General features: G+C 42.1%; 4 protein-coding genes across 5 annotated transcripts in view; 3 read left to right on the top strand and 1 right to left on the bottom strand.

Moving 5' to 3' along the window:
- Window positions 1-6962, top strand: part of LOC124117354 (collagen alpha-4(VI) chain-like) — a 10439-nt gene extending 3477 nt beyond the window's left edge. The window contains exons 4-8 of the mRNA XM_046479178.2: window positions 1279-1292; window positions 3248-3802; window positions 4585-4602; window positions 5311-5880; window positions 6848-6962. Coding sequence (XP_046335134.2) covers window positions 1279-1292; window positions 3248-3802; window positions 4585-4602; window positions 5311-5880; window positions 6848-6873 — 1183 coding nt within the window. The 3' untranslated portion in view covers window positions 6874-6962. The remainder of the gene's footprint in view (window positions 1-1278; window positions 1293-3247; window positions 3803-4584; window positions 4603-5310; window positions 5881-6847) is intronic.
- Window positions 6963-21901: 14939 nt separating this feature from the next.
- Window positions 21902-53643, bottom strand: LOC124117338. Its single transcript, XM_046479155.2, has 18 exons — window positions 53516-53643; window positions 49524-51663; window positions 47378-47610; window positions 44458-44911; window positions 42703-42893; window positions 40985-41191; window positions 40852-40900; window positions 37959-38120; window positions 37763-37816; window positions 36317-36364; window positions 33807-33871; window positions 30258-30341; window positions 29061-29189; window positions 27400-27962; window positions 26767-26897; window positions 25208-25294; window positions 24876-24938; window positions 21902-22344 (listed from the first exon to the last, which is right to left on the bottom strand). The coding sequence occupies exons 2-18, from the start codon at window positions 51657-51659 to the stop codon at window positions 22249-22251; spliced, it is 4752 nt and encodes a 1583-aa protein (XP_046335111.2). The 5' UTR covers window positions 51660-51663; window positions 53516-53643; the 3' UTR covers window positions 21902-22248.
- Window positions 53644-53839: 196 nt separating this feature from the next.
- On the top strand, window positions 53840-57361 carry LOC125382925 (mitochondrial translation release factor in rescue-like). The gene is made up of 3 exons (XM_048401257.1): window positions 53840-53893; window positions 55924-56381; window positions 56887-57361. Exons 2-3 carry the CDS (start codon window positions 55968-55970, stop codon window positions 57100-57102), a joined length of 630 nt encoding a protein of 209 aa, XP_048257214.1. The 5' UTR covers window positions 53840-53893; window positions 55924-55967; the 3' UTR covers window positions 57103-57361.
- Window positions 57277-71395, top strand: LOC124145776 (nudix hydrolase 8-like). Of its 2 annotated transcripts, XM_048401256.1 has the most exons (8): window positions 57277-57410; window positions 58500-58588; window positions 59636-59709; window positions 60424-60515; window positions 62301-62406; window positions 63810-63914; window positions 65156-65358; window positions 70245-71395. In XM_048401256.1, the coding sequence occupies exons 2-8, from the start codon at window positions 58527-58529 to the stop codon at window positions 70431-70433; spliced, it is 831 nt and encodes a 276-aa protein (XP_048257213.1). In that variant the 5' UTR covers window positions 57277-57410; window positions 58500-58526; the 3' UTR covers window positions 70434-71395. The 2 variants fall into 2 exon arrangements, with proteins under 2 accessions (XP_048257213.1, XP_048257212.1); XM_048401255.1 differs by lacking the exon at window positions 57277-57410 and having other exon boundaries at window positions 57502-58588.
- The last annotated feature ends 694 nt before the right edge of the window (window positions 71396-72089 follow it).

Genomic DNA, 72089 nt, shown 5'->3' with positions numbered 1-72089 from the left:
CCTGACCCGAGTAACAGTGGAGCACAGGGATGTAATTTCGCCACAAACGCCCAAATTATCTTCCCCGAAATTTCGACCAAAGGGTTTTCGATCACCATAATGCCCTCGTTCCTTCTGAGGCGAGTTTATCCCCTTTTGTTGTTGTATTTATCTCATTTTTAATTAATATGCTTCGGAGAACGTATTGTCAAGAAAATTCGATCCTCCATTATCGACCGCAACAAACTAAGGACTTTTTCCTTGGCGTTTTTACTCTTTTCCTCCAAATTCTGGAGGTGGTTCCATGACATTTCCTATCGGCCAAATAAGAGTGCGAAAACACACTACCTGTGAAGATCAGGCTAGATTAGGTCTTCAGCAACCCACGCTTGCCGTAAAAAGCGACTATGCTTGTCGTAAGAAGCGACTTACGTGATCGGGTGGTCAGGCTCGCTGACTTGGTTGACGCATGTCATCGTATCTCAGTCGCGTAGATCTGTGCTCATGATGTCAGTCACTGGATTGTCTGGTCCAGACTCGATTATTTACAGACCGCAGTCATATAGCTGGAATATTGTTGAGTGCGGCGTTAAAAAGGAAACAAACAAACAAAACTATATTACCTCCAGGTTATATCAAAATATACGGATGCGTAGTTGGGCCACGGGGAAATGATTTTTGTCTGAGTATCTCCTACGTAGGACTTAGTATCTCCTATGTAGGCCTTATCTCCTACGTAGGCCTTACTGTCTCCTACGTAGGACTTAGTATCTCCTACGTGGGACTTAGTATGGCCTAGAATCACTATCTCTTACGTAGGACTTAGTATCTCCAACGTAGGAGATACTAAGTCCTACGTAGGAGATACTAAGTCCTACGTAGGAGATAATAAGTCCTACGTAGGAGATACTTAGTCCTACGTAGGGGATAATAAGTCCTACGTAGGAGATACTGAGTCCTACGTAGGGGATACTAAGTCCTACGTAGGAGACACTAAGGCCTACGTAGGGGATACTAAGGCCTACGTAGGAGATAATAAGGCCTACGTAGGGGATAATAAGTCCTACGTAGGAGATACTAAGTCCTACGTAGGAGATACTTAGACAAACAAAAATTTCACCCTGGCCCTACTACGCTTCCGTAAAAGTATAATATATTGTTTGATGAACATTAACATTCTTTAGGGCTAATTAGAGAAATTGTTCTTGAGACAGACGTCAGTGCTGTTTCTGATGTAATAAGTACTTAAACACCTACTGCTGTGCTCACTGAATATTTGTTATTCATTTTATTTTACAGCCTCTGCAACCCCGGTAAGTAGCAATAGGGACGCCTACACATTCCGAATAAACCAGGACAAAACCATTTCTATAATCACAAGATAAAAGCAGAAACTATTGTACGATTCCGACTATGTCATGAGCATGTGTTTATGAATCACTATCAAATAACGATGCTGCCAGGTCTATCCAGAAAAAGGTGGCACCCATAAAAACACATGCAAAGGCAAGTCAAAAGTTCACCAGAGAAAAACACGAACCCATGTGGTACAAGTCAAAATAGGGAACTGCATCGGACATCATTTTGGCAACTGATTCGTCACATTCACAAATGGCCTCTCCATAAAACCTTTTGAAAGCTTTTCTAAGGCCTGTCATGCTGTAACCCTGATCCAACAACTTTGGAGCGAGTGCCGTATGCCACTCTTTGAAATCTTCCTGGAAAGAACGTGTTCGACTGTACCTCAAAAGTTGTAAAATGTGGGCACCAAAGGCTGGAGCTGTTGGAATATTGATCGATAGAAATGGAAAGTTGATAACTGGAATGTTGAACCATCCTCTAGTCATACAATCTTGTAGATAGTGTGTTGTTTCTCTGGATCATATGACTAGATCTAAATATGAAAGGGACGATATGAACCAGTGTATCTGAATAAGGCCCAGGGTGAGCATTTGAACCAAATTTGAAATTACTACACAACCGTCCTTTTGACAACGACGGTTACACAGAGACCGACAGGGCAATCAAGTACGTAAGGGACATGTTCCTCCCTCAAGCCCGCGCGGCTGTGAAGAAAGTGTGTATCGTGCTGACTGATGGCTACTCCCAGGATGGAAGCGAGACACATCGAGGAACCAACCTTACCCGAGCGGCTGGGATGGAAATGATTGCCATAGGGGTCGGCAGTGTGTCCCGGCGACGAGAGCAACGTGTTCACCGTCTCCAACTACAATTCCCTGAACACCATCAACGACGGTTACTTGTTCATACAGTACTTTTGCCTCTGCTTTGGGGACTTTGTTGTGATGTAGATATATATTGTGTAAATTTTGGTTTGAAAATGAGAGTATTACAATACTTGACACACGGTAGAAGAAATACACTATGTTTTGTATATATGTCACATTTACAACCATCCGAAAATGCTTAAAAGAATAAAACTATTGTAGTTGTGGAACATCCAACTATCGTATAATCATGTTTCTACAGAACCTCATACTTTTCTTAAAGGCCGTCTCGTGTTGATCGGGTGGGAACAACGTGTGACTTAACTAAAGTATCAGCCTGCCGTGGCATCCTTGCCGATACCACCAGCCCAGTGGGGTAGCCTAGTGGGTAACGTGTTTGCACGCCACGCTGAAAACCCTGGTTCGATTCCCCACACATTGGTACAATGTGTGAAGGCCGTTTTTAGTTTTCCCTGCCGTGATATTGTTGGAATATTGCTAAAGGCGGCGTAAAACCAGACTCACTCACTCACCATGCAGTCATCCCTGGTTTAAAAGGCTTGAGAATGTTTCTTCATAGCTGGACTATAAACTGACGGATAAAAGAAAGTCCACCTACATTGTTTTGTTTGTAATTGAAAATTAACGCAGCTGTTGTTAAATCTAATTATGTCTATTTAAATATCACTCATTCCTACAACAGCTTGTACAAAGTAATCTGCGGTTGGGTAATGTTGTGTCAAATTACATTTGTTCAATGGAGGGGTTAGAAATGAATTAGCAGCCACGTGACCCCTACCATGTTTGAAATGTTGTACATTTGAACCGAAAAAAAAGAAATTTATTGATTGTCAAAGAAATGATGTAAAAATAGCCACCAGCAGTTGTGTATCATGCAAACATTCATTTAATAATATTGCTACCTTCAGATATTTTCAATTGATAATCAAACATTTAATCAAATCAACTGAGAGTTTCTAATGTCCTTCTCGGTTTAGCTTCGGTACTCGCATACATTCTGGCACGTTAATATCTTTCAGCATGCAGGCACACGCCACTCGACGTAGCCTTTGTCATCGACGGTTCAACAAGCATAAGGAGAGCTGATTTTAGTAAGGGGATAACATTCGTGAAGGAGTTTGTTGCCCTTCTCAACATCAGGCCGGGTCAGGCACGCGTTGCTGCTGTTGCATTTGCTGACAATGTATTCACGCAGGATGATTTTGGTTTTGCTGAACACACCAACCTAGCCAACTTGCAACAAGGAATCATTGCGATTCGACAAAGGGGTGGGGGCACAGAGACCGGCAAGGCAATCAAGTACGTAAGGGACACGTTCCTCCCTCAAGCCCGCGCGGGGGTGAAGAAAGTGTGTATCGTGCTGACTGACGGCAACTCCTATGATGGAAGCGAGACACATCGAGAAGCCAACCTTACCCGAGCGGCTGGGATGGAGATGATTGCCATAGGGGTCGGCGGTGTGTCCCAACAGGAGCTCAGGAACATTGCCGGCGGCGAGAGAAACGTGTTCACCGTCTCCAACTACGGTTCCCTGAACACCATCAAAGAACAGCTTGCCAACGAAACATGTCATGGTGCGTTGACTTGATTGTTGTTGAGGTTAAGATTGTTTACCTTACTTCCACCGAGTTGATAAATTCATGAACTTGTCTAAATTCAGCTACTTGCCTTGTCTAATTCAACACAAAGATAATGTTATGCTTGGTCATTTATACATTTAGACAGCGAACCCCGAATGATAGCTACAATAGAAAATTTTGAAGGAGGAGTTATCTCCCTTTGGTGTATTTAAAATATTATAGAGTATTATAAAAGTAGCACTAGTTTACGTTTTTGCCAGAAAATGAATAACCTTTGCAGTGTTTTGTACTGGCTATGCCCCATTCTAACAAAATTGACATAAGTTTCATGAATTTGGGGAATAGTTTCGTTATGAATCAAATCAAAAGTTGAAGTTTACAAAAGATTAACTCAAATTGCCATTTTGACTGTAAAAAAAATATATAAATTAAATACAATTTGTCATTTTTTTGTTTTCATAATAAAATATCATCTTTCAAGATTTGATTTAACATAGAATTTGACAACTATAGGTAACACATACATATCCTGATCATCTCTGAAAACATACTGTCACCTTCAGGAAAAAGTGCTGAGTCATGCCTTTAACGCCCCCTACTGGTAAAATGGTCAAGATGTATTTTGTAAGAAATATGTTTTTGAATAGCCCAGACATAATGCAAATGTTACAAGTATTCAAACCATATGGACCTTTCGGGGTAAATAAACATACCCTATCTCTTGGACTATATGCCTTTCAAAACTGTTTCTAAGTCCTGACATTGTTATTTTGCAGTGGAGCCTCCAGTAGTGGGTAGGTGAACATTTGACGATTTTCTAATGAGTTGCTTAGATTATAATTCACGCAGAAAATCCAGAGTTCGAAACTTAAGGGATTAAAATTTTAATTCCGTGGAATGTAATCCGCATGCTGTTTCTCTGATGTTAGTCTTACCATATGCTGACCGCCCCCGTGGTCTAGTGGTAGAGCCTCTTCCCGGAGAGCGGAAGGTCCGGGGTTCACTCCCCGGCCGCGTCATACCAAAAGACGTTACCCTGTCTGGCGCTCGGCATCAAGGGGCTAAGACAAGGACTGGTCGGCTCAGAGTCAGTATACTGTGTCTGTGTGGGGTATTCATGTTAAACTGCGGCATGGTATCTCAGTGAGCTAGCACTATAATTCGGCATCAGTCCGGACCAGTACAAGCAGCCACACACACACACACACACACACACACACACACACACACACACACACACACACACACACACCGCTATATAAGTGCAATAATCTTAGACGCGACGTTAAACCCAATTTCACCCCTTCTCACCTCACCATTTGCAATTATTTTCTATGTCTCACATAATATTACTGCTCATAGTAGCTAAAGAATTGACTGAAAGGGGAGATATCGGTTTGTGACCACGTGTTAAAAGTAGAAACTTGACTTTGCATGTTGGAATTGCATGTTTATCGTGCATGTTTATATGTCCATGTGTAACAATATTACTTCCTCCACAGTGTGCCGTGACAAGCCTATCGACATCTCATTTATCCTTGATGCATCAGTGAGCATCGGGCGTCCTGCCGTCTTCAACCAGAGTCTGCAGTTCGCCAAGGACTTTGTCAGAAAGTTCAACGTATCTCCAAATCAGGCGCGTTTTTCCCTCATCACCTTTGCGCACGGCACCTATAACAACTCCGCCTTCTACTTCAACACCCACAACAACAAACAGGGCGTCCTGGACGCCATATCTGCTGTTCCCTTCGCAGCTGGCGACCGAACTGACACAGGTCTCGGAATTGCCTTCATGCGAGTGGAACAAATGTTGGCTCACAGACGACCCAGTGCTACCCATATCGCCATTGTAATGACCGACGGTGACTCCCATGAACCACAGAAAACAAGCACAGAAGCAGCTCTTGCTCGAGATGACGACATCAACATGTTCGCTATCGGTGTTGGAAACAGAATCCTGACAACAGAGCTGCGAAACATAGCTGGAAACTCGTCTAATGTAGTTAGGGCCACAAGCTATAATGCCTTGAGCACCATCCTTGACATTCTGGATAACAAGATATGTGAACTTGGTAGGTTTGATATGACTGTAAAACCCAGAGCAAATAGATTTCTTGCTTTTCGTAAGACCCTACCAAATAAAACCAGTTATTGTTTTAATTAAAACTTTGAGCCTAGATATGTTTTTCAAAAATACATCTTGCAACAATATTTATTGAGGCAGCCTGAAGCATTGTGTTTTGTTTAAGCATTTTCTTGGACAATCAAATGGTCGATCGCTAAGTCTCCCTTGGCATACATCAGGGGCGGTCGGGTAGCCTAGTGGTTAAAGCGTTCGCTCGTCGCGCCGAAGACCCGGGTTCGATTCCCCACATGGGTACAATGTGTGAAGCCCATTTCTGGTGTCCCCCGCCGTGATATTGCTGGATTATTGCTAAAAGCTCACTTGGCATACATCAGAGTGAGTTAGTGAGTATTTTTACGTCGCTTTCGGCAATATTCCAGCAATATCACGGCGGTGGACACCAGAAACGGGCTTCACACATTATACCCATGTCGGGAATCGAACCCGGGTCTTCGGCGTGACGAGCGAACGCTTTAACCACTAACCGCCCCCCGAACCGCTGTAAAAACCGAACCAATTGTACGGTCCCTACGTTCATTTCTCACAAGTTAAGTCTTACGAATCCTTCATCAGATCCCATGTAAATGTGCTCAAATCAAGTGGTTTCTTTTTAAACTTTAATTCACAACAGCAAGGGACATAACTTATCAGGATGTCTCAGAACAGGAAAACGTTCATTACCCCATGCAAATCCGGTTTGGATAGATTCTACTGTGCATGATCGCATAAAACAAAAAACCGATTTAGAGAGATTCGACTGTATGTGTTCTGTGATCTTGAACTATTTTGATGATGTCAATGTATTCATCGCGAGTGGATCTGTTGCTTCGGGTTACACCCTGAGTAAAGCTATTGCTATGTGTATTGTGTCCATATGGAAATATATGAGCTTATGACCCCCCTTGTTCTTTCAGTCAATGAATCCGATTGTCCAGCTTAACGGTATGAAGTGGCAGATATATCGGGCAGCTGTATACCAAGAACAGTCGGCATTCACGTCAGTGATCAATAAAATGCATCAGCATACTGTTACCTTGTCTGTTTCTTGTTTTAGTCGCCATGGTTATGTCACGCGCCTATATACATCATGGTAGTTTCAGAAAGCCTGCCTGTGCCAGCTTCACTACCATGGTTGTGTCAAGCACGTGAACATTTGTGCTAGCTCCAGCCAACATGGATGTGTCAATTACGTATTCTTTTGTGAGTGAGTGAGTGAGTGAGTTTGGTTTAACGCCGCTTTTAACAGTATTCCAGTTATATCGCGGCGTGTCAGCTTAATGTGGGAGGAAAGCCCGAAGTGATGCAGGTCTCAGACGTTTACCACTTCGGTGAAACCCACGAGCACGGGTATGGTGCTGACAAACCTAGAAACATAATCGGGGCGAACCGGGATTCGAACCCACAATCATAGGTTTCTTGCGTGCCCAAGGGACGCAACTCTGCACAGCGTGCCCCCTATTCTTTTGTGAAAGCTCCAGCCAACATGGTTGTGTCAAGCACGTACACATTTGTGCTAGCTCCAGCCAACATGGTTGTGTCAGCACGAATACATTTGTGCTAGCTCCAGCCAACATGGTTGCGTCAGCACGAATACATTTGTGAAAGCTCAAGCCAACATGGTTGCGTCAGCACGAATACATTTGTGAAAGCTCCAGCCAACATGGTTGCGTCAGCACGAATACATTTGTGCTAGCTCCAGCCAACATGGTTGCGTCAGCACGAATACATTAGTGAAAGCTCCAGCCAACATGGTTGCGTCAGCACGAATACATTTGTGAAAGCTCCAGCCAACATGGTTGCGTCAGCACGAATACATTAGTGAAAGCTCCAGCCAACATGGTTGCGTCAGCACGAATACATTTGTGAAAGCTCCAGCCAACATGGTTGCGTCAGCACGAATACATTTGTGAAAGCTCCAGCCAACATGGTTGCGTCAGCACGAATACATTTGTGAAAGCTCCAGCCAACATGGTTGCGTCAGCACGAATACATTAGTGAAAGCTCCAGCCAACATGGTTGCGTCAGCACGAATACATTTGTGCTAGCTCCAGCCAACATGGTTGCGTCAGCACGAATACATTTGTGAAAGCTCCAGCCAACATGGTTGCGTCAGCACGAATACATTTGTGAAAGCTCCAGCCAACATGGTTGCGTCAGCACGAATACATTTGTGAAAGCTCCAGCCAACATGGTTGCGTCAGCACGAATACATTTGTGAAAGCTCCAGCCAACATGGTTGCGTCAGCACGAATACATTTGTGAAAGCTCCAGCCAACATGGTTGCGTCAGCACGAATACATTTGTGAAAGCTCCAGCCAACATGGTTGCGTCAGCACGAATACATTAGTGAAAGCTCCAGCCAACATGGTTGCGTCAGCACGAATACATTTGTGAAAGCTCCAGCCAACATGGTTGCGTCAGCACGAATACATTTGTGAAAGCTCCAGCCAACATGGTTGCGTCAGCACGAATACATTTGTGAAAGCTCCAGCCAACATGGTTATGTCAAGCACGTACACATTTGTGCTAGCTCCAGCCAACTTGGATGTGTCAAGCACGTGAACATCTGTGCTAGCTCCAGCCAACATGGTTGTGTCAGCACGAATACATTTCTGAAAGCCCCAGCAAACATGGTTGCGTCAGCACGAATACATTTGTGAAAGCTCCAGCCAACATGGTTGCGTCAGCACGAATACATTTGTGAAAGCTCCAGCCAACATGGTTGCGTCAGCACGAATACATTTGTGAAAGCTGCAGCCAACATGGTTGCGTCAGCACGAATACATTTGTGAAAGCTCCAGCCAACATGGTTCAGCTTCAGACACCATGCTTGTATCAAGCACGTGTACTTTTTGTGCTAGTTCCAGTGAGCATGGGAGGTGGCCTCGCTTCGTAGTCTGTTGTCCATTTTCAGTCAAGATCTGAACGTAGTAATTCGTGCCATATGTGAAACATGGAAATATCTCTGGGTAACTGAAGCCATCGTCTACTGCCAAATTGACACATCATACAATCAGAGTATTCAGTGGTGTTTGTACAACTGTAAACAAACTTGCTACGACAGACAATTTGTCCAAGCTTAGGCCCTTTTTTTGTCACTACATGAACACTGACAACCTGTCTTCCCAAAACACAGATATGTAATGATAGACATGTGCCTGCCATCGCCTGGGAATGTTTTGGTAAGGTTACCGGTGATGACTGCTTAGACACGATTCAGGTTCATCACACAAAGGTTGCTTGATCTGCGTTGTGGGGAGTACTGCATGTCTCATATACTCCATACTTATATGATCTGCGTTGTAGGGAGTACTGCATGTCTCATATGCCCCATGCCTATATGATCTGCGTTGTGGGGGGTATTGCATGTCTCATATGCTCCATGCCTATATGATCTGCGTTTTGAGGGGTATTGCATATCTCATATACTCCATACGTGAATGATCTGCGTTGTAGGGAGTACTGCATGTCTCGTATACTCACTGACTCTATCATCTTCGTTGTGTGCGGTATTGCATGTCTCGTATACTCCATATCTACATGATCGATCTGCGTTGTGTGGGGTACTATATGTCTCATATACTCCATAGCTATATGATCTGCGTTGTGTGGGATACTGCATATCTCGTTTACTCAATAGCTATATGATCTGCGTTGTGTGGGATACTGCATATCTCGTTTACTCAATAGCTATATGATCTGCGTTGTGTGGGATACTGCATGTCTCGTTTACTCAATAGCTATATGATCTGCGTTGTGTGGAATACTGCATATCTCGTTTACTCCATAGCTATATGATCTGCGTTGTGTGGCATACTGCACGTCTCGTTTACTCCATAGCAATATGATCTGCGTTGTGTGGAATACTGCATATCTCGTTTACTCCATAGCTATATGATGTGCGTTGTGTGGAATACTGCATATCTCGTTTACTCCATAGCTATATGATCTGCGTTGTGTCGAATACTGCATATCTCGTTTACACCATAGCTATATGATCTGCGTTGTGTGGAATACTGCATGTCTCGTTTACTCAATAGCTATATGATCTGCGTTGTGTGGAATACTGCATATCTTGTTTACTCCATAGCTATATGATGTGCGTTGTGTGGAATACTGCATATCTCGTTTACTCCATAGCTATATGATCTGCGTTGTGTGGAATACTGCATATCTCGTTTACTCCATAGCTATATGATGTGCGTTGTGTGGAATACTGCATATCTCGTTTACTCCATAGCTATATGATGTGCGTTGTGTGGAATACTGCATGTCTCGTTTACTCCACAGCTATATGATCTGCGTTGTGTGGAATACTGCATGTCTCGTTTACTCCATAGCTATATGATCTGCGTTGTGTGGAATACTGCATATCTCGTTTACTCCATAGCTATATGATCTGGGTTGTTTGGGATACTGCATATCTCGTTTACTCCATAGCTATATGATGTGCGTTGTGTGGAATACTGCATGTCTCGTTTACTCCATAGCTATATGATCTGCGTTGTGTGGAATACTGCATGTCTCGTTTACTCCACAGCTATATGATCTGCGTTGTGTGGAATACTGCATGTCTCGTTTACTCCATAGCTATATGATCTGCGTTGTGTGGAATACTTCATGTCTCGTTTACTCCATAGCTATATGATCTGCGTTGTGTGGGATACTGCATGTCTCGTTTACTCCATAGCTATATGATCTGCGTTGTGTGGAATACTGCATGTCTCGTTTACTCCATAGCTATATGATCTGCGTTGTGTGGAATACTGCATATCTCGTTTACTCCATAGCTATATGATCTGCGTTGTGTGGAATACTGCATATCTCGTTTACTCAACGGCTACATGATCTGCGCAGATGATGTAGGTATGGAGTAAACGAGATATGCAGTATTCCACACAACGCAGATCAAGTAGATATGGAGTAAACGGGATATGCACAACCCCACACAAAGCAGATCCAGAGACCATTTACCGATATATGGTCGGTATATGGTCTCTGGAAGATCATACAGGTATGGAGTATATGAGACATGAGGTACCGCACACAGTGTAGATCATATAGCTATGGAATAAACACGACATGCAGTATCCCACGCAACGCAGATCATATAGCTAGCCAAAGAGTACTGCATGTCTCGTATACTCTCTCTCTCTCTCTCATTCTCTCTTTGTATCTCTCTCCCATTCTCTCTCGTTGTTTTTGTCTCTCATTCCCTTTCTCTGCCTCTCATCCTCACTCGTTGTGTCTGTCTCTCTGTGTCTCTCTCATTCTATCCCTCTCTCATTCTCTCTGCCTGTCTATTTCTCTCTCAATGTGTCTTTGTCTCTCATTCCCTCTCTCTGTCTCTCATTCTCGTTTTGTCTTTATATCACATATCTCTTTGTTTCTGGCTCTCTTTCTATCTGTCTCTCTCTCTGATTCTCTTTGTTTCTCTTTCAATATTTCTCTGTCTCTCTCTCATTCTCTCTCGTTATGTCTTTGTCTCTTATTTTCTGCTCGCTCTCTCTCTCTCTCTCGTTCTCTCTGTCTCTCTCTAATTTTCTTTCGTTGTGTCTTTGTCTCTCATTCTCCCTGTCTCTGTCTCTCATTCTCTCCCGTTGTGTCTTTGTGTCTCATTTTTCTCTTTATCTCTCTCTGTCTTGGTCTCTCTCTCTCTCTCATTCTCTCTTTTTTATTCTCTCTTATTGTGTCTTCGTCACTCATTCTCTGTCTCTCATTCTCTCATGTTGTGTCTTTGTCTCTCGTTCTCCTCTCATTCCCTCTCTATCTCTGTCTCTCTTATTCTCTCTGTCTCTCTCTCATTCTCTCTCTGTCTCTCTTATTTCTCATGTTGTCTCAGTCTCTCATTCTATCTTGTGTCTTTGTCTCTTATTTTCTCTCACATTCCCTCTCTGTCTCTCATCTCCCACGTTGTCTTTGTGTTTCATTCTCTCTCTCATTCTCTGTTGTGTCTTTGTTCCCTCTGTCTGTCTCTCATTCTCTCTCGTTGTCTTTGTCTTTTATTTTGTCTCTCTCTCATCCTCTCTCTCTCTCTCTCTCTCTCTAAGTTTCTCTTGTTTTGTCGTTTTCTCTCATTCTCTCTGTTTCTGTCTCATTCTCTCTCGTTGTGTCTTTGTCTCATTTTATTTACGTGTCTCTAATTCTCTCTCGTATTTTCGTCTCCATTCTTTCTTTGTTTCTGTGACTCTTTTATTCTCTTTCTCTCTCTCATTCTCTCGCGTGTTTCGTCTCTCATTTTTTCTGTATGTCTCTCCCATTCTCTCTTGTTGTGTGTTTGTCTCTCATTATCTCTGTGTCTGTCTCTCTTTATCTCTGTCATTCTCTCATTGTTTCTCGTTGTTTCTTTGTCTCTCATTCTCTCTGTCTGTCTCTCATTCTCTCGTTGGTTGTGTCACTCATTCTCTGTCTCATTCTCTCTCGTTGTGTCTTTGACTCTCATTCTCTTTCTATCTCTCATTCTCTCTCGTTGTGTCTTTGTCTCTCATTCTCTCTTTCTCTGTCTCTCATTCTCTCGCATTGTCTCTCGCTCATTTTGTCTTGTGTCATTGTCTCTTATTCCCTCTGTCTCCGTCTCTCATTCTCTCTCGTTGTGTCTTTGTCTTTCATTCTCTCTCTCATTCTCTCTCGTTGTGTCTTTGTCTCTTGTTCCCTGTCTCTGTCTCACATTCTCTCTCGTGTCTTTGCCTCTCATTTTGTCTCTGTCTCTCTCACTCTCTCTCTGTCTCCCTCCATTTTTTGTCTCGTTGTCCCTTTGTCTTTGTTCTCTGTGTCTCTTGCTCATTTTGTCTCTATCATAGTCTCTCTCACTGTGTATTTATCATTGTGTATGTCTCTCTCATTTCACCTCAAATATATCAACAACCGCTGATACAATCGGTCCAAATGTCGTAGACAATAATGCATCGCGTACAGTTGCGTCCCTTGGCCATCAGAGGCTGCTGATCCTGGTTCGACTCCCAGGTTCGTGGTCAGTCCGCACCAAGGTAAACGTGGTAAACGTGATCCTGTTGGATTCAGCCAACTAAAAAAATGGCACTTGGCGTTCATGGCCACATAATTCAGTCATACAAACCATCTGCTCTTTATAGGGGCAGGGGTGACCAAGTCGTATAAGGAGCCGCAGTTCAGGGCCCACTTGCACAAAGCGATCTTAGCGCTACGACTATTGTAAGCGTATGTTAAAGTACGGGAGTTACGATCATCTTAGCGCTAAGATCGCTTTGTGCAAGTGGTCCCTGATGTGCATGAAACCTCTGATTGTGGGTTCGAATCTCAGATTCGACGTGATTAGGTTTCCAGACTCGTTCATGATCGTGGGTTTCACTGAAGTGGCAAGCTCCTAAGACCCTCATTCCGTCTGGTTTTCCTCCCCCAAATTGACACGCAGTGATGTAGCAAGGCAATTGTTCTCACTCACTGCCTCTCGCTGCCCAGATTGCCGGCTGTTATACATGTACACGTCCCACGATTTCGGACATTTTTGGGTGAGGAACTATATTTTTCATGTCGAGGACATAAACATTCGGTGGTAATAAAAACGCTTTTCTCTCATGCTAAATATCTTGTTCCAGTTATGCCCTGTGTTTGCAAAAAAAGATATGCTCCTGTCGGCAATCATCACCAGCACAGGTTGTAGCAGAGTCTACATTTGTAGGTATGTCATATTGTTCTCATAATAATAATAATGATTTATTTGTCTGATGATCATCTCGTGAAGCATTTTAAGACTCGTGATGAAAATAAGGCATTCCACAGTTTTCTAAAACCAGCCAAGTATGTGGGACATAAAATCAATGTCAGTGTTGATTTTGTTGATGGTTCTGTACTGCTGGACGGTACAGAAATGGGTGTCAACCAAGCGAAGTGCCATATCAAGTCAGCCGTGACTCAGTATTTCAAGGAGAGGCTATGTGAACGACCACTGCATCGAGTCTATGTGCAGTGGGCTGAGAAGATCAGCAATCCTGCAGAGTCTTTTGCTTGGATGAAGTCGTCTGGCCTGAAAAGTGAAACAGAAGGTTTTCTGTTTGCTGCTCAGGACCAGTCACTTCACACTTTAATGAAACTGTCCAACACGATGTCAGTGGATGCCCAGCTTTGGCACAAACACATTATCTTAAGCGACATGATGGCGTGGCTTGATCATTTTATTACCGTCTTCGCCATGCTTGTGGTTGTGAGGTCCATCCATGTACCCTACGACCCGGAATATGTATAGGGCGTCATGGAAAATGATACCTACAAAATCCTTTGGAATAGGCCCGTATACAGCTTCAGACGTATCCAGGCCAACAAACCTGATCTTGTCCTCTTTGATAAATCCAATGAAATCATGCATGCTATTGAATTTTCTGTCCCTTTTGACACTGATTGACAAGATTGAGGAAAAACAGGGCAAATAAGCGGAAGTCGCTTTCGAAATGTTACGCTTGCATCCCAAGTACCAAGTTGTTCGACTCCCCATTCTTCTCAGTCCCTTAGGTTTGGTACCTCCCAATCTGTTGACTGACATTGGGAGAGTACCCGGGTTTGTTGCCAGGAATACAGCCCTTCTGACAATCTGGGTAATGCAAAAGGCTGCAGTGCTGGGGAGTCTTCACATTCTCCGAAAAAATCTGGGTGGGTTTGACTAGGCAGCGCTTCACGGGAGAAGTCCCATTCGCTGTCTGGGCTGCGTGTAGAGGGGGCAAGGGCCCTGAGCTGTTGATGAACCTAACCAGCCTGACTGTGCCAGGATCACCCAACCCTCTTTGCTGCATTTTATAGTTTAATTTGTACATAATATTAAGAAGAAGAAGATGTTTTCCGCCATGGTACTCTTTGCCTTTAATTGTCATATAAGGTGACTACATGGATCAAGTGTTCAAACACGTAGGTGCAAGAGTTGGTGTCGAGTGGTAAACGTCTGAGACCTGCATTATAAATTACTTCGGTCGTTCCTCCCACATTAAGCTAACACGCTGTGATGTACATGAAACACTGTTAAAAGCAGCGTTAAACCCAACTCACTAACTCGCTCAGAGAGTGATTTCATTGCTTGACGAAGTACCCTGACGTCGGGTGTAGTTGCTCATACTATCAATCACTGGTTTGTTGGATTATTATCAGGCCGCCCTCATACAGTTGGAATATTGCTGAGCGCGACCCTAAACGAAAAGCAAACAATAGCAACACATTGTTGAAAGCCATTGCGCACCATAATCAAAATTAATAAGGCAGTTCACTTATTAATAACCACAATAGGGGCTTCTAAGGGGCGTATTTATCACTCCCAGAACTCTATTAATCTATTTAGGTCTTGCCATGTATGTGTCATGGTAGGTAAGTTGGTACAGTGCTTGCTCGTCATGCTGATGGCTCAGACGCCACGGTTCTAGAATTGAAGCTAATAATTGACTTGATGTTGATTCCTATTACCATTCTTTTCATTGTTGTTGCAGAAGCTGCAAAGATGGTGATGTATGACTAGTGTATTAGCGTAAGAATTCCGATGATTAACCGGATGTACAATTTACGCGAAAAATGTATTGTATTCAAGGGGGCTCGGGGCACTGGTGAGCCAGTAGTGTAGTCTTTGACGCCTCAGTTGGGTCTGCAGTTTTGCGTCCCTCAGTTGTAACCAAGGAACTCGACTATTTAGACCGCCGGCATATAGCTAGAGTGCGGTATTACACAACAAACATGCATATACAAATAGTCCTGTTTATCTGTAATGTTTGAGGGGCGGTGGAGCTGTCGAGTGGCTAAAGCGTTCGCTCGTCACGCCGAAGATCCGGGTTCGATTCCCCACATGGGTACAATGTGTGAAGCCCATTTCTGGTGTTCCCCGCCGTGATATTGCTGGAATATTGCTAAAAGCGGCGTAAAACCATACTCACTCACTCACCCACAGTGATGTTTGAGCATAGTTTATGCTTAAATGTACCCTTCTGGGCTTTTTTTGGGTGTACCTAAAGTAAATTTATGAAATATTTAAGCCTGTAAGCAGAATCCAATGGACGTGGCGTTCGCCATCGACTCTTCATCCAGCATATGGCCAGAGAACTTTACATTGGGGCTATGGTTCGTGGAGGACTTGACTTCATGGACACTTTTGAAGTGGGTCCTCTGATAGCGCGTGCCTCCGTAGTCACATACGGCGACCGCGTGTACGAAGAGTCGGTTTTGGTTTTAACAGCTTCGCCAACCAGGCGTCCTTGGGCGAGCCACGGAGCTGGCATTCAGTACATGAGAGACACGTTCCTCCCTCAAGCCCGTAAGGGACTGTGTGTATGTGTTGACCGACGGGAACTCCCAGAGACCGGAAGTCACGGAGGTACAAGCCAGAGAGGCCGGCTTGGAGATGTTTGACGTCGGGATCGGCCTTAACGTGTCAGAGTGAGTTGTGTTTAACGCCGCTTTAACAGTATTCCAGTTATGTCACGGCGTGTCAGCTTAATGTGGGAGGAAAGCCCGAAGTGATGCAGGTCTTAGACGTTTACCACTTCGATGAAACCCACGAGCACGGGTATGGTGTTGACAAACCTAGAAACATAATCGGGGCGAACCGGGATTCGAACCCACAATCATAGGTTTCTGGCGTCCCCAAGGGACGCACCTCTGCACAGCGAATCGCGGCGCCTTAGTGCATAGCTGTGCACACAAGGTCTCTGGGCAAAATTAATAACACTGAATTAGTATTGTTGATAATCTATCCATTGTCATGATTCTGCTAAAGCAAACAAGACGCAACAAGTTGATTATTATAGAAATATTGTTTATTCAGTTATTCACATTGTTCATTTTTCTCCAATCCAGCACTGATCCCTATACCTACAGACAGCCTAAATATATCACATCTGTAACCTTAACGTTACACACAGTTCTAAGTGAAAAGGGGGCCATGGGTTGACCAGTTGTCAAAGGCGCTGCAATTTGCTGTGAAGAGTTACGTCCCTTAGGCACGCCAGAAACCTATGATCGTGTGTGCTAAGCATTGTTCTGGGCTCCATTTGGATTTTGTTTCTTATTATATATGTATTCAAATATGAAGATTTTATTTCTGGGACTAAATGTAAGTCTAATGCCTGCATTTACACACAGTTCTAATTGAAGTCACTACCATTTACTAACTGCTTGCTCCAGATATCCTGAGTGGGCAATCAAAACTCTGACTGTAACAACGATTGATGATCTCCTACAATTATTTACGGGTGTATACAAAGATCTGTAGAGAAAAATGTCAAACCATCGACTAACAGCACTAGATTAACTTAATTGATTTTTTATTTATAAAAAAACATAAAATGTCAACGCCAGAGAATAATCGGGTTCAATTATCCACTGAAACAGATTCCATTCGGGTGTCAAAGGCAAAATAGCGGTGAAAAATGTACAAATGGATCACTGAAAATCAGTGATGACACCAGGTGTTCGAGATAAGGGTAAGCATGTCCTGTTCTACCGGCAGCACTGCCACTTATAAAATTTGTTAATGTCAGTTTGGGAGTTCAAATTTTGAAAAATATTAATTTTGTCAGGCCTTCATCGAGTTTGGGGCCAATATATTTATAAATTAACTAAACCAAGGTCTTCGAATTTGACATGCAAATTAAGGGCTCCACTCTGATCTGGTATGTGAGAATAGCCCAAGGTCCTGACCCAACATTAATTACCTATTACAGTGAAGTGCATAAGGTGGAGTCGTTTGTAATTATCTCTGCATGTGGTCTAGACATTACTGACGCAATGGGCAGTGCAGCTTACCTCTATATGGCGGTGCTTGAGGATTAATACTGAATAATAATAATACTGATCACATCAAAAATCAAAGGTAAACTCTTAAAAAAGTATCAAAATCAATGCTACCATTCCTGAAAGTTTCTAAATAATGCAACAGGTAAAAAACAAAAACCTAAGAACTTCAAAATTTGAAATCTACTATAAAGGGAGGTAACTCATGAAATGTACTGTAAAGGGAGGTAACTAGTGTTACCCATTCTCTGACAGCCTCAACACAAAACTACAAATATTATGAGTGAATTGTACCTGAATTATTATGGATAAGAAATATGGAACACCTATATACATTTTCCGACTTCTACATTACACGAGTATTGGGCAAATCTACTAATGGAATACTAAAATAAGTTAACTACTATTTAGACCCTACTGTCTATGACTGTCAGGCAGCAGGTGCTATCATGCTATATAACACCATCTTCCAAAGGCAAGGGAGTCAACTGACTATAAAAGTCCACCGAAACATGAATAATAATCCCTTGCCTCAGGAAGATGAAAACATGACCAAACACAACCTGAATCTACAACATACACTGAGTTGGTGGTCTTTGGTCCGAAGCCACAAATATCTCTTTTGACAAATGCCATTTCTTTATTCATACAAAAACATCAGCAAAACCTCAATAGTCCACAATTAGTAACTAGTCGCAATCATATTTTTTCCTAATGAAATATTACTAACTGTTCTATAGTAAAATCTCTGTAAGAATATTAATATACCATATTCGACATAATAAGCGCCCATGGCAATATTTTCTAATATATTGGATAGTAAACAATCTCAATTAGCACCCCTTTCTAAATTTTCAGAAGAAGTAAGTGCAGTATTTAGACCAGCATATCTGATTTCTCGATCTCAAAAAAGAGAGTTAAACATCAAGTTCCAAATGTCAATAATAAAGGCCAAACCATTATATTGTTGTGGATATTATATAACCCTCTTGTTTCTGAGAGCCATGTCATGTAACCAAAAAGGGAGTACATCATAGGAATATTTCTCTGTCTCAAAAACAAAGTCAAACATCAAGTTCCAAATGTCAATAATAAAGGCCAAACCATTATATTGTTGTGGATATTATATACCACTCTTGTTTCTGAGAGCCATGTCATGTAACCAAAAAGGGAGTACATCATTGGAACATTTTATTGCTAAAAATCACAATGTCTGACTCAAAGTGGTAGCAATATCAAGCAAAATCGTTTCAGAGAGCAGACATCAAAATTAGATCAAGAACTCCCAAATCCTTCTCTGAAATTGCCTGGTCAAAACTTACTCCGGGTTCATCTGACACGACACTCCATGAAGGGTTGTTATATCTTCAAGTAGAGAGGTTAATTATGATGAGATTGAATGCAGACTTTGCTAAATGATAGATGGGGACAAAATCCTCCTTTAAAATATCATAAAAGAAGTCTTATTATGTATTAGTCTGTTGAGTGACTGACGTCATTCGTAACGTAATAATCATTTAACATGTATAATCTGAACGAACTCTTCCATCAATCAGAGATGTCACTTTCATTCTGGCAAGAATGCCATGCTTAAACAAACTGACACAAAATAAGAACAGTATTTGTCATACACATTAATTATCTCGAACACGTTGATCAGTGCTTTAAACTGTCAATAACTTCTACAAGCTGCCAGCACTTAACAGCAGAATTGTAGGAACATATGTAACCATGGTAACAGATCACCATGACGACACATTTCTGGCCTCCGCCATCACCCAGCTGCTGCTGCAATTGCTGGAATACACATACTAATGATAAAATAACAAACAAGAATCTGACAATATATACATAACAAAACAGAAGATATCACAGTCTTATAGGAAGCAAGCCTCTCATGGCTGACAATGCATGGGGCCTTCTCAGCAACACAGCACCTCCGAACAGCAGGGCCAAGATACTCAACTACATCCTTAGTCATGGAGGAGTTTGAGGATTCTAAAAAAGGGGATTTTTTTTAAAAAAGGGGTTCGAGGATTGTAAAAAAAGGGCTCACACAGTACCCAAGTCGGGAAGTGAGCCAAAAACAAGTGATGGGATGACACTGTCTGAAAAGACAATAGGGATGAAACAGGGATGTAACTTAAAACTAGCCCGCTTGCCCGGATCATCTTTTTGAATGAGGTATCCTAAGGGCCAGTAGAATTTCCAATATTTTTGGGGTATTGCTGTATGTTATCACAATTTGAGCTAGTAGATGTACGTGGTTAATTTTCATCACTAATTTAATCATCGACATCATCATCATCATCATAATAATAAGGGCTGTGTTGCTGAAAAGACGCACAAAATAGATGCACAAAACAGTAAAAACATAAATAAACAAACCAGACTAGCAAAAAAAGGGCATGTCTTGCAACTGGTCAATCTCTCACCACGTTGACAAACACGATACCACACCTGCTGCAGAGAGGCAAAAACCTCACACTGGACACTTCATACAACATACAACATGTTAAAATGCACCAAGTTGTTCAGAGTAACACATAGAGGGCTGCTGATGTCTAGATTAGCATGTGGCAGGGTGCGGTGACATAGAGCTGGTAATCCGGGTGTTATTGTTTGCGTGACATCATCAGTATTAAGTGAGTGAGTGAGTGAGTGAGTTTGGTTTAAGTCCGCTTTTAACAGTATTCCAGTCATATCACGGCGTGTCAACTTAATGTGGGAGGAAAGACCCAAGTGATGCAGGTCTTAGACGTTTACCAATTCGGTGAAACCCACGAGCACGGGTATGGTGCTGACAAACCTAGAAACATAATCGGGGCGAACCAGGATTCGAACCCACAATCATAGGTTTCTGGCGTGCCTAAGGGTCGCAACTCTGCACAGTGAATCGCGGCGTCTTAGACGACAGTCTACCTTACATGATTCGACCTTATATGGTCACACCTTGTATGATCCGACCTTATATGGTCACACCTTGTATGATCCGACCTTATATGGTCAGACCTTGTATGGTCACACCTTGTATGATCCGACGTTATATGGTCACTCCTAATATGATCCGACCTTATATGGTCATATCTTGAATGATCCGACCTTATATGGTCACTCCTTGTATGATCCGACCTTATATGGTCACATCTTATATGATCCGACCTTATATGGTCACATCTTATATGATCCGACCTTATATGGTCACACCTTGTATGCTCAACATTACCCATGAAGCATCTTACCCATTTCTTGACACCATTGACCCTTTTCCTTTATGTAAATAAATAATGCTAACAGTTAGATCATTACTGCAGGTAGTGATTGAACTGTATGGTGAGTCATTGTTGGCAAGGTGCATTGCTTTCGTCAGTTTAATACAAGCATACATCACTTCATGGTAGCTGCTGTTGCTGCACCTCCTCATCCGTTCCTCACAGAAAATCAGTCTTTCATTGAATTCTTTATAAGGATTCCAGTTAGAAAACAATATTCTGAACAGGTTTCTAAAAACAAGATGGCTACCTTCTTTAGAGCGAGGCTCAATAGGATTAAGAAGTAATGGGTTCCGTATTCGACATAATAAGCGGCCCGCTCTAATATGCGCTCACTGTGATATTTGCTGTGATTATTCGTGTATAATGCACACTCGTTTGTTATATGCACCCTTAATTATGGGCTATTAAATTCTGGGAAAATATATCTGTCATGTATAATATGCACAGACTTTTCTTTTGTATCATTTCAGGTACACAAACCTAGAAATTTACGATCTGTTTTTTTTTCACCAAAATTATATTCTAATAAGAGCCCCCTATTTCTAATTTTGAGTGCGCCCTGAGCGCTTATTACGTTGAATACGGTAATACAAAATTATTACACTCTCATGTGTGTCATACTGATTTGACATAATTTGTGTAAGAATTCATGTATTACCCTCAATCTTGCTCGGGAAATACAAGAATTCTGACATCGTTTGGTGAAATCAATAAGACACACATGCTCATATAATAATATGTATTTAAATCGAGACTTTTCTTATGGACCATAGTCCTTTATGGTAGAGTGTAGAAAACCTGATATCAAGGGGGCAATGACTGAGAGTTACGGACACCACAGCTCCATAGTGTAAGTACTGATAGTATAAATATACAAAATCGGTCATGATATGCATAACAAATATTAGAGCACAAAAGTTATCGTTTGATCTTGTATTCCTCTTTGATTTCTTTTGGTTCGCAAAGCTATGATGTCCGTAGAATGTTCTACACAATCACGAATAGACAGTTGAATAGATAATAGACCAATAGATAATAACAGTCACGAAATCAAAGGAAAACGATTTCAATATCACTTCCTGAAATTTCACCATCTCAGATATTCTAAGAGGGACGATTTAACCACACATATTTCTGATATGCTGAATCTCAAACTAGCCAATTTAAGGATCAACAATTATCATCCATATTAACAACCTGAACAGCTAGTTTGTTATCATAAACAAACAAGCACACGCCTTAGTTTGTAAACAGTTTGTGAGGAATGTTGACATGGGAAGACGTAGTAAGTTGTGGGACAAGTATCAGATGGTCGACTTGAGAACCTGGAACCGCTTGAGAGACATTCTGACCGATCCTAGTTCCTTGTCCACTTGATCCAATCTTCCCTCCAGCTCACCCTGGAACAAAAGACAGATCAACACCAGGTCAGTCTGGGAGGGAAACAATCGGAGTGGGTGAGTGAGTGAGTGAGTGACTGAGTGAGTGAGTTGGGTTTAACGTCCCTTTTAACAGTATTCCAGATCTCCAGGTCTCAGATGAGAAAAATATCATGAAGTCTGACACAAAAGTTACCAGCCACGGGCAGGCATTATTTTGGACACTGATGTACAAGTATACATGTAATGGTTAACATAAAAAGGATATTGTAAAAGCTTGTCAGGACACATGAATACAATCACGCACATGGAACCGATTATGGTTTCTTTTTTATTGCACCAAAAGGATTAGTTGCTTATATCGACAAGCAGAAGATGCTGAAGACCAATTCTAACACGGATATTCACAGGGGGCATCAATATAGACCGACACTAATAGCTTACAGTGTGCATTGGTTTCTTCATGACATCTTCCCAAGGCAAGGGAATTAAATGACTACTAAAGTCCAGTTTCCATCATCGCAGAACTAGGCTGGAATTTCGTGGCACGATTGTAGCGCCACCAGTAGCTATTATGAGTTATGTCCCTTCTATGTCCCTACCACCGACCAATCAAATTCCACCTCTCATATTAACTTACATTTGCTTCGATCAAAATAGCAGCGCCCAGTCAAGACGATCTATTCAATAATCAAGATCTATATTGCAATAAAACAGATCTTATTTCGCAAAGTGCATCAAATTCCTTGAGCACCTTGATTAAAAACATGAAATCATTTGGAAAATATCTGTCAACATCGAGTTGACGGTACACATGTAAACCCTGCAACTGACCGAAATCTGCACGGCAGTTTATGACTGGTTGCCGATTTTGTAACCCGATTTTAATTGGACTGTGCATAGACTCGTTAATCCAGCCAAAATATAACTTAATAAGTGCAGGCCAGTTCGGCAAGTTTGTTTGTTTGTTGTTTAATGCCCCACTTAGCAATATACCAGCTATATGACGGTGGTCTGTAAATAATCGAGTCTGGACCAAACAATCCAGTGATTGACATCATGAGCAGTGATCCACGCAATTGCGATACGATGACATGCATCGACCAAGTCAGCGAGTCTGACCACCTGATCCCGTTATTCGTCTCTTATGACAAGCATACTCACCTTTTGTGGCAAGCATGGGTTGCTGAAGGCCTATTCTACACCGGATCTTCACAAAGTCAGTCAACTACCTTGCCTTGGGAAGATGATGTCATGAATTTGTAATCAAGTTATTAGTTAAACAAGTATTTGTCACAGAAGTGACGAAATGTCCCCCGCCTGTATATACACCAAAATACCAAATATGAAGACAATCCAGCGATTAGTTCTTGAGATATCGCGGCAACACCGTTTTCCAACTCCAAAAGCAGATTTGCCTGCTGTGACCTTGAAAATGGGGTCAAGGTCACCAAAACCGACTGGTTTCTGCGGAGTCTGTATATACACTATAGTTCCAAATATGAAAACAATCCAGTGTTTAGTTCTTGCGATATCGCGGCAACTCTGTTTTCAATCTCCAAAAGCAGATTTGCCTGCTGTGACCTTGAAAATGGGGTCAAGGTCACCAAAACGGACTGGTGTCTGCGTTGTCTGTATATACACCATAGTTCCAAACATGAAGACAATCCTGCGATTAGTTCTTGAGATATCGTGGCAACACCGTTTTCCAACTCCAAAAGCAGATTTACCTGCTGTGACCTTGAAAATGGGGTCAAGGTCACCAAAACCGACTGGTGTCTGCGGAGTCCGTATATACACCATAGTTCAAAATATGAAGACAATCCAGTGTTTAGTTCTTGAGATATCGCGGCAACACCGTTTTCCAACTCCAAAAGCAGATTTGCCTGCTGTGACCTTGAAAATGGGGTCAAGGTAGCCAGAACCGACTGGTGTCTGCGTTGTCTGTATATACACCATAGTTCCAAACATGAAGACAATCCTGCGATTAGTTCTTGAGATATCGCGGCAACACCGTTTTCCAACTCCAAAAGCAGATTTACCTGCTGTAACCTTGAACATGGGCTCAAGGTCACCAAAACCGACCGGTGTCTGCGGAGTCCGTATATACACCCTAGTACCAAATATGAAGACAATCCAGAGATTAGTTCTTGAGATATCGCAGCAACACCGTTTTCCAACTCCAAAAGCAGATTTACCTGCTGTGACCTTGAAAATGGGGTCAAGGTCACCAAAACCGACTGGTGTCTGCGGAGTCTGTATATACACCATAGTTCCAAATATGAAGACAATCCAGTGTTTAGTTCTTGAGATATCGCGGCAACAAACAGGTGGGACGTACGGACGGACGTACGGACGGTCGTGAATACTATATCCCCCGCTTCGCGCTTCGCGCGGCGGCGGACAAAAACATATGGAAGATATGCTGACAAGGCCCTGACCATGTTTTTCATGCTTACATCAACATGATCAATAAACAAGCCATGTGCTTCCTGCAAAGATACGACAATATTACTATTTCTAGATTTACCATGGTTACCAAAATTACATACCTGGTCTTGAATCATCTTCCTGTTTCGACCATGAATTGGAATTTTGATCAGTGCTGACTCCAGCTGAAAATATATGTCATTCTATCAAAATCACTTTCACACTTATTTAATTCATACTAGAATTTCAACAGGACAACTTCATTGGTTTTAACAGATCCTTGGAAACCAAGATGCTTAGAACCAACAAGTATTTTCCACACAAAACATTCCCCTTATTTCTTGTTGGACTTTACAGGGTTTGCATAGTGAATTGACGACTGGCTCCCCATATCCCCAGTGAGAAGACTGGTCTAAGTGATGTATACTAGGGAAATATTCATGGCGTAAAGTACCTTTCTCTTTTCAGCCTGCAGATCGTCATAGTGCCGCTCTAGTTTGTCGACCGTCTGAAGTCGTTCTCGTAGTCGCTCTTCTCGAGTCTGAAACACCAGGTTGGTCAAGAATAAGACAATGACAGTATTAACTACGTACCAGGTTGGTCAAGGATAACACAATGACAGTATTAACAATGTGCCAGGTTGGTCAAGGATAACACAATAACAGTATTAACTATGTACCAGGTTGGTCAAGGATAACACAATGACAGTATTAACTATGTACCAGGTTGGTCAAGGATAAGACAATGACAGTATTAACTATGTACCAGGTTGGTCAAGGATAACACAATGACAGTATTAACTATGTACCAGGTTGGTCAAGGATAACACAATGACAGTATTAACTATGTACCAGGTTGGTCAAGGATAAGACAATGACAGTATTAACTATGTACCAGGTTGGTCAAGGATAACACAATGACAGTATTAACTATGTACCAGGTTGGTCAAGGATAACACAATGACAGTATTAACTATGTACCAGGTTGGTCAAGGATAAAACAATGACAGTATTAACTATGTACCAGGTTGGTCAAGGATAACACAATGACAGTATTAACTATGTACCAGGTTGGTCAAGGATAACACAATGACAGTATTAACTATGTACCAGGTTGGTCTAGGATAAAACAATGACAGTATTAACTGTGTACCAGGTTGGTCAAGGATAAAACAATGACAGTATTAATATGTACCAGGTTGGTCAAGGATAACACAATGACAGTTTTAACTATGTACCAGGTTGGTCAAGGATAAAACAATGACAGTATTAACTATGTACCAGTTAGTTATTCTTGGTAATGTTGTATGTTGATTAGTGATTTCAAAGGCAGATAAGAAATTCAAAACCAAGATGGCAAAGAAATCTAGCTGAATCATATTAGAAAACTGCAACTGATTTTTGATTTGGTGGTCAAAGTGAACTATAAAGGGTCTGTCTGATCTCCAGGTATTTAATCGGACAAAAAGATCTGACATTAATACGACCGAGAGATTAAAGACTGGACAGCTGAGGAGGAGCCAATCTCATTAAAATCAGACCTCAGTTCTCGCTACCGCTAAACAAAGATCTGAGGACATCCCATTAGGGGTCACGTCAGACCGACCTTCATCCGACCAATCAGAGCATCGCTTACCAGATTATGAAAGTGACAGTCGGAATGTGATTTCTAATCACGCAACCTCCAAAACTTTAACTCCGAACGATAGTTACGGGTTTAACGACTGAATCCATACAATCAAGACCATCTATTAGCCATTCCAGAATGTTCTTTTGTTGAGGTTTCAAATTTGTAATCAAGAGGTCAAAATATGTTTCGAAGCGTAGTCGCCAATTTGAAATTAGTGCCGTAAAGCACAAGAAAGCTGCCTTCTGATTGGTCATTCCATTGGTCAGTCAAAGGTCGCACAAGGTCGGTCTGACGTGACCTGTAATGGGATGTCCTCAGATCTTTGTTTAGCGGTAGCGAGAACTAAGATCTGATTTTAATGAGATTGAGGAGGAGCAGGCTTACCATGTTCTGTCTGGGAGACGTCTGAGATTTGGCGGGTCGTGCCATGGACGTGTCTACATCCTCCCACTGTGGACGAGACACGTAATTCCCTGATCGGACCTTGGCCAGGGTGCCCTCTACAGACTTGCCTCCTGTGGAAGGTTGAAAAGAATTCATTGAACATTCTATTTACACATACCCATTCCTTGGTCATGGTGGTAACATATTATAAGCTTTAGGGAATGTGCACATATTTCATGTTCTTTGCACTGCCTCCATGATCTAGTGGCAGAGCATCTGCCCAGAGAGCAGAAGGTCCGTGGTTCGATCACCAAAAAACAATAAAAGATGGCACTTGTTGTTACCCTGCCTGTCACTTGGCAAGAAGGGGATAAAACAAGGGGTGGTCGGATCAGAATCCTCCACCTACCATATATATTCTGTACCATGTTCATTTTTCAGTTGTTCTTGACAACTCTATAAGGATGTATACCGAAACATCGCCATTACAGTAAAATAAAGAAGTTCTTATCCATAAATTCTTATTGTGTCTACTTTGTAATCTTGAAAGTGATGTTAAACCCCATCACACCTCAAATTCTCTCCAACTCAAATCCCATACACATCTTCTCCCACCACATTCGTCTCACTGACCTGGGCTTTTCCTGGTCGACACCTCCACAGCGGAAGGGACAGCTTGCTCTGACCGTGACCTTGACAATTTGTCCTTGGTGATCTTTTGGCTGCTCTCATGACCATTGGTCAAGTTGTTCAGACTGACGTCCATCCTCGTTGGAGTGGATTGTTCTTTGGGCTGCAGTTTTAGTTTGGTCCGCTTCGGAGACAGGATACCATTGTGAGTTCCTACAGAATCAATTTGAGTATCGGACCGAGACATATTCCGACTTTGACTTTTGGGTTTGGGTGAGTTTGATGACTTTCCCGACGAGGTATTTTTTGGTTGAGATCGTGATGAATCAAGTGTTGAGTTAGAGGCAGCCTCTCTGTACCTTCCTGGGTAGGCGACTTCACTTCCGTAAAATTTCTTCTGCAGTTTTGGCTGGAAACCATCCCTGAAGCTGGTGGAGGAGTCAGTCTGAAGTCTGCGAAGCTCCCGCTCGGCCTTCAGTAGAGGTGAGGGCGCGCTGTCACTGTCAACATCCGACTCTGGAGATGATTCCACTCTCCGCTGACCCCCGGGTTCACTCACGTACAACCTGCCGATACAATTAGCTGAATGAGATAGTGAGTGAGTGAGTTTGGTTGAACGCCGCTTTTAACAGTATTCCAGTTATATCGCGGCGTGTCAGCTTAATGTGGGAGGAAAGCCCGAAGTGATGCATGTCTCAGAAGAATATAAAAACTAAAGTCATCCTTGAACTTACTGATGCTGCCTCTTCTAAATGCCACCAGCAACAGCTGAGAATCAGTTTTGGCTCTGATGGGAACAAAACACCCAAGTACTCTTCACCTCAGACCCGATATGGAGTCCAGCACCCGATATTTGCCGAGACTAGACCAGAGCTCCAGATAACTCTTTGAGCATTTGAGTTTTTACCCGAAGATTTCTATTTTAATTGGGTTATTACATTTTTCATTGGGTAACCTATATTTTTTCACTCATCTATTTATCACTCTATTGGGTTTTTCCCAAATTGAGTACACATTTTGAGATATCAAAAAAAGAAAAGAAAAAGGTTCTACATGTATATAACGGTTTTAAATATAAGGCTTGACTTGGAAAGTAACTTAGCTCGTAATTGGGTTTGTAAAATTAGCCCAGTTGTACGCACAGCTGAAAAAGCTTCATTGGGTATTTACACGTGCTGTTTTCGTACATTTGAGTTTTTCATTTAATGCATGCGTTTCTGTGCGTAAGTAAATTGAAAGTAATTGGGTTTTGAATATTCTTGGGGGGTATTTTATGCAAATAGGCAGCTTATCCATTAGTCATTTGTTAGTCGCCTCTTACAACAAGCATAGTCGCCTTTTACAGAAAGCATGGGACCTGAAAACCTATTCTATGCTGGATCTTTACGGGTCAATAACCAATAGAAACCATGGTAACATATTGCTGAGTGTGGCGTTAAACAAACAAACAAACAAACAAACTTCAATGACCAACAATGTGAAAAAATGGGTATTGTAGTTGGGGTTATAAATACACATTTTTAAGAGGCCACCCTGCTAAGAATGTTGAAGCAAACTCAATACCTAAATCAGGTTTCCACAAGGACATATATACAGACGCACATCCAGAAAAGGGAGGGTTCATATAATCCCCAGTCACGATATTCATGAAATTTTCAAAGTACCTTTCCATGGACCTGTATGGCACAGCAGGAGTCCTGCCATTGGTTATCTCCCCTTGATTCGGTTCAGCTGAGCGATGAATATCACTATATCCGTATGAGTCTTCGTAGCTGGTCTTTGCTGACGCCATACTGTGAAAAAAAATACTTTATTACTTGCCCGTGAAGAGATCACCCGTTTAATAAACATACAGCTTTATTACACTTTGTGTAATACCAAAACGCGTGCTTATGTACTCTCGGAACACGTTTCACGAACAAATATTGAAAGCTCTCAACATCCCTTGGCGTATTCAACGACATTGTGTGTGGAGATGATAGATCACTGGGAGGAGCTTATGCACACTCGATGACCCCAGCAACCTTGTTGCTAGGCTGACGTCACATGGCATTGTTTCGCCGATGGATCTTGCAACAAAATTCCACAAATTACGTCATCGGGTATTGTGACGTGATTGTAAACTTTGAGGTGCAAGGCCCCGTTCCACAAGGCGATCGTACTCTAGCGCAACGACAGTCGTTAGTCTAAGTTAAATTATGTGAGTTGTGATAGCCTTAGCACTACGATAATTTTGTGGGACGAACGCCTGAATTCTAAAGGTGGACCATTGTATGATATTAAATTCATACGTTTCAACTTTTGACGTGTTTGAAGTATTATTCTGTTAAACTCAATTGGATTATGCCATGGATCGTGTAGGTGTCAACTATTCACTCGTTTCATAAAATTGGTATTACACGGGAGCTCGTTTAGTATTCTATATATATCATAGCCTGGTACATGGATGGATTCAAAACTTCAAAACACAACAAATTATGACAATCGCAAGAGGAAAACAAATTTATATTTGAAATTGGAAACTAAATAGGGGTCAAAAATTTGAAAGCATGTGTAACTTTATCTTTGTAAACTTTCCAAAATGGGATCCATTTAGTCAAATATGGGCTTGCTATAACATTATTTTCAAATTAATGGGCTTTTTTTAACATGGCTCCCATGAAGAAATACTTTGTCTACACAAGGTTCAAATTATTTTTTACAAACAGCCCAGCATGGTCAGACACAAATCGCTGATGCAGACAACAATTTTGAGGTCACATTTCAAGGTACACCTGCACGAGTGCATCTTTGCCAAGACATGTTTGGAAGGTTAAAGACTGCACATGCGCGCAATACAAACACAGCAGAACATCTCTAACCTCAGTGCAATTGCTGCCTTGTGTTTCAAGTTCTCATTCTCCCTCCCAAGCTGTTTGTTATGAAGTTCCAACTTGGAAATAATCCTGAAATTCAAACAGAACCAGTTGTAGCATTGCAGCATGCTAACACAGAAGGTTTTCAAACATCTCTGCCTTGTTTATATTGAATTAACTTCCCTATATTGTTACATTTATGCAGGTATAAACGCAAAAACCAGTGTGCAACACTGTGCCCACCGATTTTGATGTTATAATTCCACAAACAATATCAAGAGTCAGTTCTTCAACATCAATCAAATCTTTACCATGTTTACCTATTTATACGAGTCAGCACACAAAAATCTTCAAAAGTTATCATGTTGGGATGCATAACCCAGCAATATTCCTACTATATGATGGCAGTCTGTAAATAATCAAGTCTGGTCCAGACAATCCAGTGATTGACATCATGAGCATTGATCTACACAATTTAGATACCATGACATGCATGAACCAAGTCAGCAAGTCTGACCACCTGATCCCGTTAGTCGCCTCCTACGACAAGCATAGTCACCTTTTACAGCAAGCATGGGTTGCTGAAGACCTATTCTACCCTGGAATCTTCACGGGTCTATAACCCATAGAAACCATGTTAACAGTCAGGTGACAGAGGAATAACAAAAGTTGAAAATGACAGTCTAGCATTACAAACACACACTGGCTACACCCTTGATACTACTTCCCTATAACAAGTAAGACCAATCAGAATCTTCCAATAAGTATTTGGATAACATTGTATATTATACACCGCCCAAGGTCCTCTGAACGGATAACCACACACCTCTTCAAGAAATTGTCAATTTTACATGAAATTCAATTCAAATACTTATCCTGTCTCACACATTGCATTTTGTTTCTTTTTTGCAAACAAGAGGGGAAAACTTGCTCGCAAACGCAAATGTTTGCAAGAAACATCCCTCCAGGACACATTATGATGAAGAGCCAATGTAGAGGCGAGTGCATGTGTCTCGTGTGGATTGCAAGTTCTGGGAGGAGGTAAATTGGCATCAGCATAAGCCTGGAGAATGGCAGATTGTAACCAAAAGGTGACACTAGTGCGGGAAACCTCAGAGCAGGAAGCCGGAGACAGAGGAAAAAGCGGGTGTTTACAATTCTGACAAAGGCCCTTTATAGCAGTAATATTTGCTTGAAGTGCCCTAACAGGGCAGAGTGTCAACACCTGCTGGTTATCTGTATTGATGATTGAGGAAAGCAGGGGAATAGTCATGGACAGGCTGCTTTCGGGAAACCTCAGAGCAGGAAGCCGGAGACAGAGGAAAAAGCGGGTGTTTACAATTCCGACAAAGGCCCTTCATAGCAGTAATATTTGCTCGAAGTGCCCTTAAAAGGGAGAGTGTCAACACCTGCTGGTCATCTGTATTGATGATTGAGGAAAGCAGGGGAAGAGTCATGGACAGGCTGCTTTCAGGGAACCTCAGAGCGGGAAGCCGGAGACAGAGGACGAATCAGGTGTTTACAATTCCGACAAAGGCCCTTCATAGCAGTACCGGGTAATATATGCTCGGGGAAGCAGGGGAAGAGTCATGGACAGGCTGCCTTCGGGTTGGGCGTTTCAAGTTACGAATGGCTGCATTCGTAGGCAAGGTTTTCACTTCTTGTTCAAAAAAGGGACAAAATGCTACATGTGAGATAGAATAAGTAAGAATTGAGCTTTTATGGAAAGGAAATTGTTCAAAATATACCTCTGTTCAGCCAGCAACAAAATTTGGTACTCAGTGAGGGACGAGATGGTAATGTAAACGAAAAACCTTGAAGCGTGTAACAGGCAGATCCCCAGGAAGTTGAGAATGTAACTTGAGTGTTCACTGAACCATGCCTTGAGCATGCTATAGGGCATTTAATAATTTGCATTTATGACTATATTTTTCAAGATTCATATAATTATTCTATAACTATGTTTGTAATACACCCTTGTGGAAAATCCAGGGTAGGACAAGTAACCCGCAACCTATACTAGCCATGCAAGGCAACACAATGGATCTGGAGGTCATACTCAATCTCATTAAAATCAGATCTTAGTTTTCGCTACTGCTAAACAAAGATCTGAGGACATCCCATTACGGGTAACGTCAGAACGACCTTTCGTTAATTTTGACCGACCAATAATATGACTGACAAGAAATTGACATTAGCCAATCAGAAAGCAGCTTTCTCAAGCTTTACGACACTGGGTTCAAACTGGTGACTACTTTCGAAACATATTTTGACGTATTCTCGATTAAAAAATTCAAACTGATAAGAAGAACATTCTGGAATGGCTTATAGGTGGCCTAGATTGTATGGATATAATCGCAAAACCGATAACTGTCATTCGGAATACCCCATGTTAGATATTTCGTGGTTGCATGATTAGAAAACACATTCTGACTGTAACTTTCACGATCTGGTAAGCGACGCTCTGATTGGTTGGATAAAAGGTCGTTCTGACGTGACCCGTAATGGGATGTCCTCAGATCTTTGCTTGGCGATAGCGAGAACTAAGATCTGATTTTGATGAGATTGAGGTCATACTCAATGACTTAGTTGACTGAGTGCCACAGTACCTGAGCCATGGTACCTCATATGAGTCACTGGATTGTCGGGTCCAGACTTGATTATTTACAGACCACCATGATATACCCAAAACACTGCTGAATGTGGTATTAAAACAGCAAACATACATACAAGACAAATTGAAAATGCTAAGGACCACCCAAACTTCTTTTGAGTAGTATATATACAGTCAAGTCTTGTTAATCAGACTCTCGTTATTCCGACAATCGGCTTTATCCGACACTAATGATGGGAACCGATTAAATCAGTGCTATTTAGACCCGTTAATGATAGTCTCGCACTCCAACTCCGACACACCTAATTTGCAACGAATTACTGAAATCACTCATTAATCAGTCTCGTTAATCCGACACAGTGATCAGCGTACTCTGTGGTCATCTGCCCGCGAGTACACAGCCCGTGTTTTGATGCGAGACGAGTCGGCTGGTAGCTGCATATTACAACGGCTGCAGAGATAAACTTGCTTAACTATAAACAATCAATGCTTTAAATATAGAAAACAGGATTAATCACATGCTTGGATTACCTCAATCTCATTAAAATCACGCAGAACAACCTTTCGCAAACAATGACCGACCAATGAAATGAGTAACAGGAAGTCAATGTTAGCCACTTAGAAAGCAGCTTTCTTAAGCTTTGCGGTACCAGTTTCAAACTAATATTTTATTTTTATTTTTTTATTACGTGTTTGTATCGTTATCTATCGTGTAGTTGTCCGATTTTCGATCACGAACATTGATATTACTTAATTTCGTTTATCCGCCATATTCGTTAATCAGACATAATCATATGCAACCAGTCATGTCGGATTAACGGGACTTGACTGTGTATGTATGTATATATCTATCTATCTATCTATCTATCTATCTATCTATCTATCTATCTATCTATCTTATCTATCTATCTATCTATCTCTTATGGGGTAACTCCACTTACTTGTCACGTTCTGCCACCTCTTGGCGAGACAAGTGTAGTTTTCTATCACTGTCCCCCATACGACCCTGAAAGAAGCAAGTGACTCAAGTTACTATCACTATGATCATGATAAGCTATAAAGTGAGTGTGAGTGAGTGAGTTGGGTTTAACGCCGCTTTGAACAGTATTCCAGTTATATCACGCCGTGTCAGCTTAATGTGAGAGGAAAGCCAGAAGTGATGCAGGTCTTAGGTGTTTACCACTTCGGTGAAACCCACAACCTCGGTATGGTGCTGACAAACCTAGAAACATAATCGGGGCAAACCGGGATTCGAACCCACAATCATAGGTTTCTGTCATGCCTGAGGGTGAGGTGAGATGAAATGGGCTTGAACGTCGCATCCAAGATTACTGCACTTACATAGTGACATGCATGCATGTGGCTGCTTGTACTAGTGTACAGACTAATACCAATTTTATAGTGCTAGCCCACTGAGATGCCATGCCGCAGTTGAACACGAATACAGACACAGACACAGTATACTGACTCCATGCCGACAACTTCTTGTTTTATGCCGAGAGATAGGCAGTAGACAACAAGTACCCTCTCTGAATGTCTTTTGGTATGATGCGACCAGGGATCTAACCCCCGATCTTCCTCCTTCTATGACTAGACCATGGAGGCGGTCTTTGCCTAAGGGACACAACTCTGCATAGCGAAATGCAATGACGACTGGGGCACCCACGTACCCTGATAGTCTATAAAAGCCATCATCTGTGTGTTAACGATAACCTCATAACCAGTTCCAATAATGGCAGAAGTTGCAGGTAAGCCTAGTGTATTTCAAGGCAAATGCAAGTGTGGCAAAACCATTTGATAAACATCATTTTGGTAGTTGGTATTGAAAACTGAGCTTTGCCAAGCCCACAATCTGCCATCTTAATGATCTAGCATCTCATAGCCTTCATGTTCAGTATTTATCAGCATGATTTTGATATACCGTATTCAACGTAATAAACGCCCAGGGCGCTCTCTCAATTAGAAATAGGGGTCTTTATTAGAATATTATTTTAGTGAAAAAAACAGAGTTGAAAGATAAATTTCGTGGTTTATGCTGACGGCCTGAAAAGTTTATATACGACCGATGTATGTTTCCAGAATTTAATTGCCCATAATTAAGGGTGCATAAATAAGTCTTGTGTACATTTATGAATCGGACATGTCAGAAGGGGTGCTAATTGGGATTGTTCACAAGCCAATATATTAGCAAATATTGCCGTGGGTGCTTATTAGAGCGGGGCGCTTATTACGTCGAATACGGTAATGCATATTTGAATAACTTCAGTGGAGTCCATGGAGATTATCAGTATTACCAGTACATCACAGTTTGAAATGCTACTTAACATGTAACAGTGTGTTTGTAAAATACTGGTACAGTCAAACACCGTTGTGTCGAAGATGAAGGGACCTATGTAAATAATCCAAGTTATGTAAGATTCCACATAACCGAAAATGATAACTAAAGAAGGAATACGCAGGGAGCAAGCTTTCACTTTGCGACAACCCTGAACACATAACCGACAGATCAAAGTTTGATCCAACAGTGTTTGATTGTATACTGCATTTTTCATGCATATATTCATCTTGATGGCGAAGTCTACATAAGTGATCGAAAAAGCAAAACTATTGGCGCCCAGCTTTCAGTGGATAATGTGTCCATATATTGAAATGTCAAACATGTGAGGGACCAGTTCAAAAGTTTCATGTCAGATAAAAAACTTAATTTCTCAAATTTTGAGTCATACCCCTCCACCCCAACAGCCCAACTTCTGAAAATGTTGAATTTCCGAGTTTAGCATGTTTAGTGGCCTCCAATCTCATTAAAATCAGACCTTCATTCTCGCAAACGCTAAACAAAGATCTGAAGACATCCCATTAGGGGTCACGTCAGAACGACCTTTCATCCGACCAATCAGAGCGTCGCTTACCAGATTATGAAAGTGACAGTTGGAATGTGATTTCTAATCATGCAACCTCAAAAACTTTAACACATGCTTAACGACTGAATCCATACAATCTAGACCATCTATTAGCCATTCCAGAATGTTCTTTTGTTCAGGTTTCAAATTTGTAATCGAGGATTTCTCAAAATATGTTTCGAAGCGTAGTCGCCAATTTGACATTAGTGCTGTAGAGCACGATTGGCCACTCCATTGGTCGGTCAAAGTTCGCGCAAGGTCGGTCTGACGTGACCCGTAATGGGATGTCCTCAGATCTTTGTTTAGACGTTAAATGAGATTGAGTGGCCTCTTTTGTCACGTAGGTCAAACCTGTCACCTTATATTACGTACTGCACTAGATGGACTATTGCCAGCTAGGATAAAAGCCGACCTTGTGGAAAGACTGGATGTAATTAACAACTCCTAACAACATTAGAATGACAATAGGAAAAACACTAAAGAAATAAATGAATTGCAATACAAAATTCAGGCCAGGACGCATCACTAGAAATCAATGACAATATAATTACCCTTAAAATATCATGCTCTTTCTCCAAATCATCATACTTGTCAAGCAGCTGCAATTATAATAAAAAATTTCATTTTTAGTACACAAATTTGACAGCTATTATCCTGCCCTAAGCATCAAGTGAAGGTTTATATGAAACATGCCAGAGTTTCAGGGATGCTCAATCAAAAAGCAGCTATATATAATATTAATACAACATTGAGTGTTCGTCAGTGTGTGGGATTAACGCCACTGTACACAGTATTTCAGTTGTCACACGGTGTGTCAGATACGTCACACGATGTGTCAGATACGTCACACGGTGTGTCAGATACGTCACACGGTGTGTCAGGTGTGGGAGTAATAAGAAATCATGGAGACAACCACTTTGTTGAAACCCAGGGGTATTGTGCTACAAACAGAAACATCCTGGGATTAATATCCACCATGACAGGTTCCTGGCACATATAACATTGTATAAGGGATGCAAGTGAGTGAGGTGGGTTAACGCCGCTTTGAACAGTATTCCAATTATATTGCAGTGCATCAGTCTGATGTGGGAGGAAAGCCCAGAGTGATGCAAGTCTCAGACGTTTACCACTTTGGTGAAACCCACGAGTACGGGTATGGTGCTGACAAACCTAGAAACATAATTGGGGATAACTGAGATTTGAACCCATTATCCTAGGATTCTGGCATGCCTAAGGGACGCAACTCTGCACAGCCATTTTAAGCACCTTAGACAATACCCATGTCCCACCCCCACTCATGTCCCAACCCCACCAATGTCAACCCCAACCCCACCCCATCCATGTCAACCCCCAACCCATCCCACCCTTGTTAACCCCAAACCCACCCATGACAAAGCTCACCCCACCCATGTCAACTCTCACCCCACCCAACCATTGTCAACCCCCAACCCACCCATGTCAACCCTCACCCCACCCATGTCAACTCTCACCCAACCCATGTCAACCCTCACCTCACCCCACCATTGTCAACCCCCAACCCACCCATGTCAACCCTCACCCCACCCATGTCAACTCTCACCCCATCCCATCCTTGTTACCCCCCCCCCCCCCCTACCCATCCATGTCAACCCCCAACCCTACCCATGTCAACCCTCGTCCCACCCTTGTCAACCCTCACCTCACCCCACCCATGTCAACTCTCACCCCACCCATGTCAACTCTCACCCAACCCATGTCAACCCCCAACCCACCCATGTCAACCCTCACCCCACCCATGTCAACTCTCACCCCATCCCATCCTTGTTACCCCCCCCCCCCCCCCCCCTACCCATCCATGTCAACCCCCAACCCTACCCATGTCAACCCCCAACCCTACCCATGTCAACCCTCACCCCACCCATGTCAACCCCCACCCCAACCCACCATTGTCAACCCCCACCCCAACCCACCATTGTCAACCCCCACTACTGTTCTGTTGACACCATGTACGTACATACCCTCTTGAGAGCCTCCTTGTCCCGTCTATTGCTGTCTGTCAACTCATGTTGATGCTGAAACACAAGCAGACATGGCTAAAGCCTCACGCATACAATTCCTAGTACAATGAACAGAGGGGGTCTTCATGATATGGCACATCTACACCATAAAAAACCTTCATTTAAACATGCCATGTACAAGAAAAGAAAAACCAACCTTGTACGCATCTTTCAAAGCTTGGGCCTGCTGTCTGTTTTTAGCTTCAAGATCCCCACACTGACTATCCTTGTCTTTGACGAAAGAGTGAAGTTCGTCAACCCGCCCTCGTAGCTTCAACACCACTCGCTGCGACTCATCATAGCGTGTAGAGTAATCGGTCTGAAGGAGGAATATCTACATCAGTACTCATTGGGGAGGAAACAACTAGCTCCACAACAGCATGACAATACTTGGAGACTATATGAATAATGTACATGACAATACTTGGATACTGTGTGTGACAATACTTGGATAATGTATATGACAATACTTGGATACTGTGTGTGACAATACTTGAATAATGTGTGTGACAATACCGCGATAATGTATATGACAATACTTGGAAACTGCGTGTGACAATACCTGGATAATGTATATGACAATACTTGGATAATGTATATGACAATACTTGGATACTGTGTGTGACAATACCTGGATAATTTATATGACAATACTTGGATACAGTGTGTGACAATACCTGGATACTGAACATGACAATACTTGGATACTGTGTGTGACAATACTTGGATACAATGTGTGACAATACTTGGATACTGTGTGTGACAATACTTGGATACAATGTGTGACAATACTTGGATACTGTGTGTGACAATACTTGGATACTGTGTGTGACAATACTTGGATACTGTGTGTGACAATACTTGGATACAATGTGTGACAATACTTGGATACTGTGTGTGACAATACTTGGATACAATGTGTGACAATACTTGGATACTGTGTGTGACAATACTTGGATACAATGTGTGACAATACTTGGATACTGTGTGTGACAATACTTGGATACAATGTGTGACAATACTTGGATACTGTGTGTGACAATACTTGGATACTGTGTGTGACAATACTTGGATACAATGTGTGACAATACTTGGATACTGTGTGTGACAATACTTGGATACAATGTGTGACAATACTTGGATACTGTGTGTGACAATACTTGGATACAATGTGTGACAATACTTGGATACTGTGTGTGACAATACTTGGATACAATGTGTGACAATACTTGGATACTGTGTGTGACAATACTCTCAGTCTCAATTATCCAGTGTATCTCCATCACCAATTTGTAATCATAGTTTTATTTCAAGTCAGGTTCCAATGCCACAACACTGTTTAATCAAACTACACTATTCCGTTACGATTCCCGTTACCACTAATACTCCAATTGTCTTGTTACATACTGACTCAATAAGAACAGGGCACAAGTGGATAGATGAAGACTTCCCTCCCCTTGTCTTGAGACTAAGGAAAACACCCTTTCCTTCTAGAAAATCAGGGGCGGTTGGGTAACCTAGTGGTTAAAGCGTTCGCTCGTCACGCCGAAGACCCAGGTTTGATTCCCGACATGGGTACAATGTGTGAAGTCCATTTCTGGTGTCCCCCGCCGTGATATTGCTGGAATATTGCTAAAAGCGGTGTAAAACCATACTCACTCACTCACTCACTCACTCACTCTAGAAAATCATGTACAACAATCTTCCTTGTGAACTCACTGACCCTGTTTCATGAAAATCTCGCAAATGTAAGATGTTCTAACCCCAAGATAATATTTACCACAGGGCATGATCCTCTAGTGGTTTTGTATCACTCTCTTAGCTAAGGTAAACTTTACATGTATAATCTTCAGTTATGGATGGGCAACTTTCTCATGACAGGCAAAGAGAGTTACCTCCCATTGGCAATCAAGATGGCAGTGACACACCCAAGAGTAACAGCACTATGGATATGGGAAATACTTTGCTGTGGTAATATGAGTAGTTTGAATTAGCCTGATCATGATGATACAAACTCACATGTTCTTAAGCATTCTTAAGCATTCTGTATTTGTTCAAGTAATATTCATTGCCAACGGTTTAAAAAATTTGCAACCAATCATGAAACTGGGACATGTTCGGGTAATTGTTTTTGGAAGCTGGAAACTTTGTTTCCAGGATCAAAAGAAAGAAGGAAGAAATGCATATGTGAGATATGATAAGTTCAAAAATTTTACTTATCTAGTTTAGTTTTCAAGTAATTTTTTCCGTCACTGTGCACAGCACAAAAAGCTGTACCCTCACAAGTAAGCAAACCCGATAAGTACAGAGCAAGTTGCATGATAAAAAGTATAAGTACACATACTTGAAGGCAAGTGTTTAAGATAGTGACTCGTGACTTTTCATGGTTCTACGATTTATGGGGGGCACGGGTGGCCCAGTCGTCTAAGGCGCCGCGAGTCGCTGTGCAGAGTTGCGTCCCTTGGGCACGCCAGAAACCTATGATTGTGGGTTCAAATCCCGGTTCGCCCCGATTATGTTTCTAGGTTTGTCAGCACCATACCCGTGCTCGTGGGTTTCACCGAAGTGGTAAACGTCAGAGACATGCATCACTTCAGCTTTCCTCCCACATTAAGCTGTCACTCCGCAATATATAACTGGAATACTGTTAAAAGCGGCGTCAAACCCAACTCACTCACTCACTCTACGATTTATGTACATTAAGGCAGGGTTGTTCCGAGTCAAGAATCTATGAGGAAAACTCAGACCATAGCATTGTACAGCAACAAGTGAGTGAGTGAGTAAGATTTTTTGCTGCTTTTAGTAATATTCCAGTAATATCACGGTGGGGGACACCAGAAATGGGCTTCACACTGTCACAACAAGGCAATATCTTTGATAGGGAACAGCACAGAGACTGCAGCTAATAAAAATCGCGACATTGCTTCAAAAATGAAAGCTATGGTGGCAAATGAAACTTGGGTCTTTATGCTAATAAAACTGAGATGTGATACACTGAATAATCGATGACTGTCACCTTAGACATACAGTATATGTAGTACCATACTCACCGCACGAATTTCTAACCCTTGTAATTTTTGTTCGAGGTCCCTTATTCGTCTGAAAGAAGAAAAATAACAGGTTTTCAAACTCACATGACAGTATGTACACAGAGAAGAGAGAAGAAATGTGACAGATACTGACACTTTGGCATCATGAAGTTGATCATCTAAGCTCTGACATCGCAGTTTCAGTTCTTGGCTCTCCTCTCGCAGGATTCGTTCATGTGCAGATTCACTGGATGTGTGTGCAGCACTTAATGTTGACCTCAACTCTGCCATTTCTGCCTCGTAGTATTCCCTCAGGTCAGACAGGTGCTTGGCGTGCTTCTCTCGCAGGTTGATTCTCGTACTGGGAACACACATTAATGTCCGTGTGAAATCTTCAGAAATACAAATCTGCTATATCATGTATATATAGAGAATCTCACCCGAGTGTCTTTTGATATCAAATATATCAACACAAGTTGATAAAAGTGGAAAAATTCAGAGGCTTGCCGAGGATTTTTGACACTTTTATCAACGAGTGTTGATATGTTTGACATCAAAAGACACAAGGGTGAGATTTTATTTATCATCCAATATCATTCTTCCAACTTTTTCAATTTGTAGACAGTAATAAGCAGTGTCTTAAGTGTAAAAAGTACTGCTAACAGCTTCAGTAGCAGAGCCATTAGTGATGTCATTTGATTGTGACGTCATGGTAACAGTGACGTCACAATGGTTTGCAAAGCATTGTGATGTAATTTCATTGCAGCGATATCTACACTGTAGATATCGCTTGATCTCATCCAAGCGATATCTCCTGTAGGAGCCAGTTTTGGATGGTAAATACGTTGCTTTGATTCTTCACCTGTTAACCATTTATTACCAAGATCAAAATATGGTCAGATTTGGCAACATTCAGCACACCATGGAGGTTCCAGTTAATTGAGTGAGTGTGGTTTTACGCCGCTTTTAGCAATATTCCAGCAATATCACGGCGGGGGACACCAGAAATGGGCTTCGCACATTGTACCCATGTTGGGAGGTTCCGGTTAAGAATAGGTCCCCTGCAACCTGTGCAAATGGATCGTTGTTCACAATATCGATCACTAGATTATCTGGTCCAGACTTGATTATTTACTGGACGCTGTCATATAGATGAAATATTACTGTGGGCGTTAAACAACAAACAGATAAACATTCAGCAATCAGCAGCAATCTAATAAGTTTTATAATCAAGTCTCGACCAGACAATCCAGTGATTGATTTTCATATAGTAAGCAATGATTTACGCCATCAAGGTACGATGACATGCATCAACCAAATCACTCAGACTGACCATCAGTGAGTTAGTATGGTTTTACACCGCTTTTAGCAATATTCCAGCAATATCACGGCAGGGGACACCAGAAATGGGCTTCACACATTGTACCCATGTTGGGAATCGAACCCGGGTCTTGAGCATGATGAGCGAACGCTTAAACCACTAGGCTACCCGACCGCCCCTGACTGACCACCAGATACATTTTATCCTCTTATGACCGGCACAGGTTTCCAGGGACCTATTCTAACCTGGAATCCCCATGGTTGGTTTCTTGTTTAACGCCACACTCAGCAATATTCCAGCTATATGACGGCGGTCTGTAAATAATCAAGTCTAGACCAGACAATCCAGTGATTAATATCATGAGCATCGATCCACGCAATTGGGATTGATGACATGCCTCAACCAAGTCAGCAAGCCTTACCACCCGATTCAATTAGTCGCCTTTTACGACAAGCATAGTCGCCTTTTACAGCAAGCATGGGTTGCTGAAAACCTATTCTTCCCCGGATCTTCACGGGTAGAATCCCCATGGGGACTGGAGGAGTGTTTACCTCATGGACAGCTGACTGTCATCAAACAAAGAGTCTCCCATTAGCACGGACTCCTCGCCACGATAGGGAAGGTCGTGGCGGAGACGCACATCAAACGGTCGTTCGGCAGCCGGACTAGGTCGGTGCTCATAAACTGGTGGGGGGCTTGAGTGCTGACTTTCTGATAAGGATTTCTTCGAAAAAGACAATGACTGAAAAATAAGAATTTTTATTAAAAATAGGAAATGGAATAATCATGGTAATCATAATACTAGAAAACAAAATATATGCTTTTTAGAAACATTATGATGCATATAGAAGAGGAGGTTTGAATACTAAAATACCCTGCACCAAGGAGAGAAATTTATACCGTAAGTGAGATTACTGCCGTTATTGTGATGAGTGAGTGAGTTAATAAAGTAGCACGTAGTCAACAAAGGCATTATGATTGTTTGTTTGTTTCTTTGTGCCAAGGGGACACGGGTGGCCAAGTCGTCTAAGGCGCCGCGATTCGCTGTGCAGAGTTGCCTCCCCTGGACACGCCAGAAACCTATGATTGTGGGTTCGATTCCCGGTTCACCCCGATTATGATTCTAGGTTTGTCAGCACCATACCCGTGCTCGTGGGTTTCACCAAAGTGGTAAACATCAGAGACCTGCATCACTTCGGGCTTTCCTCCCACATTAAGCTGACATGCCGCGATATAACTGGAATAATGTTAAAAGCGACGTTAAACCCAACTCACTCACTCACTCACTCTTTGTGCCAGGTGCTACCCCATCGAAGTCCATATAGTCTCAACGGCCATATTTGTTGCCCAATCCCCATCTTCATCCCATGATATGGTAACCATGGAGAACGCCATATCTCTCTTCCAGCGGTAACTGAACCAGTTGCACACCCAGACTTGAAATACACGCTAGTCAGCTAGCCCAAGGCTACTAATACATGGTGAGGACAAGTAAAAATCCAATGATGGTTGTCCTCATTGACTGGTTGCATTTCAGGCCTAAAATTCTCAATGCTTCACTTTGGCTACTGAGTAAAACTGAATAAAACAAATTAAAACTGAATAAAACCGATCAGAATGAAACAAAGTAAACATTTTTGTTTTATTCAAGTATGACTACAGAACTACAGATAAGCTGCGTATTTGTGTAAAATACCCCCCCCCCCAATATTCAAAACCCATTTACTTTCACTTTCAATTAACTTGCGTACAGAAACGCATACATTAAATGAAAAACTCAAATGTATAAAAACAGCATGAGTAAATACCCAATGAAGCTTTTTCAGCATGTGTACAATGGAGCTAATTTCCGAAACACAATTACTTTCTGAGTCAAATTTACTTTCCGTGTCAAGCTTATAGTTAGAGCCGTTATATACATCTAAAACATCATTTAATTATTTGTTTCCTCATTTTGGGAAGTACGTAACAGAGTGATGAGTAGATGAGTGGAAAAATATTGGTTACCCAATGAAAAATGTAATAACCCAATTAACATGATTAAAATAGAAACCCTAGAGTAAAAACTCAAATGCTCAAAAAGTTATCTGGAGCTCTGACGACTAGTTACAAACTCTAACATTTGTTTAAGTGACATATTTCTACTTGGCCTTATCATGCTTATGATACCTTAACTATTGGGCAGTTTGGCAAGGACTATAGGACTAGTGAATTTCTTATGCTGTAAGGACTAGTGAAATATGGTTTTAACTAGTCATCTGGACTAGTCTTTACAAAAAAAGAATTTCTAAGTCTGTGCACCCTACCCTGTTAGAGCTCTTCACCTTGGACATCGGCATAGGACTGCTGTACACACCGCCCCGGAGCAGACGGTCTCCCGTCACATCCAACCTTGTCCTTGACAAGCTTGAATCTCCCAAACCCGTGGATCTCCTTGGCGATACATATCCAGTCTCCATGGCCACATAGCTACGTTCTGGTGACCGACTAGGGGAGTCAAAGGCAAGTTCAAGGGACCTTCGTACAGGCATTGATGTCGATGTCTGTCCCAGATATTCACCGAGACCGTCATGGGATGGAACCCTTCTCTCTGAAGGGGACCGGAGACTCGGAGTCCGCAATGGGTCCGATGATGTGGGACCACGAGACAGTCCACCGTATGGCATATCCTCTTCCTCTTCCCCTTCTCCAGAATCCCCGGAACTGTAGTCCACCAGTCCACCTCTGTAAGGCTCCATGACCGGAGAGACAGGGCGCCGGCTGACAAAACAAAACAAGTTTGTTGTTATTTATTTATTTATTTATTTATTTATTCAATTTATTAATTTATTAATTTATTAATTTATTTATTTTATTATTATTTATTTATTTTCTATTTATTTTTATTTTTATTATTTATTTTTTTACACAACCAATTTGTAAGGATTAAGCTTCACACTAAGTTAATAAATATGGCAAATATTTGCCCGTCTTCACCATTTGTAAACTTTGATGGACACCTGTAGCGAACTTAAACTGACCTGCTGTCTGCTGTATAGGTAACCTATACCTAACAAGTATGCTACAAGACGTGCCACTCCATGTATAACTCTGTAATGTCATATACTGAATTGAATAAAAAATATTTTTAAAAAAAAACAAGTGTGTTGTTTAACGCCACACTCAGTAATATTCCAACTATATGACAGCGGTCTGTAAATAATCGAGTCTGGACCAGACAATCCAGTTATTGACATAATGAGTATCGATCCACGCAGTTGGGATACGATGACATGCATCAACCAAGTCAGCGAGGTTGACCACCCGATCCCATTAGTCGCCTCTTACGACAAGCATAGACGCCTTTTACGGCAAGCATGGGTTGCCGGAGACCAATTCTACCCCGGATCTTCACAGGTCGAGCATCGATCTACGCAATTGGGATGCATCAACCAAGTCAGTAACAAGTAGCCGGCAAGTGCAGTAGCAGGTCTTGATTTAAGGAACTTGATATAACTTTCACCAAGTGTATGTTGACATGAAAATCTAGTTGCACCAGACATAAGGCTTAAAAAAATAAAAGAATTGGTTCTCAGGCAATGGCTTTTGAAAATATAGTGCGGGCGGGCGGTGTGTTTTTTTTTTGTTTTTTTTTCTAACTAGTATGCAACCAAATAAACAGTTGTGTACAATCAACCTGGGAAAGGGCTTCCCTGCATAAATGTATTCCTTGATGAGTAAAATACTAGAATACAGTTTTTGACTACCACTGGACTTGTAATATTTAAGGATTTTTTGTTGTTGGAAAAATGGAAATAAAAACGAAACGTGCGGCGGACTTTAGGATCATGCGGGCGGTGCCTCAGAACCAAGAGTACTATTTTTAGCCTAAACAGACATAACCATGATAACAAGGTTGCACCCTGGTCGAATAAATTTATGAAAGTTGAAACAAAAATGCATAACCTAGTCTAAGTAAGTGCAACCCCTGGTCTCTCATGATTGTGTACTGTGTCATGTATTACACATAACACAGCAACTAGTGATGTAGTATGGTAAATAAAGCTAGAAGTATAGAGTGTGTTCAAAGATCATTGTTGTGTTGACACTTAAGGGTCAGTCGGATACAAATTTGACACTTTTTAGCATGCACCTGGTGCTTGAACTTGAAGACATAAATATTAGGTTACATTTTTCAATAATAGGTTGCACGCTTCACATAGCTAAATCTAACCCTGAGTAGACATGTCAAACAACCAGGGCCCCAATCAACAAAGCAATATAACAGCTGCAAATGTCGTAAACCATGTCCTATCACCTTAGCGCTACAATCGCATTGTGGAAGTGGGGGGGGGGGGGGGACAGATCTCGGATTTATATACTTTATCCAAAGAAATCTTACAATTTTGTCAACAACCAAGACATGTGCTAATGTGTCCCATGAAACCCAATGAATGATAGGTAGGTGCGCCGTGTCTAGGGCATGCTCCGTACATGTATTGGTCAGTGGCTTGACCACTGAAGACAAGGTCGGCAATGGTCAAGAAATCATCATCTGCTGTACCTATTATGTTATGTGTGCCTATGTCAAGCTAACACCAGCAACAAAGATCCTCCCCACCTGTCATGTTTAGTGTCCGGTCTACCGAGGACCCAACCAGGGGCAAGGCATGCCTGGGCAACTCCCAGAGGGAGTCCAGAGAATTGGGACAGCAACATGTGTCAGTGAGAGTGAGTGAGTATGGTTTTACGCCGCTTTCAGCAATATTCCAGCAATATCACGGTGGGGGACACCAGAAATGGGCTTCACACATTGTACCCATGTCGGGAATCGAACCTGGGTCTTAGGCGTGACGAGCGAACGCTTTAACCACTAGGCTACCCGACCGCCCCCCAACCGGTGTCAAGTCAAGTAAGCCATCAACAAATATGCACCATACACAGTTTTCGACACAGCCACTATTCCTAAACTCAAGCAGAGTACAATTTCTTCTGGTCTAGTATGATCAGCTGATACTAGTCCATAAACTAACAGAATATCTACTGAAAATAATGCACAACACAAATACTGCCAAGATGACACAAAACAAATTGGCGCAGACCTCATCCCTTAGTCAGTGGCAAGATCACTTAGGAATCCCAGTGCACATGCCAGAGTGAGTCTAGATAATGTGTCAAAAATCTTACATTTTTCAGCTCGGTGTGCCAATGTCAAGGACAGGCTCCATCAACAAAGATCCTCCCTACCTGTACTGGTCAGTGGCTAGGTCACTGAGGACTCGGTCAGCCAGGGGTGAGGCATCCCGGAGCAGCTCCCGGTGTGAGTGGAGGCGGTGCTGGATGGCCGACTGCTGCTTGTGCAGCTCCCTCTCCATCTGGTCCTGGATGTCCTGGATGAGGCGCTGGTGCTCCGAGTACTGGGACTGGAGCTGTGTCCTGTGCTGGTCCTCCAGCACCTTGAACATCTTCAGCCAGGACACCTGAAGAAATACATACATACAAGATCAGCACGGTTAGCGGTTATCAAGTGGGGGAGAAGTAGCTTCCAGGTTCTAAAGATGTCCATGCAGATGAAACTACCATCCTGACCATGAACGAATGTGCAAACATGAGCGATGTTGGTGATGAATTCCATTATTATATTTCCCTTTGTCCTTTTTTTAAACACCAACTGAAAATATAGGTTCTAATATCATATGCTACAAACCCAAATTTGTTCAAAAAACTAAAAGAACTTTTTTTTTGTAGAAAAATAAGTGTCATAAAAAAAGAGTGAAAACAGTAAAATCTTCCATGTAAACCATCCTGCCATCATATGTATATCCTGTTTGTATCATGTGTATCCCGGCCTGAGCATGCTGAGTGTAAATAAAGTTTTGTTCTGCTAACAACATGACAAAACCAACGTCTTGGAGAAAATATACATGTAATCATGGTAATACAGAATGTGCCAAAAACTTTTGAATCCCAAACTTGGCTCTTCATGCTCTTTGTAACATTTTCAGTGCAATTTAGTGTTACCATATGGAGTTTAATTAACGAACATAACTGGTGAGGTGAAATGGGGTTTAACGTCGCGTCCAAGATTATTGCACTTATATAGCGACGTGCATGTACGTGTGTGTGTTTGTGTGGCTGCTTGTACTAGTCCGGACTGATGCCGATTTATAGTGCTAGCTCACTGAGATACCATGCTGCAGTTTAACATGAATATCCCACTCAGCATGCTCAGACACAGTATACTGACTCCGAGCTGACAAGCCCTTGTTTTAGCCCCTTAATGCCGAGCGCCAGACAGGGTAACAACAAGTACCATCTTTTAACGTCTTTTGGTATGACGCCGCCGGGGATCAAACCCCGGACCTTCCGCTCTCCGGGCAGACACTCTACCACTAGACCACAGAGGCGGTCAACTAACATAACAACCTGTACAAGATCAAACAGCATTTTACTACACTCCGGTTTCAGACTTGTGGCTTAAGTTGCAGACTATTTTTTGTTTGTTTAATGCCGCACTCAGCAATATTCCAGCCATATGACAGCGGTCTGTAAATAATGTCTGGCAAGACAAACCAGTGATTGACATCATGAGCATCGATCTGCGCAAATGGGATACCATGACATGCATCAACCAAGTCAGCGAGCCTGACCATCAATCCTGTTAGTAACCTCTTTCGACAAGCATGGATCGCTGAACCATCCTTGATGTTCACAGGGATCACAGACTGGTAATGTAATCATGTAATTTGGAATGTTATGAATATTCTGGGCAAGACAATCCAGTGATTGACATCACGAACATCGATCAACACAATTGGGATACAACAACTTGCATCAACCATATCAGTGACGCTGACAACCCAATATTACATTGCTGACTGTCATAACCTTGGTGGGGCAGCCTAGTGGTTAAAGCGTTCGCTCGTCACGCCGAAGACCCGGGTTCGATTCCCCACATGGGTACATTTCTGGTGTCCCACGCCATGATATTGCTGGAATATTGATAAAACCATACTCACTCACTCATAACCTTGGTACAACGCATGAACTATATCAACAAAGTTGAACATAGCCAAAACACTGTCACTGTCGATCATGTTCAAATCAACATGATCAAGCATGCCCATGAGATCATGGTTATGGGGCAGTCTAGTGGTTAAAGAATCTGATCATCACGCCTAAGGTTCAGCTTTGACTACCCCAAGGCAACAGTGTGCAAAGCCCATTTCTGGTGTTCCCTGCCGTTATATTGCTTGAATATTGCTAAAATGCTCAGCATAAAAGCATACTCACTCATTCAGTCACATCCTTGGCAACTTTACTTTCAAATAAGCTGAACATGCTGAAAACAATGTTGACTTTATCAAAATTATTGAAACAAACTCTCACTAACCTGTTGATCTTTCAGTGTATTATATCCTGGTACTGGGCCGGAGCTGGGTGGGGATGTGACAACTTCAGACTGATACAGATGTCTGTGGTCAGCTCTTGATAGATCATGAGTTGGCAGAGAGTGGTATTGGTCATGTGGTCGAAGTCGTCCAGTAATATAACTACCATTGATGCTATTCCCATAATCAGTCGTGTATGATTCTCGACTCTGATCAACACTCTCATAGCGTCTCCCATCAACCTCCTCCCTCCGCCTCGGTGGGGACCTGTACGCAAGATCTCTCTGTTCATAGCTGGGCCTCATCCGTGGAGACATTGGAGGTTTACCCAGAGATGCAGGGCTTCCAGCATTGCTGGGTCTACTAGGTGGCAACTCCTGTTCCTCTCTGCTCTTCAGAATGCCATTGCCAGGAACCTCAGACAGAAAGGACTCTTGAAGCTCCACTCCTTCACTAACCTTCCTCCCAGATTGAACTTCCTCAGGGGAGGTTTCAAGAACATCCGATATCTGCTCTGCCTCAGCACCGGAACCTTCTCGAGTGTCATCCTGAACCTCCTGACCTGCCCCACCGACCTTATCTTGTTCCTGTTCTTCATCCTTGATGTCTGGCTGATGTACTAGTTGTCTCCCTTCATCATGCACCTCACTCCTCTCTGCATCCACCTGCCCATTTGCACCATCAAAATCTCCAAGCTTTAGGCTCATAAACACAGTGCCTTTCATTGCAGGTGGAGTTTTCACTATCTTGAAAGCCTTTCTCTCCCCTTCATTGTCAGACTTGGGAGATCCCCCTGAGCTTTCACTTAGTGACCGACGTGCACTCTCATCATCTGATCTTCTTGGTGAAGCGGATGGGGATTCTGAACAGGTCCATTTTCTTTTCTTTTTGTCATACTTGATATGTTCTCCAGTCTCTAATATCAAACACTCCTTGACTCCAGGTGAAACCTGTCTGCACACTTTGTAGTTGCCATAATTCATAGGGTATTCCGGATGTTGAGAACCTTCCCCAACACACACAACCTTAACACCATCATCATCGTCATCATCATCATCATCGCCTTCAGCTTCATCATCTCCTTCATCCTCAGCTTCCTTTGTCTGAGGCTCAATGACCCGCTCAGCTTCAGGACTGCTTTCGTCAAAGTCATGGTTTTGTTCGACATGAAGAAAAAGATGATCCTCCTCTAGTTCTGGTGGACGTTTACTACCATCTTGATCTACATCCAACAATCTTTCCTCATCACTCGAATCTGCCTGCATCAAATGCTTATCGGCAGATAAATCAGCAGGACCCTTGGAGTCAGTATCCCCATCCCCATCCTTCCCTTCTCCAACTGACAGTGCTGCTGCACCATCAGCAGCCGACTTGTCTGCTGGAACAAACCCAGAGTCAGACTTTAGAGATGTGTCACTATCACTGTTGATCATGAGTGCTTTGCTGAGAACCTCCTTCACAACAACCCTTGCTTCTTCGCTGTTCTCTAAACCATCTCTCTCCCTACCATCTGGCTCTTCTTCACTTTCTCTACCAGTATCAAAATGCTGCGATCCAAATGAATCACCAGGGTCACTCATGACAGCCGACACTTTGGTCTCAGGTGATGAAAAGTTTGAAGCAGGCTTAGGGCCTTCAGACTGTGCAGAAGTGTCTGCAACGTCTTCCCTGTGTTCTTCAAGTGTCATACTTGCAGTAGGAGCATTACAGTTAATAACACCAGTCTCTGATTCTCTGTGGTCTGGCTCCCCATCTTCTCCTGACACCACCTGAGGTTTCTCTGCAGGTGTATCAGGTATTTTCTTTGCCTCGTCTGCATCCTGATCTGGTTTGGGAGAACCAGCAGCAGCTTCAGCTGCAACAGGCTCTGTCGGTGGACCCTCACCATTTTCATCCTGTCTCACAGCCTCTGCAACATTGTCTGCTCTTTGTTGCACATTATCCTGACCACCTTCCGTATCGTGAGGTATGACATTGACAGTGTTTGATTGGGCTTCCGCATCCTGACCTGGTGTCACTGGCCTCTCAAGGGGCACAACTCCACCTGTCCCAGAGTTATCCCCATCTTTGAGATCTTCATCTCTGACGGTGGATGTGCCATCATCTGCAGTAGGACTGCCGGACTCCGAATCATCCATTATCCTAAAATGAAGTAAACATGATCATGATATATACTGTTAAAAATACCACTGAAAACAGTTATGTTTATGATGACAAGATGAGACTGAGTCATTATCATGATTATATAAACTTTTTACTAATGATAATAATAATAATAATTTGTATGGTACCAAACTCCATACCAGCCCGTGGCGCTTACATTATTACCCCAGTCAATGGATCAGTGAGCACTCGATTTTCATTCTCAGCTCCCTGGGGAGTATACAATGATAAAATGATTTAATCACATCCGATGAACATGATGAATTTTCAACATGTACAAAGCTGACACTTTAAAGACGAGTATCACGAAGTCCATACAACATGTACAAGCAGTGATTTTAGATAGTTAAAACCTTTGCTAAAACCATTGACAACATGTATACATAAACTTGTAGGAAAAAAAGTAGAAAAAGCAGATATTTCCCAATCATGCAAATTGATCAAATGTGTTTCATAAAATCAACTTTCAACTGAATGATTTTTTTTGCAATGACTACATTTTGTACATCAATAATATATTTTTTTATGCAGGGACGATAGATGGGCCACGAGCACGGAGAGCGAAGACACCATACCTTGCTTACTACAGGGTTCATTGGGACTGAGACCATGATTAAATCTGCATGTAATGCCCAAACATGATTTACACCATACTCATGGGTATTGAAAGTCATGGAATAGAAATAAGTCTTGATTTGTTTCTTTGTCTGTTGTTTAATGTCACACCCAGCAATATTCTAGTTATATGATGGCAGCCTGTAAATTTATCATTGATTCTGGACCAGACAATCCAGTGACTGACACCATGAGCATCGATCTACATAATTGGGATACAATGACATGCATCAGCCAAGTCAGCGAACCTGACCAGCCGATCCCATAAGACACCTCTTACGACAAGCATAGATGCCTTTTACGGCAAGAATGGGTTGCTGAAAACCTATTCTACCTCGGATCTTCATCATGTTCATGGGTCAAAAAATTAATCTTGAAAGCGAACACAATGGCAAAAGGGTCGTTGTCATGAACCCAAATGTTATTAAATAAAGTTAAAGTTTTGATTCAAATAATAACTCCACAAATTCCAACCCTCATGACTCCATGGTTATCATGTATCCTGCTGAGTAAATTTGTAACAGTAAAACTGTAAGTTGTAACCACAACAAAATATGTCGGAATATGTCTCTTAATCGCCATGAAGATACTACAGTTTGTAAGAGAAAATTAATGTAAACCATCATTATCAGGGCACACAGGAAGGAACTAGAGTATATCAGTACAGCTTAAAGGTTGTGTACAAGCATGGTCATGACTTTGGGGGTCTATATATCAGTGATACATGAAGTAATTCACTGTAAATGAAACACCTTGTTAACCATTAACCTCAGTCTGAAATTCCTCTCAAATACCTAGCTACAGTCAAGCAAATAAATCAATACCTCGGAAAATAATCTCCCTTAGAAGTGGTCTTATGAAGGAGATCTGTGGCCCACTTGCAGAGATTGATCGAGATTAGGACGTCTGACACAAGGGACTAACAAGATAAACAAACTTCGCTACAAGCCTAACATGAATTGTAACTGTAGAATATTTCAAAATACACACAAGCTAATAACTATCAACAAAGACGATTCACTTTTGCATATGCATTTATCAATAATGTAACAAGCATCTAAACATGCTTATCTACCCTGTCCCCTAATCCTCATAGTGTTTTCGCCTTCTTACTGACACTGTCGTGAATGAAGAATCTGATTTGGACATTGTTTCAACGCAATAGTTTATTTTGCTGTAATAACACGCAATAGAATTATGTGTAAATAACACTTACGGCAAGGATGTCCTACGACCAGTCAAGGCCCTTGTCTAATTCCGGTAACTAGTTAAATATTCGTGCGGTTTCACACGGACCTTTCGTCAACAAAGTTCAGATTTTCGTTTCCTGTTGATACTTGCGCACCGAAGCGGCGGGGGTCGCTAGAGTAAGAAGCGAGCTTGGGTGTCGTAAGATATAAATATTGTGTATGGAATATATATCTTGTGGATCTTCTTACGATGGTGTCTCTTTTTTCATAAACATTTGATATCATTACATTTAATCAAATGTGATATTAAGAAAGAGAGTTTATTATTTTTACGACTTTGAAAACGTTCCGCTTGCTTGCGTGTAATTCTACTTCCTGTTGGAAATCTCCCTGAGCTGAAACAGGTACACATAGAACATTGGGGTTTTTTTCAAATATGAGATTAAATGTCAGTAGCACTGAAACAGACATTCAAATGCCAGCTATGTATAGTTTAAAGTTGGCACCACTCAGTGACAACACTTTATTTTTCATGAATTCAGAAACTGAGAGTCTACTTTTCCCAAGATTGCATAATATTAATTTTAGTGGTGTAACAGGTCATCTTGACAAAAATCACAATATACATGATGAGTTTAAAATACAGATAACAACACAGACCTTTTGTAAACATCGTACAGGGCCTGTCTAATATATAAGCATGATAAGTGTATGTTGGCTTGATCACCTCTTACTCTTTGTACTGCTATTTCGCCTGTATTCAATTATTAAGATCTTCGTGTTACAACTATTGTGAGTGAAAGAGAATTAGGGTTATGACTGTCATAGCCCTTCAGTACACCTGTTGGTTGGTTGGTTGGTTTGTTGTTTAACGCCGCACTCAGCAATATTCCAGGTATATGACGGCGGTCTGTAAATAATCCACTCTGGACCAGACAATCCAGTGATTGATATCATGAGCATCGATCCACGCAATTGGGATCGATGACATGCATCAACCAAGTCAGCGAGCCTGACCACCCGATACGGTTAGTCGCCTTTTACGACAAGCATAGTCGCCTTTTACGGCAAGTATGGGTTGCTGAAGACCTATTCTACCCTGGATCTTCGCGGGTCCAGTGGACCTGTGGGGATTCTGGGTAACAAATGGCCCACAATCTCATTAAAATCAGATCTTAGTTTTCGCTACCTCTAAACAAAAATCTGAAGACATCCCATTGCGGCTGTAGCAGGGCGTGGAGTCATCCCACAGATGACATCCTTGCCTTGTCAGCTTGCTGACGGGGTTAACCTCTTTGGTCATGTGGACAAGGCGTCCGACCCCGGATCAGAAGGTCCGTGGTTCGAATCCCATCAAGGTACTCGGAAATTTTATGGCCGCTACACGGGTCATGTCAGATCGACCTTTCATCCGACCAATTAGAGCATCGTTTAGCAGATCATGAAAGTGACAGTTGGAATGTGATGTTTTATCGTGCAACCTCGAAAAAAAACACACAGGTTGTTCCGAACGACAGTTATGGGCTTTATGTCTGTATTCACACACTATAAACTATCTATTAGCCAATTCTAGAATGTTTTTTTGTTCCGTTTTGAATTTTTTAATCGATAATATGTCAATATATGTTTCGAAGCGTAAAAGACAGTTTGAAACTCGTGCAGTTAAGCTTGATTAAGCTGCCTTCTGATTGGCTATTGCTAACTTCTTGTTAGTTATTCCATTGGTCGGTCAAAGTTCGCAAAAGTTCAGTCTGACATGACCCGTAATGGGATGTCCTCAGATCTTTGTTTAGCAGTAGCGAGAACTAAGATCTGATTTTAATGAGATTGAAATGGCCCCCAGCAACCTATTGGTCTCATTCATTTCTTGACACATTTTAGATAAGGGGTCAGCACTCACATTACTTTGGTGATGGATTAATTTCATGATTTTGAGTATACAATGTATCAATGCTTTGTAAAAAATGAATAATCAATCGGAATGAAACATTCCTGGATTCCATATTATTGAATACAACTCAATTCAACAGGGTTCGATTCTACTCACTCACTCACTCACTCACTCACTCACTCACTCACTCACTCATGCACTCACTCATGCACTCACTCATGCACTCACTCAAGATGCAGGGTATAATAGATCTTCAACAACCCCTGCTTGCTGTAAAGAGGCGGCTAATGGGATCAGGTGGATTGATGCTCATGAAGTCATTCACTGGATTGTCTGGTCCCGACTCCATTATTTACAGACCGCCGTCATATAGCTGGAATATTGCTGTATGTGGAGTTAAACAACAAACAAAAAACATTCACTCACTCACTCACTTGCCCAAAACCCACTCACTCACTCACTCACTCACCCACTCACTCACTCACTCACTCACTCACTCACCATATAACTACACCCACTGATTATTTGTCCACTTTGTTTCAGGTTCTATCGACTGTTTAGGAATCAAGTAAGTAATATCAATAAGTATGCACATCTTCCATACCATGTCAGTAGCACGCCAAGTACATCTCAGGCTTATACACCCCTTCCTCCTCCCCACATCAACACAGTGGATGCTGAAGAAACTCGCAATAGTGTCATCTCAAGAAAGATCCCTCACATCTCACCTGTCAACCTTAAGGGGGCCCTCTCAACAGGTTTCCAGAACAGAGGAACAAAACAGGTGGTGTTTGCAAAGCAGAGAAAACTTTCAGAAGCTGTGGTCTGTGGGTGTGCCTTTAAGAAGCTATGTGTCCCAAAAGGATTACTGCTATCCTGTTGTGGACGAGGACGAGTTGGAGGAGCAGCATGTCCGGGGTAGTGGGCCGGGGGGACAGGCAGTCAACAAGACAGCCAACTGTGTGGTGCTCAAACACCTGCCGACCGGGATTGTTGTGAAGGTGAGGGCAGAGGTCTATATCATGTAAATTGAGAACCATACTGGTGGATGTGGGGATTTGTCTGGGATTCCAAACTCAGTGCAGGCAAATTGGGAAATTAATCATTAAATTAGACATTATATAAATGTGATTACTATTTTGACCTATGAAGATCCGTGGTAGAATAAATAGGTCTTCAGCAACCCATGCTTGCCATAAAAGGCGACTAATGGGATCGGGTGGCCAGATTCGCTGACTTGGTTGATGCATGTCATCGTATCCCAATTGCGTCGACCGATGCTCATGATGTCAATCACTGGATTGTCTGGTCCAGACTCGATTATTTACAGACCACCTTCATTTAGCTGGAATATTGCTGAGTGCGGCGTTAAACAACAAACCAACCAACCACTCAATCAACCCTATTTCTAATTTTGAGAGCGCCCTTGGCGCTTATTATGTCGAATACAGTACTGTTAAAAACGGTGTTAAACACAAACCACTCACACACTTCTTTCAATCATAGAGCCATGAATCCCGATCGCTGGACACCAACAGACGGACAGCCCGGCTGAAACTACGAGACAAACTAGATCTGCGGATGAACGGAGAAAACAGCTTCCAGATGATGCAGCGCAGGGAGGAGATGAAGCGAAGATCACAGAAAAAGAAGAAGACAAATGAAAGACTCGAAATGAAGAAAGCGTTTAAGCAAGAAATAGAAAAGACAAAAGAAGAGTAGCTCAACGTTCACATCATATTGACAAACAATTTTGAGCCCTTGGGATTGAATGTGAACTTGGTCGTTGACATGTGTGGATAATTCATGGTTTGAAATAGCAAGCCTAAACAGTATCAGGTGTTTGTACATCTGGACAGAGGTTGCGACATTCCTGCATGCATTCCTAGATCCAAAGAGTGGGAGGTGCAAGGCTGTGCACTTACACCCCACTTTATAGCATGACAAACCTGAAAACATATAAAAAAAACAATTGACTAAATTGTGTTGTGATATGTTTTCAACAAGACTACCAAACCAAAATTGTTTTGGTAATATTTACAATCGTCTAGAAAATGTATCCATGAATCCTGAGACATCTTTTATTATCTTGGCACGTGCACCTTTAACCCTCTTGGTGCCAAGGGACCATATATGGTCCCTCACTTTTCACACCCTCTTAGCCCCTTTTCAACTGTGGATTAAGATGTCAAACACTGAGTGCACAGAATCAAAGTTATAACCATCATCACCCTAATCATCCCGGCTTTAACATTGTGTAACTCATATTTTATACAGTGCTACGTATTGCGAAATATGGTGAGATAAATAAAGTGGTTACCATGGTTACCACGCTTCTCAACCTTTTTCTGTGTATGAACTAATCACGACCACTTCCGTCAGTTTTGTTTTGACATCAGAAACACTGACAGTTTCATCAGGATTTTTTATCGATAAATATAAATCATGGACAATTTTCATTGAATGTGTACTCCAACATAAATGTCATATGTCTATCGCCGTTAGGATGTACTTTCCAATGATATGGTCGTCACGATATGGCTGAAATATTGCCAATGTGACGTAAAGCATTAACTCACTCACTCACTCCAATGATATGAATTTTTTGACATTTAGATTTCAAACAAGGGCAATTAATGACTTTTCTTGTCATAATTGGGTGCTTCCATATTACGGTTAATGTAGAAAAGTAGGGAACTTACATTACCAGAACTTTTATCGATGACAAGGCACTGCATAGATCTTTTGGATGTGTTCACTTTAGATACTGTTGGAAAGACAATCAATGGGAGTTGCATGTTATACAAATTGGTTACACTGTGTAAAGAAATAACGTTGTAACACTGTTGATACAAGGTTTACGTTTTTGAAACTGCGATGTCATCGCAGTGCGGCACTGAGCGGTGTACAAAGCCAGCTGACGGCCAGGCACCATGAGGGTTAAATGTGGCAGTGGAACTTGTTGAAATGCCATTCAAATGGCAAGTGCAGTGTCAAATCAGCAGTAATTGTGTTTGATGATAGTACAAGATAGTTCATGTTTGTTTTATTCCAAGAGCTGATAATGGTATATATTTATGTGTGGTTATAAACCTTAAATATGTGAATGTCAATTTCAGGCAGGAAAATATGAGTAATATGAGTTGATGTCTTTCAATACAACTGTAAACAACAAAATGGCGGACAAATTTGTTGCTAAGAGAGACAGGTAAGTATCTGGTTACAACAATATCTATTAATGCATGTAAAATAGAAGAACCACCATTTTGTGATTGTCGTATATCTACTAAAAGGAGGGGGCACGGGTGGCCCAGTCTTCTATGGCGCCGCGATTTGCTGTGCAGAGTTGCGTCCCTTGGGCACGCCAGAATTATGGGTTCGAATCCCGGTTCGCCCCGATTATGTTTCTAGGTTTGTCAGCACCATACCCGTGCTCGTGGGTTTCACCGAAGTGGTAAACGTCTGAGACCTGCATCACTTCGGGCTTTCCTCCCACATTAAGCTGACACGCCATGAAATAACTGGAATACTGTTAAAAGGGGCGTTATACCCAACTCACTCACTCACTCAAAGAAATTTCAGGAACACCCAATTCTTATATATTCACCGCAAAAAGAATCATGTCATCTATCCCAATTGTGTGGATCAATACTCATGATGTCAATCACTAGATTGTCTGGTCCAGACTCGATTATTTACAGACCGCCGTCATATGGCTGTAATATTGCTGAGTGCTGCGTTAAACAACAAACTAACCAACCAACCAACCATTGTGGAGGAAAATATTCCCTATTCTTATTTCTTAAACAGCAGGGGTCGGTCTGGTAGTGGTTTAAGCATTGGCTCATCAAGCCGAAAACCCGGGTTCGATTCCCGACATGGGAACAATGTGTGAAGCCCATTTCTGGTGTCCCCCGCCATGATATTGCTGAAATATTGCTAAAAGCGGCGTGAAACCTCACTCACTCACTCACTCACTCACTCACTCACTCACTCACTCACTCACTCACTCACTCACTCACTCACTCACTCACTCACCCACCCACCCACCCACCCACCCACCCACCCACCCACCCACTCACTCACTCACTCACTCACTCACTCACTCTAAAACACAACAGTTGTAGAGATCTCTGTTGATTAATTATGTGTCTGTTGAGAATGTGATTCAGTGTATACCCCTCTCTCAGGCCAGACTAAGTTTTGTCTCACCTGACTGACCTTTTATTAAGATACTCTTTTTTACTCTTTGCAGGTTCAATAGCATCACGTTTAGTGTCAGTGATCAAACCTTTGCCAGTGATGAAGAGTTGATCCAGAATCTTGAAGGTGATTATAACGTCAATCCATGATCCGATCCCAACACCAATGGCAATTCAATATTATGTTGGAAAACTAGCAAAGTGATTTCTTTATCTCACCAAACAATCTTCAAACTACTATCGGGGCGGTCGGGTAGCCTAGTGGTTAAAGCGTTCGCTCATCACGCTGAAGACCCGGGTTCGATTCCTGACATGGGGACAATGTGTGGAGCCCATTTCTGGTGTCCCCGCCATGATATCACTCTAACTATTATCAGACTATGTAGTAGTAGTAAAGTTTAGGGTCAACTTTGGATGCATCAAACTATGGGCCAACAAAGGAGTTACTTCCCTTTATGGTAATCTTTAGGTTGTGACGATCCGGGTTTGAATTGGTCTTCAGCAACCCATGCTTGTCCCCCATGAAGATCTGGGTTAGAAGTGGTCTTCAACCCATGCTTGTCCCCCATGAGATCCAGGCTAAAAATTAGCCTTTAGCTACCCATGCTTGTCGTAAGAGGCGACTAACAGGATCGAGTTGTAAGACCCACTGACTTGGTTGATGCATGTCATCATATCCCAATTGCATAGATTGATGCTCATGATGTCAATCACTTGATAGTCTGGTCCAGACTAGATTATTTACAAATCACCACCGAATATTGCCGAGTGTGGCATTAAACAACAAACAAACAAACACACAATAATCAATGATTATGTACATTCATCTCACTGTCTGCAGCCGCCCTGACTGAGTGGAGGAATAGCAAGGTCCGAGGAGTGTGGGTTAAGATCGGCTTGCAGCAGACAGCACTGGTGCCGAGGCTTGTGAAGGTGATTCAGTGCCCTGCTGGTTGTAAGAGGCGACCAAATGTGATTCAGTGCCCTGCTGGTTGTAAGAGGCGACCAAATGTGATTCAGTGCCCTGCTGGTTGTAAGAGGCGACCAAATGTGATTCAGTGCCCTGCTGGTTGTAAGAGGCAACCAAATGTGATTCAGTGCCCTGCTGGTTGTAAGAGGCGACCAAATGTGATTCAGTGCCCTGCTGGTTGTAAGAGGCGACCAAATGTGATTCAGTTCCCTGCTGGTTGTAAGAGGCGACCAAATGTGATTCAGTGCCCTGCTGGTTGTAAGAGGCGACCAAATGTGATTCAGTGCCCTGCTGGTTGTAAGAGGCGACCAAATGTGATTCAGTGCCCTGCTGGTTGCAATTGTAAGAGGCAACCAAATGTGAATCAGTGCACTGTTGGGGTTGCACGTTAGAATAGGTCCCCAGCAAACTTTGCTGGTTGTAAGAGGCGACCAAATGTGATTCAGTGCCCTATGGCCGGCCCTGTGGGTGTTCTGAGTTATAATAGGTCCCCAGCAACCTATGCTGGTTGTAAGAAGCGACCAAATGTGATTCAGTGCCCTGTGGCCCTGTGGGTGTTCTGAGTTATAATAGGTCCCCAGCAACCTATGCTGGCTGTAAGAGGCAACCTTTTCAGGTCATGACAATCACCCACCATAGGGCTGGGACGGGTAACTCGGGTACTCAGGTCGGGTGGGTACAGAACTACCCAGGACCGTGGTTTGTCATGTGGTTATATTGTTAAATGGCAAAAATTATCTAGAACTCTATGGTTACACTATAAGTGACAAATGTTCACGTTTCTTTCAGACTCTGACTTAATATGTTTGCAGTCAACTTCAGTGTATGCATGACCAGATCATTTTATACCTGTATCTAAATACATTTTGACAGGAATACGGTCAAACGTTTCCCAATGAGACATTTTGTACCTGTCTCTTGAGACCTACAGCAGGTACCCGGGTAGGGTCCGGTAATAAGGGGGTGGGTACCCGGGTAGTAAAGTTGGACTCGTCCCAGCCCTACAACAAACCTTATAGATAATTTTGGATATAAAATCAATCTCAGGTGCTTACAGTCACTACACTTAAGAATCTTTCCACTTACAGGGCGGTCGGGCAGCCTAGTGGTTGAAGCGTTCCCTCGTTAAGCCGAAGACCCGGATTCGATTCCCGACATGGGTACAATGAGTGAAGCCCATTTCTGGTGCCCCCCCACCGTGATATTGCTGGAATATTGCTAAAAGCAGAGTAGAACCATACTCACTCACTCACTTTCCACTTACACAAACCGATTGATAAATGTGGACTAATACAAGCAGCCAAACACACGTGCATGCATGTCACTATGCAAGTGAAATAATCTTCAACATCGATGCAAATACAGTAATTATACTCAAGTTCCGTTAGAATTATGCCTTTCACTGAACCAAGTATGTCAAAGTTCATATAAATAGAGACCCGTGAATATCTTGGGTAGATCTGGGATCTGGTGGTCAGACTCGCTGACGTGGTTAATGCGTGTCATTGTATCCCCATTGCGTGGATCGATGCTCATGATGTCAATCACTGGATCGTCTGGTCCAGACTAGATTATTTACAGACGGACGTCATAGAGCTGAAATATTTCTGAGTGAGCCATTAAACAACAAAAACAACAAACAAATGAATCATCTAAATAGAGTAACCAGCTCTATGCAGTAGTTTTCAGAGTGTGTGATGGTCTTGAAGTCTGTGACAGCAATAATGTAACCCTGACTCTGTTCCCAGCTGGGCTTCGACTTCCACCATGCCCAGCCAGGGTACGTGATGATGAGTGTGTGGCTGCCTGCAGACGAACCCAACAACCTGCCTGAGTATGCCAACCAGTATATTGGTAGGTGCCTCTTGCTACTCCTGACTCAGTCAGGCTCATTAAGCAGTATACCCGCTGGCTTTTGAAACTCTAAAAATTAATAGAAACCGTATGAAAATTACCTGCTTTTAGTTTTAACATTAGGGTTGCGACGGGTACTCGAGTACCCGATAACGGGTCGGGTAGCCTAGGACTCGAGTCCAATTTTCAGGACTCGAGTACCTGTTCAGGGGAGATAACTCGTGAGTCACTTCAAAATGGACGACAAAGCGGACAAACGTTCAAATGTTTGGGCGTATTTTGCCCTTGATGACACAAAGAAAAAGACCAAATGCCGTCTCTGTGGCATATGTATCAGCTACGCAGGTAGTTCGACGAGTTCCATGAAAAAGCATCTAAGTTTTAAACACAAGAGCATTTACTTTTGATATTCTGCGTCACTTGTGGTTTTAGGTAAGCCATGCAGGCATTTAATAAAAAACATAATACCTTAGAATAGATCAATAGATGTTTGATGACCTTTTATTCGCAAAAGCATTACAAACAAGTGGGACAACATTGAACTACGGGTGCTTGAGTCCGGTTCGGGTATTGTCTGCCGGGTACTCGAGTTCAGTTTTCGTACCCGGTCGCAACCCTATTCAACATCATGTTCAATTCATCTCTGAAGTAAACTAGTTAGATCTGCACGTCATTCACACAAAGTTTTGTCACAATTTTCTCTTTTGTTTTGAATATTTCGAGACTTAAGTTGCTATGATATTTAACCTAGAAGCAAAGCAATATGTTATTTCCTTGCACCCAAAATAGACAAGGGGATGATAAGAGACAAGCTGACTTTTTCCGAAAAAAATACATGCATGAATATCCCTGATGTTTTGTTCAACAACAAAGGTTTTTTATTTGACGGTCCACGGAGACTGGCAGTCACATGAACTACCCGTCCAAGCCTAATTTTACAAGTAAAAAACTGGTAATTACCAGTAAACGGGGATTTTGGATTAGAATAGGTCCCCACCAGCTTATGATGGTGACCAAATGGACCAAGTAGGCAGATTTGGTGACTTGGTTGATAGCGTTACCTTGAAACTTGATGACATGGATCGTTGTTCGCAATATCAATCACTAGATTGTCTGGTCCCGACACCATTATTTACAGCCCACCGTCATATAGCTGGAATATTGCTGAGTGCGGCATAAAATAACAAACAAACAAACAAATTTACCTCCCTGTCAAGGCGATTCTTTAGTCATGGTATCCTCAGAATTATGATTTTTAATAAGTATAGGTTTGTTCAATGAAACATGTTTCAATCCTAATTTTAATGTAATATGTAAGTAAATGATTTTACATGGAGATTGATTAATTCTTTCTGAAACTATAATAGTTTAATAGTTTCCACATTATCCTTTGTCTCGTCCAGGTGTTGGAGGGTTTGTAGTCAACAGCAAACACCAGGTACTGGCAATACAGGAGAGGTTTCAGAGTCGGCCTCACTGGAAACTTCCTGGGGGACACGCAGACAAAGGTATGCCGGACAGATGAACACATATAGAGAATCTCACCCGCGTGTCTTTGATATCAAATATATCAACACGAGTTGATAAAAGTGGGAAAACTCTGAGGCTTGCAGAGGAGATTTTTCACTTTAATCAACGAGTGTTGATGTATTTGATATCAAAATACATGAGGGTGAGATTTTATTTATCATCCAACTTCATTTTTCAAACCTTTTCAGTTTGTAGACAGTAACATAAGCAGTGTCTTATTGTGAAAAGGACTGCTAACAGCTTCAGTGGCAGAGCCATTAGGGATGTCATTTGATTGTGATGTCATGGTAACCAGACAGGTAGACACGCAGACGGTATCTCAGACAGATAGACACGCAAATGGTATCTCAGACAGGTAGACGTGCAGACGGTATCTCAGACAGGTTGACACGCAGACGGTATCTCAGACAGATAGACACGCAAATGGTATCTTAGACAGGTAGACACGCAGATGGTTTTCTGAGACAGGTGGACACGCAGACTGTATCTCAGACAGATACACGCAAATGGTATCTCAGACAGGTAGACACGCAGATGGTTTTCTGAGACAGGTGGACACAGACGGTATCTGAGCCAGGTAGACATGTTTTCATAATAATACCCATAATCCAAATTTATCTGAAAAATTCAGGCAGGAATCATTTTATGTTTTTTTAAATATCTATTCAGTGTACATTGTAAGGGAATGTTTAACATGGAGCAAGAATGTTTCCTAGGAGTATATATACTGTGTGTTTTATCAAGTTTCCCCTCTGAAGATACAGGTGAGAATTGGTCTTCAGCAACCCATGCTTGTTGTAAGGTGGTGAGGCATAAGGCTTGGTTGATCATGTCATTGTATCCTGATTGCATAAATCGATGCTCATGATGTCCATCATTGGGTTGTCTGGACTAGACTTGATTATTTACAGACTGACGTCATATAGTGTTGCGTGAATAACAAACTGTCAAAGCAAACCAGTCTGTGACTGTGATAGCCCCACTCCTGAGGTCACGACCTCCATTTTGTGTGTTAGGGGGGGTCAGTAGCTTAGTGGTTAAAGCGTTCGCTCGTCACGCCGAAGACCTGGTGTCCCCTGCCGTGATATTGCTGGAATATTGCTGGAATCTTGCTGGAATATTGCTGAAGGCGGCGTAAACCCATAGTCACTCACACACCATGTTGTATTCCGTTTCTCCCTCGGTAAACCTCTACATGGTCAATGTTACTGTTGAACAGGGGAAGACATTGGGGAGACAGCTAAGCGAGAGGTGTTTGAGGAAACGGGTATAGAGTGCGATTTCGAGTCGGTGCTGACTTTCCGCCACCAACACAACTACCGCTACGGCTGCTCCGACATCTACTTTGTGTGCGTGATGAGACCCCGCAGCGACGACCTCAAGCCGTGTAAACATGAGATCGCCAAGTGCCAGTGGATGGATGTAAGTACAGGAGTCATCTGTGTTTTGTATTTCCCTTGCACCAGGTGTTGGTTGTATTATCAGTCTGCCTGAATTGTGAGTCCACCTGTAGTGTGAGTACATCTGTATTGTGAGTACATCTGTAGTGTGAGTCCACCTGTAGTGTGAGTACACCTGTGTTGTGAGTACATCTGTGTTGTGAGTACATCTGTAGTGTGAGTACACCTGTAATGTGGGTACACCTGTTGTGCGAGTACATCTGTAGTGTGAGTACACCTGAATTGTGAGTACACCTGTGTTGTGAGTACATCTGTGTTGTGAGTACATCTGTGTTGTGAGTACATCTGTAGTGTGAGTACACCTGTATTGTGAGTACACCTGTGTTGTGAGTACATCTGTGTTGTGAGTACATCTGTAGTGTGAGTACACCTGTAATGTGGGTACACCTGTTGTGCGAGTACATCTGTAGTGTGAGTACACCTGAATTGTGAGTACACATGTAGTGTGAGTACATCTGTAGTGTGAGTACACCTGTATTGTGAGTACACCTGTGTTGTAAGTACATCTGTGTTGTGAGTACATCTGTAGTATGAGTACACCTGTAATGTGGGTACACCTGTTGTGTGAGTACATCTGTAGTGTGAGTACACCTGAATTGTGAGTACACATGTAGTGTGAGTACATCTGTGTTGTGAGTACATCTGTGTTGTGAGTACATCTGTGTTGTGAGTCCACCTGTGTTGTGAGTACATCTGTGTTGTGAGTACATCTGTGTTGTGAGTACATCTGTGTTGTGAGTACATCTGTGTTGTGAGTACATCTGTGTTGTGAATACATCTGTAGTGTGAGTACAACTGTAGTGTGAGTACATCTGTAGTGTGAGTACATCTGTGTTGTGAATACATCTGTAGTGTGAGTACACCTGAATTGTAAGTACACCTGTAGTGTGAGTACACCTGTATTGTGAGTATACCTGTATTGTGAGTACACTTCTTGTGTGAGTACACCTGTAGTGTGAGTACACCTGTAGTGTGAGTACACCTGTTGTGTGAGTACACCTGTAGTGTGAGTACATCTGTGTTGTGGGTACATCTGTGTTGTGGGTACATCTGCATTGTGGGTACACCTGTTGTGAGTACTCCTCTGTTGTAAGTATACCTGAATTATGAGTACACCTGAATTATGAGTACACCTGTAGCCTGTGCACACCTGAATAGTGAGTACATCTTTGTTGTGAGTACACCTGTGTTGAGTATACCTGAATTATGAGTACACCTGTAGCATGAATACACCTGTATTGTGAGTACACCTGTGTTGTGAAAACACCTGAGTTGAGTACACCTATTGTGAGTACACCTGTATTTTGAGTACACCTGTGGTATAAGAACACCTGTTGGAAGTACACCTGTTGTGAGTACACCTGAAGCATGAGTTCACCTGTATTGTGAGTACACCTGTGGTGTGAGAACACCTTAGTTGAGTACACCTGTTGGAAGTACACCTGTTATGCGTACACCTGTTGTGAGTGCACCTGTAGCATGAGTACATCTGACTTCTGAGTACTAGGGCTGTTACGATTCACTCGCGTATTCGGTGAATCGAACCATATCCATTCATGAATTGAATTTGATATTCGTGGTCATTAGACATACACTGACCCTTAAAATATCCATAAGAACATACTATATGCATAGATTTCTTCAAAGACAACACTCTTTTATCATTTATTTGACAGTAATGTGGTCACTGGTCATTGTCACATTTGAGCAGATACTAGTACCTGTATAAGAGCAGTATATAAATGTATTATATATTAACAATTAACAAACCATGTCAAATAATTTATTTTGATATTGTTTCACAGAATATAATAAATAATACATCAACTCTTGACTTATTATTGTATTTGTGAATAAATATTCGTATTTGTTACCCTACATTCATGATACGAATAGTATTCGCCTCATAGCGTATTCGTTGCAGCCCTAGTGAGTACACATGTGTTGTTAGTACACCTGAAGTTTGAGTACACCTGTCATGTGGGTACACCTGTACTCACCTGAATTATGAGTACACTTGTGTTGTGAGTACACCTGTATTGTGAGTACACCTGAAGTGTGAGTACACCTGTAGTGTGAGTACACCTATGTTGTGAGTACACCTGAAGTGTGAGTACACCTGTAGTGTGAGTACACCTGTGTTGTGAGTACACCGAACACCTGAAGTGTGAGTACACCTGTGTTGTGAGTACACCTGAAGTGTGAGTACACCTGTGTTGTGAGTACACCTGAAGTGTGAGTACACCTGTGTTGTGAGTACACCTGAAGTGTGAGTACACCTGTAGTGTGAGTACACCTGTGTTGTGAGTACACCTGAAGTGTGAGTACACCTGTAGTGTGAGTACACCTGTAGTGTGAGTACACCTGTGTTGTGAGTACACCTGATGTGTGAGGACACACGTAGTGTGAGTACAACTGTGGTGTGAGTACACCTGTAGTGTGAGTATACCTGTGTTGCGAGTACACCTGTGTTGCGAGTACACCTGTAGTGTGAGAACACGTGTGTTGTGAGTACACCTGTGTTGTGAGTACACCTGTAGTGTGAGTACACCTGTAGTGTGAGTACACCTGAAGTGTGAGTACACCTGTAGCGTGAGTACACCTGAAGTGTGAGTACACCTGTAGTGTGAGAACACCTGTGTTGCGAGTACACCGGTGTTGTGAGTACACCTGAAGTGCGAGTACACCTGAAGTGCGAGTACACCTGTGTTGCTAGTACACCTGTGTTGCGAGTACACCTGTAGTGTGAGAACACCTGTGTTGTGGGTACATCTGTGTTGTGGGTACATCTGCATTGTGGGTACACCTGTTGTGAGTACTCCTCTGTTGTAAGTATACCTGAATTATGAGTACACCTGAATTATGAGTACACCTGTAGCCTGTGCACACCTGAATAGTGAGTACATCTTTGTTGTGAGTACACCTATGTTGAGTATACCTGAATTATGAGTACACCTGTAGCATGAATACACCTGTATTGTGAGTACACCTGTGGTGTGAGAACACCTGAGTTGAATGCACCTGTTGTGAGGACACCTATCTTGTGAGTACACCTGTGTTGTGAAAACACCTGAGTTGAGTACACCTATTGTGAGTACACCTGTATTTTGAGTACACCTGTGGTATAAGAACACCTGTTGGAAGTACACCTGTTGTGAGTACACCTGAAGCATGAGTTCACCTGTATTGTGAGTACACCTGTGGTGTGAGAACACCTTAGTTGAGTACACCTGTTGGAAGTACACCTGTTATGCGTACACCTGTTGTGAGTGCACCTGTAGCATGAGTACATCTGACTTCTGAGTACTAGGGCTGTTACGATTCACTCGCGTATTCGGTGAATCGAACCATATCCATTCATGAATTGAATTTGATATTCGTGGTCATTAGACATACACTGACCCTTAAAATATCCATAAGAACATATTATATGCATAGATTTCTTCAAAGACAACACTCTTTTATCATTTATTTGACAGTAATGTGGTCACTGGTCATTGTCACATTTGAGCAGATACTAGTACCTGTATAAGAGCAGTATATAAATGTATTATATATTAACAATTAACAAACCATGTCAAATAATTTATTTTGATATTGTTTCACAGAATATAATAAATAATACATCAACTCTTGACTTATTATTGTATTTGTGAATAAATATTCGTATTTGTTACCCTACATTCATGATACGAATAGTATTCGCCTCATAGCGTATTCGTTGCAGCCCTAGTGAGTACACATGTGTTGTTAGTACACCTGAAGTTTGAGTACACCTGTCATGTGGGTACACCTGTACTCACCTGAATTATGAGTACACTTGTGTTGTGAGTACACCTGTATTGTGAGTACACCTGAAGTGTGAGTACACCTGTAGTGTGAGTACACCTATGATGTGAGTACACCTGAAGTGTGAGTACACCTGTAGTGTGAGTACACCTGTGTTGTGAGTACACCGAACACCTGAAGTGTGAGTACACCTGTGTTGTGAGTACACCTGAAGTGTGAGTACACCTGTGTTGTGAGTACACCTGAAGTGTGAGTACACCTGTAGTGTGAGTACACCTGTGTTGTGAGTACACCTGAAGTGTGAGTACACCTGTAGTGTGAGTACACCTGTAGTGTGAGTACACCTGTGTTGTGAGTACACCTGATGTGTGAGGACACACGTAGTGTGAGTACAACTGTGGTGTGAGTACACCTGTAGTGTGAGTATACCTGTGTTGCGAGTACACCTGTGTTGCGAGTACACCTGTAGTGTGAGAACACGTGTGTTGTGAGTACACCTGTGTTGTGAGTACACCTGTAGTGTGAGTACACCTGTAGTGTGAGTACACCTGAAGTGTGAGTACACCTGTAGCGTGAGTACACCTGAAGTGTGAGTACACCTGTAGTGTGAGAACACCTGTGTTGCGAGTACACCGGTGTTGTGAGTACACCTGAAGTGCGAGTACACCTGAAGTGCGAGTACACCTGTGTTGCTAGTACACCTGTGTTGCGAGTACACCTGTAGTGTGAGAACACCTGTGTTGTGGGTACATCTGTGTTGCGAGTACACCTGAAGTGTGAGAACACCTGTAGTGTGAGAACACCTGTGTTGCAAGTACACCGGTGGTGTGAGTACACCTGAAGTGCGAGTACACCTGTAGTGTGAGAACACCTGTGTTGCGAGTACACCTGTAGTGTGAGTACACCTGTAATGTGAGAACACCTGTGTTGTGAGTACACCTGTAGTGTGAGTACACTTGTGTTGCGAGTACACCTGAAGTGTGAGTACACCTGTAGTGAGAGTACACCTGTTTTGTGAGTACACCTGTAGTGTGAGTACACCTGTGTCTTCCCTTGCAGCTGGATGAGTACATAAACCACAAGGAGATGTCGGTGGGCAACCGTCACATCGCCCAGTGCTACAAGGACAGCTTGAGTCAGGGCGGCCTAGCACTTGTACCCAGTCCAGTCATCTCATTCTCTGGCAAGGTGTACAACAAGATGTACAGCGTCCAACACAAGGATAAAGTCCAGACCAATATAGACTAGTGAGGTGTTAGCTATAGCATCAGCGGGGGGCGCAGTCGTCTAAGGCGCTGCAATTTGCTGTGCAGAGTTGCGTCCCTTGGACACGCCAGAAACCTATGATTGTGGGTCCGAATCCCGGTTTGATTATGTTTCTAGGTTGGTCAGCACCATACCTGTGCTCATGGGTTTCACCGAAGTGGTAAACGTCTGAGACCTGCATCACTTCGGGCTTTCCTCCAACATTAAGCTGACACGCCGCGATATAACTGGAATAATGTTAAAAGCGGCGTTTAACCCAACTCACTCACTCACTATAGAATCAGCACGTCAATCAACCAGCCACTTATACTTATTTTGTATAATCATAATTAGTAGGACTACACTTTTCAAACGATACTTACTGCAATACTTTTTCTGTGCTCCGGTATATTGGGTGTAAAATTTATAACGGGTCTTTTTGTATTGTGTAACCTAAAATCGACACAGACATTCATTCATTCATGTGTGCCAGGTGTTTGGCCATCCTATCTATGAAAAAAATGGCTCACGCACCACAGAATAGTGCACATGCAAGTATCGTGATACGTATCGGATCGTGAGCAAGGTATCGTGATACATATCGGATCACACAGTTGGTGTTCGTCCCAGCCCAACAAATGAGGCTTCCTTTTGAAATTGATTGACAAAACAGCATAAACGTGGAAGCAATTTTTCTCTCATGTTGGCTGCAAATGACCAGGTTGACTTTGACATCATAATATTTATTTTAGTATGGAGAAATAGGATCTGCATGTACAATCAGTGCCAATCCGTGTCAAACACTTTAGCTCCCAGTACTCAAGAAATAAACGATGAGAGGGAGTTGTTTATTGTCCATTAAAACACTGCAGAGAGAACAAACTATGAAAGGCACCAAGAGTTTCTTTGAGTGGCATTTAGAAGTTGGTGTTATGAAGTAAGACGAGTTCTATGGATGAACAACTTCTTTATTACAATTAGTGCGACGTTTTGGTGCAGATCTTAACACCTTTATCAAGCAATATCACTTGCTTGATAAAGGTGTTAAAGAGTTGTTTATTGTCTTATATGAGATATCAACATTTTGTACGGCCCTCTTTGACGATGTTAATAGAATGTACAAGCTTTGAACATATTTACCCATATTTAAATAATGACTCCCTGAATACAATCCGGTGTCAGACAAGTCCATTTTATGAACAGGGGGGTTACATTTTTTTATTCCCGGGATATTTTCACAATTTTCACATCTTTTCTATGTACCTTTTCTCCAAATACAGATTGTCATATCTCTCCCCCTTTTGAATGAGATTGTTCGGCCATTGCATTCATCTACGGTAGCCAGCTACATCTATCTACATCTCACTTGACACTTTCCTCTCAAAAATAACATCGTCCAATTTATGAATTTACGACGTCATCAAGTTGCGTGCACACATTTGAATCTCCAGAAATGACATCATGATAGAACAATATTTTATCGTGAAATAAGGCATGCTTCGTTGATCTTTGTGATTTATTGCATCGTTAACTTATATATCGCAATACATATCACAATACAGATACCTGTATCACAATATATTGCAATTCTTACCCTGTAGATTGTATATCATTGAATATAAGATACTGTATTCGACGTAATAAGCGCCCCGCTCTAAT

This window comes from Haliotis rufescens, unplaced genomic scaffold, assembly GCF_023055435.1.
Source record: "Haliotis rufescens isolate VD_foot unplaced genomic scaffold, xgHalRufe1.0.p SCAF_21, whole genome shotgun sequence".
Lineage (NCBI taxonomy): Eukaryota > Metazoa > Mollusca > Gastropoda > Lepetellida > Haliotidae > Haliotis > Haliotis rufescens.
Note: the sequence above shows the minus strand (reverse complement) of the source record. Positions and strands in the feature narration are given on the sequence as shown.

Excerpts from the sequence above, each read along its gene's own strand:
- LOC124117338 (XM_046479155.2), bottom strand. The coding sequence starts at position 51,659 with ATGGATGATTCGGAGTCCGGCAGTCCTACTGCAGATGATGGCACATCC. Across the intron at positions 47,611-49,523 it reads ATACACTGAAAGATCAACAG|GTGTCCTGGCTGAAGATGTT; the intron begins GTTAGTGAGAGT and ends GTATTTCTTCAG. Across the intron at positions 25,295-26,766 it reads CGTCTCCCAGACAGAACATG|ACTCGAGAAGAGCGACTACG; the intron begins GTAAGCCTGCTC and ends CTGGTGTTTCAG.
- LOC125382925 (XM_048401257.1), top strand. The coding sequence starts at position 55,968 with ATGCACATCTTCCATACCATGTCAGTAGCACGCCAAGTACATCTCAGG. Across the intron at positions 56,382-56,886 it reads CGACCGGGATTGTTGTGAAG|AGCCATGAATCCCGATCGCT; the intron begins GTGAGGGCAGAG and ends TTTCAATCATAG.
- LOC124145776 (XM_048401256.1), top strand. The coding sequence starts at position 58,527 with ATGTCTTTCAATACAACTGTAAACAACAAAATGGCGGACAAATTTGTT. Across the intron at positions 62,407-63,809 it reads GTATGCCAACCAGTATATTG|GTGTTGGAGGGTTTGTAGTC; the intron begins GTAGGTGCCTCT and ends TGTCTCGTCCAG. Across the intron at positions 63,915-65,155 it reads TGGGGGACACGCAGACAAAG|GGGAAGACATTGGGGAGACA; the intron begins GTATGCCGGACA and ends ACTGTTGAACAG.